Below are 66,254 nucleotides of genomic sequence, written 5' to 3'. Positions count from 1 at the left end.
AAACCGTATGAGTTCCTACCAGATTGCCAGAATCCTATCCACCAAGAGGAGTTTCTTCCTTCATCTCATCATCTATCATTTAGAAAAATATAACAAATATATTAAACTATCATGCCCGCGCACAATCAGAAATGAAATGTGGCTTTTTACAAATGAATAATAAAAATAATTTAATTGTTCAACGCATTTATCTAGGATGTGTTGGGTATCGGCTTGTGGTTTCCTAAATAAGTCGAAGACTATAACTTTACTTTCTCGTTCATGTGATGACACAAGATTGCAACCATATGACAGGTTGAAAATGAAGAGAAAACCCGTGAAGGGGATCTCGTTGGTGGTCCCTTCCTAGAACGGTGTTGAAAACTGGTGGAAAATGGAATGGAATGGGGATTTCACTTTAGAGCTTTTGCAAGGTAGTTTTTTTTATCAGGAGTGGCTCAAGTTAGTTGCGTGGTCATCATCCGTGAAAAGCGCACCGATCGTGGGTCGATGGTGGAGAACGGGGGTGCGGTAATTGGGAGGCGGCATAGGTGGCCGTGGGCAGCTCGGAAGAGCTTCGATGGAAAAACGAAAGGCTAGGGATGTTCGGTTGGTGATATAGGGTGCGGGGGAGCCATATTATGGAGGGGTCCAACATATAACTTAAGGCAACAATAATAAAAAAGAGTCGCGGTACACTTGTATCATTTACTAGGCTATTATAATTTAAGTATAAGACTGATTATTTTACCTTGAGAATACAGATTTTCTTTAGCTTAAAAAATGAATCCTAGCTAGAAGTTACTATGAACGCTTAAATTTCATTCGAATAATACGTCTAGCGGTACTTCCGTTCATCACGGACCAATATTGTAAACCTAGTACCCTGGCCACTGAACATCTACTAGCACCACGAACCTTCTATGGTCACGTATGTCCAAAATTCGTGAGAATCAACGACGCCACTAACATGCGTTAAGGCTGGTCATACGGTACCTATCCTGGCATCTCGCTGATGGCACCTCTTAAACACGCCGTTGTTTTAGGTGTGATGATTATAGCTGTTATTAGCTTAATAACCAGTACTAGCACAAGACGTGCTGGCTTCTTTGCTCTCCGAGTCGTGAAAAATAATGGCCAAGTCTCGTCCAGGTCATCTTGCTGATTAAGTTTTTGGCATTGAACGAAAACTGATTAGTTACTCGTAAGGTACTTAACAACATTATCCAACTGAGCAGTTGAATTGTTATTTTTTATACGACACTTACATATTTACACAAGCAGATGCAGCCCTATGACTATAAATGCAAGCGCACACACCGTCAACTGCATGCTATGGCCATTTCTTCAAAGAATAATTAGTGATAGTTACGAGCAACCTTGCTGAATAAAAGAATCAAACCGATCCAAATAAAGTGATTGGGTTCCACAACACGAACTTGGCCGACCAAACGTATAAGTAGATGGACATCTTTACGTACAAGCAAACAGGTTGGTTACTGGTACCATATACAAGTAGTGGCTTCTTCATGCCTGGTTGACTAATTCTGGCTCGAGTTGTTAAGTCTAAGAAATTAAGAAGAGAATTTAGATCAGTTTGTTTATAGTACGTCTCAAAGCGGGGTTCGGTTGGCTAGCAAGCTTAGCATAGTTTTACATTGTTAATCGAAATATAGATTATACTAAACAACATAATAATTTAAAAATATTTTCTTTGAATTTGAACATGCTAATAATATTTAATATTTTAACAATTTAATTCATGGTGCCAATAAATATTTAATATTTTAAAATTTTAATCCTATCCACCAAGAGGAGTTCTTCCTTCATTCTCATCATCTATCATTTGAAAAATGTGATCAAATATTAAACTATCATGCCCACACAATGAGAAATGTACTTGTGAATGGTGTTTATGTACTTAGATATCGGCACTCATCACTTTGTCACTTGTAAAAGTGTGAATGTACTCACAAAAACAATAATTACATAAATTGTTTCCAGTTTCCAATGTCCAAAACTAAAGAAGAAAAGAAGTTATAAAATATTTATATATGCATAGAAACAAACAAGATGTGCAAACTCTCAATATATATGCAAACACATACCGGAAAGTCTATTCTAATATCAAGTGTTTCTCCAAAGCAATGCTGTTTTTTCCGGAATAAACCTTGATTCAAAAAATAAAATGTGTTTTGTAGAGATGAATAACAAAATTGTCACACCCGGTTTTAAGAAGAAACCAGATGCATCTCATATGTGCGCCAGGATCAAGTTCACACACATACGATAGACGATACAAGTGTATATCCGAAATAATATTATAGCGAAAGAGAGTATTAAAGTACTTTATTACAGGACCGAAAGTCATAATCTTAAGCAAACAAATAAACGTCTTTAACAAGCAGCGGAACTTCAACTTCACAGGCAGATGACTGCGAGACATATGCCTAGAACTCCTCGAAGTCTTCAGGGAACTCTGGACAACTATCTTGTTCTGAGCAGCATTAGTTTTAGTAAAGCAAGCGTGACTAAACTTATGATCGTACTCATCAAGTGGAGTAAATTATATGACATGCAAGGCCAATTTCAAGGAATAGCTGACATGGTTTGACTGCGATAAGCACTTTTAGTTGGTCCAGTTTTATTTAGCAAGCATTACCTATGTGCAAGTATATACCATAAAACCCTTAAGTAAGTAAAAGAGATAAGTACCAACAACATAAACAAAGAACATCAATTTAGATCATTTTTCAAGTTCAATTATCATGTGAGGCTCCAAAGCGCTCTTAACCATGAGCACAGCTGATATATCTGTTTACACGCTACAGAGGTTGTACACTTTACCCACAACTCGTGTTTCCCTTGATGCCTGGATTTGCAGAGCCCTTAAACACTTCCGAGATGAGTGGTAGGGATTCACTACGAGGCTTTACAAAGGCTCCCTAAATCCCTAACTTATGACAATCCGCTAAGGTTTCAAGTCAAAATGGTCATAACTCTCCTAATGAGGAAGACGCCTTAACCAGGACTATATCACAACCTCAAGAGGACCGAGCTATACCCGAATGATGCAACCCCTCTTGCCATTTCGGTAAGATTATCATAAGCTAAAGTTTCTAATTAATTAGCCAAGGCCAAAGCCATGTAGTATTGTGGTTGCACTGTTTTCGTAGGTGCTCCTCCATGTTCCACTTAAGATAATAATCTTATAATTAACACCATAAAGGTATCCCAAAATATGAAGTAAAACAAGTGTAGCATTGTTTCCAAGTTAACAAACCAAAGTACAATAGACACTAGGCATGTCCTTAGTTTGGGATCCATCAAATTATAGACTCATGCATGCATATAAATAAAGGTGTGTATTAAGATTATTCGGGCCGAATTATGATCAAGAACCATTTGCCTTCTTCAAAGCACTGCTGCTACTCAGAGGCGTCTTCAAAGCCTTGGTCTTGCGGATTCTCGAACTACACACCGTCTATCGCACCACACAAGTTCATACAAACAAACAAGTACAACAAATAAGAAACAGTACACCAAACAATGTAAACAGAACAAAACAAGGTTATAAAGCTACTGTACACATCGCAAGGATCATGTGGGCGCAAGAATCGATGACCACGGAGTTGAAATGTAGAAGTTATGGCTAAAACATGGTTCTAGGGGCTTATTTGTAAAAGGTTTAAAACTAAAAGGGCTCTGAACAAAAAATAGAGGGCTAAAACATAAATAAACCTTAAACTCGGGGGTTAATATAGAAAACCGATGGGTTAGGGATGGCAAGTTGGATTTTAGAAAAAGAAAGGGGCTAAAACATAAGAAAAGGACCTAATCGAAAATACTTTTGAACTAGGGTGGAGCGCGGATTGATTTTCATAAAATAGAGGGACTATTGTGCAAAACTAGCTAGGGTCGACCGGTACGGGGTTGGGCTGACTCGGGGTAGATCGAATCTGATCTGTTGGATCTAGATCCAACAGCGCGCGGCGGCCAAGGCGGCGCGGGCGGCGGGTTTCGCGGCGGCGAGCGGCCGGAATCTCGCCGGACTTCACCAAACAGCAGTCCGGGGCTCGGTTTCGACTCGGGTTTGGGTCAGGAGGAAGAGGGCATGATGGAGAACGCGTCTAGGGGCTCGGGATGGGAAACCGCGGGCCAGAGAGGGGCGTTTGATGGCGGCGCGCGGCGTGGCGACTCCGGTGAGAAATCGCACGCTCGAGAAGGCGAGATTGAGAGGGAAATCAGAGGGGCTACCTTGCTCGCCTCAAAGCGGAGCTCCGGCGGCGGTTGGAGGCGAGATTGGGTCGGCGAGGCGGCGGGTTTGAAGGCGCGATCGTACTCGAGCGGCTGCGGCCGCGCGAGCTAGGGTTTGCGAGGCAGAGGGCGGTTGCTGAGGGCTTTGGTGGGTCGGGGGGGGGTCCTGGAGGCTGCTTATAAAGGGGCGGCTGCGGGGCCTCGGCATGCATGCCGAGAGACGAGGGGAGGCAGCCTGGCCGGGTCGGACTCGAGCTCGAGTCCGGCTCGGTCGGTGGAAGGGGATGACCCCAACATGTGGAGCCCGTATGTCAGTGGCAGGGAAGTAGAGAAGAGGGTGGGGTTGGTCGGGAGTGAGGGTTGGGCCGGGATAGGGGAGCGGCTGGGCCGGTTGTGCTGGGCCGCGCGGGAGAAAAGGAAGGGAGAAGAGAGAAGGGAAAGAGAGAGGGAAAAGGAACTGGGCTGGGCCAAAAAAGAGAAGGAAGGGGGAGTGGGAAAGAAAGAGGATTAGATTGAGCCCAAAAGAGAAAAGGGAGAGGAAAGAAAAAAGAAACAATCAAATTATTTGAATTTAAATTCAACTGAAAGACAAGCAATAAAACGATGCGATGCGGCATGAAACACACAAGACCTATATTTTCTTATATTTCTTTTATGGCTAAGTAAATTATTTATAATTTGCGGTAAATATTCTAAAATCAAAAGAGATTGAATAAAAATCTTATTGATGCTACAAAAATTTATTTAGATTCCTGATTTGAAAATTAGATTGTTACAAAAATTAATTTACTTCTTCAACGCGTCTAGCTAGAACGTGTTGGATATCGACGTGTGGTTTCCCCAATGACTCGAAAACTATAACTTTGCCTTCTCTGGTGCTCAGTTCATATGATGACTCATGATAGCAACTATATGACAGGTAGACCATGAAGAGGAAAACCTGCAAGGGCAATCTTGTCGGTGGTCGCTTGCTAGAGCGGTGTTGAAACAGGTGGAAAATGGAACAGAACAGGGATTTCACTTTTGCAAGGAGGTTTGGCTCCAGTTGGTTGCATGGTCATCATCCGTGGCCAGCGCACTGGTCGTAGGTCGATGATGGTGAAGGGCGGGCAGTAATTGGGAGGCGGCATAGGTGGCCGTGGGCAGCTCGGAAGAGCTCCAATGGAAGGGAGATTCGGGATATAAGGAGTGGGGGAGCTGTATTATAGAGGGTTCTACAAATCTCTTAAGCAACAATAGTAACACAAGTTGAGTCATCGGCATGCTTGTAGCACTTACCAGGCTATTATAATGTAAGTATAAGATTGATTATTCCTAGATAATGCATAGTGCAAAAACAGTTCAAATACACTTGAACTGCGTACACATGAAGCGGACATAAAACATGCAGAGTTAAGTAGGGAGCTGAATATATATGCATGCCAAATACCCCCCCCCCCCCTCTCTCTCTCTATTCAAAACTACAGTTGGATCACTTCAGTTTTCTCCTAAGTTCGAATATATTTAGCTGCTGGTGATATAATAATAACACCTGTTGCACAGTGGTACTGCTGCATGGACTTAACGCTCCCTAACGCGCTCTACCAGAGTATCTTTTAGACGTGGAAGTTGCCTGTGTGGATTTAGTTACTGTTTTGGCGGGTGGTTTGCCTGAGTACACGATTGAGATCTTCTGTTGGCTGGGCCCAGGGTGTTTGGATTCCCTACTCTCGAGTTAGTTAACTTCATGGTGGTTCAAAATGCATGCAGGACCTTCTGCAGTATAACTGAAAACTCAATCACCGTACACGCGGTTGTTTTGAGCGTTGTATAAAACCTAGGCCAAATAATAGTCTTTGATCCAATATGATTCACAGGGGTACCACTCTTACCAAAATATGAGGAAATAAATAACAAAGTTCCAAGACCTTTATTCATCACAAAGCCATTCAGGACAGTGCAAACAACACGCAAACAGCAAAGCGGTAACTTAAAGAAGCACACTTAGACGGACAGCTATGGGAATCCATCCATCAGCTACTGCTAAAGTACTGATCGGTAGGGCCCCTAGCTACTTTATTGTATTAAACTGCACACAGCTGAGTAATCAAACAGCAGCACAAGGCATCAAGGTGGCCACCAGCATGCATGCCCAACGGTTCCGGCCGGTAGTACTGTTGGTAGCATACTGTGTTGCATCTATGGCTGGGCACCCACGTATGCCCCGAGAGAGTTGAGCACCCCGCCGGAATGAGCAAAGAAGCCGACGATGGCGCCCTTATGCATTGGTATCTCGAAACCCTTCCCAGCTGCCGGATCACCGTACGGCCCGTATGGCTCCCCGTCGCTAGTGACAAAAGTCAGCGATTTGACATTGTTGTCGAATGTGCCGGAGAGGTTGGCCAAATACGCACCTGCTGGAATGGTAAACTAACGACGATTTTGGCACATTAGAATAGGTTGGTACATTAGCTATAACAACGTACAATGAATCGACAAGAACATACATACCGTAGCTTTTGAGCCTGCAGCTGTGCCCCACGTATCGACCGACGTAGTTGACCCCTGGTCATTTTCATACGAGAAGGAGATGCCGTTGATGTGTCCACCGGCACCGTCCTTGCTGCTATAAACAGTAACGCTCTGAAGTTTCTTGGATGTCCCGGTCATGTCGTGCGATGTACCCTGAGCACCACCGAACGGGCCGACGGCAATCATCGCCTGCATGTACATATGCATCCATATGGGTAAATATAACTAGCGAGCGAGCTAGCAGGTTACTCTAGCTAGCTGTACGTAGAAAACCTAGCTAGCTGCAGTGCACAGGTAGTCTTTCCCTAGCTCGGCCAGCATATGATGGATCAGTTCAGAAAAGCAATAATTAATGCGCTATTTATGGATCTAGAGAACTGATGATGCATGCATAGTACTGTATATGACAGACAATCATCAACTGAGACACAGCTTAAAGTACCTACCATTGATGGGAGTTTGCTAAGTACGCAGTGGATGCCACGAGCTAGCTAAGGGATGTCACGAGCGTGCTTTGCTGCCCGGATCTTGTTGCTCTATGAACTAACGGGGATGCATGCCTATTTATAGTGCTGGTGAGCTGCTGGTGCCCGGTCCGTCTCTCTAGTGACGACAATATAACACGCAAGCATACATATGAGTATTGGATCATCAACGGCCTGGTGTAGCCAATAATTTCAAAAGACAAATTAACTAATGAGCCATTGCTTCGATCAGTCTCTCCCTGGTCAGCCGCGTCCTAGTTTAATCTACCTTGCAGCTAGTGGCGCCGTTCTAGTTTATTTAATCTACCTTGACTAGGGCTGGAGACTACTGTGCATGGGTGCAGGTTGCAGGATGCCTCCTTGCTCGAACCTTGCCCAATGCAAGTGGGAAATACAGACTCTTGGACGATCTAGACGAATCAAGAAATAATGCATGTCAATTCCATCTCTATCCATGGCCAGGCTGGGTTTTAGCTAATGAGTTAGCTTGCGCAAGTTTTAGATGATTGGCGTACAATAATACAAGTATTCGTTGAAACCTTAGGATGGCCTAAACAACAATTTTTTTTGCATCCAATATTCAGATGTTCTAACGAAGCTTAGCTTATCATGTTTGGGGACTTTGTCATGAATTATGCATTTTTATCATTATTTGCTAGATGATTAATTTTTCATGACGCGTGCTATCATGACCAATTGTTAGGCACTTGCCCGCTTAATCCGGCCACCTACTAACTATGGCCATGGGCACGATTAGCTAGGTGTTGCTTCAGCTAGAAAAAAATCAATTTTTTTGATGTCTGAATACCCCCGCGCGGAGTCAACTAACACAAATTCTATTTTCTTTTGTAGCCCACCCATGGAGGGATGAGCGCATGCAATAAAGATAAATCGGTGATGTCAACTAGAGTTTAAAACTAAAAGGCAATAATCTCTACCCATAAATTAACTTTTATTTCAACATTTTTCCGGATGGGCCAGAGTTGGGGTATAGACTAACTTCCTTGCGAAACTCTGCAAGTGACCGCGTATGCATGGATGAACACCAGTTAGTTATAGGTACTAGCTAGGTTGCCTGGCTCATGATCATCAACAAGGCTGCTTCTTCATGTGGAAAGAATAGTCCACAAAGATGACGAGGTTTACCTTTACGTGATCCTTGGATGACCGCAGACGATAATCAAAACCACCACCAGCTCTCTCATCCCTTATAGGTCTAACACTAGTAGTAGAGTAGCTAGAGTCACCTTGCTGCTACTGCTTGCATACTGCGTCGAGTGCTTATGAATTATTGCTAGTCATCTAATGCAGTACTACAGGTGCTCCTCCTGTCCTGTTCCCACAAGCTGCCTCACTGGCTTCCTTTCCCATTTGAAACCACGCGTGTGCACCTATATCACTAACACACAGCGGCAGACTCTTTCTCTCTGACAAAAGCCGCCTTCTTAGTTGCACATTGATCTCGCGCGTTGCACTGGCCAGCTAATTGAGTTGTGGGATATATTATGAAAATGATGAAGAGGCTGGGTATTTGCTTGGAATAGAATGATTAAGAGGATTGGATTTCCAGATATATCAAGAAATGGATTCCTAAGGAATAAAAGGTTGAACTGTTTGAAATGGTTTTTTTAAGATGGAACCAAGATTATTAGGTCTTGAGTATTAACCTTATATGATTCTTTGGTGTGTTTGGGAATTTCGATAGATATAGTGAATTGGAAAGGAATTAAATATGAATTTCTGGATATAAGAAAAGGGTTTTCGACTATTTGAAAGTTTTAGATATTGAAACATGGTTCCATTGAGTTTCAACTAAGAATTTAGAGATGGAAATAGGTTTATACATTGTTGTAGTATTTTACTGTGGTTTTCTAAGGACTTATTGAGTAAGATGAACTAAAGATATATATAAGAAATGCATTTTCTAGACATAAGAAAAGGGAATTTAAATATTTTAATGCTCCAAATATTGTAACATTATTATATTTCATTTGAGCAAAGGATATGATGTAGGAAATAGGCTAGCAAGAATTTTCTTTTCATGGTTCGTTAGAATGTATTTTCCAATATTTTAATGTTAAAATATTGGAATAACGTTCTATATTACTCTTGAATTTGGAAGAATGAGTACAAAAATATGCTTAGATACATTTGTAGCATTTTTAGGAGGTTTCTTGTGGTTTATGGAATTTGAACTGATGAAGAATGATATCTCATATAAATAGAATATGGGTTTTTGGATGAATAAAAGCTAGGAATAGTGGAAAGGTGGTTACCTGGTGTGGAAAATGGAGGACAGGATCGATCTTACAATATTTTAACGCACAATTAATACCGATTTTTAAACTCCCTTTGGTACCGGTTGTACAACCAGTACCGAGCAACCGAGACTAAAAGTCTTGATCATTAGTACCAGTTGCATGGTCCGTACTAAAGGAACTTTAGTATTAGATGGTAACACCAACTGTTACTAATGGGGTTGCCACGCTAATGGCTAAGGCTGTCCCAGTAGTAGCTGTTGTTGTGCCAATCGGTAATAAAAGTAATTTTACTTTTTGTTTCCAGTTTTATTTCTTTTGTTGCTGTTTATTTACGCACAATTGTTACGTCTACCCGTGTACCCGAGCTCGTACTCTGCTATACGTCCATCAGCCGTGATCATGTAGAAATCTTTTGAAACTAGATAACATGTTACGATCCAGCACGTACTTAAGTATACATCCAATATACAAGTATACAAGTATTTACGAATATATTAGTATTTACAAATGCACAACTATATAACTCGTCACAAGTATATAACTCGTCATCACGATCCATCGGTTAATAGTGTTTTGTTTACATCACACGCTGACGACAGTGGCTGATTAAGCTTTCCGTTGAAGCAGAATGTTCCTTTGGCATATAAGACCTTGCAATTATTAAACCGTATGAGTTCCTACGAGATTGCCCGAATCCTATCCACCAAGAGGAGTTCTTCCATTATTCTCATCATCTATCATTTAAAAAATATAACAAATATATTAATCTATCATGCCCGCACAATCAGAAATGTACTTGTAAATGGTGTTTACGTACTTAGATATTGGCATCATCAATTTGTCACTTACAAAAGTGTGAATGTACTCATGAACATAATATCCACATAAATTGTTTCTAGTTTCCTATGTCCAAAACTAAAGAAGAAAAGAAGTTATAAAATATTTATATATGCATAGAAACAAACGAGATGTGCAAAGTCTCAATATATATACAAACACATACCGGAAAGTCATTCTAATATCAAGTGTTTCTTTAAAAGCAACACCGTGTTTTTTCCAGAAAAATCCTTGATTCAAAAAATGAAATGTGGCTTTTTACAAATGAATAATAAAAATAATTTAATTGTTCAACGCATTTATCTAGGATGTGTTGGGTATGGGCTTGTGGTTTCCCAAATAAGTCGAAGACTATAACTTTACTTTCTCGTTCATGTGACGACTCAGGATTGCAACCATATGACAGGTTGACAATGAAGAGGAAAACCCGTGAAGGGGATCTCGTTGGTGGTCTCTTGCTAGAGCGGTGTTGAAACTGGTGGAAAATGGAATGGAATGGGGATTTCACTTTTAGAGCTTTTGCAAGGTGGTTTTTTTTATCAGGAGTGGCTCAAGTTAGTTGCGTGGTCATCATCCATGAAAAGCGCACCGATCGTGGGTCGATGGTGGAGAACGGTGGTGCGGTAATTGGGAGGCGGGCATAGGTGGCCGTGGGCAGCTCGGAAGAGCTTCGATGGAAAAATGAAAGGCTAGGGATGTTCAGTTGGTGATATAGGGTGCGGGGGAGCCATATTATGGAGGGGTCCCACATATAACTTAAGGCAACAATAATAAAAAAGAGTCGCGGTACATTTGTATCATTTACTAGGCTATTATAATTTAAGTATAAGACTGATTATTTTGCCTTGAGAATACAGATTTTCTTTAGCTTAAAAAATGAATCCTAGCTAGAAGTTACTATGAACGCTTAAATTTCATTCGAATAATACGTCTAGCGGTACTTCCCTTCATCACGGACCAATATTGTAAACCTATTGCCACCCTGGCCACTGACCAGCTAGCTAGCACCACGAACCAGTATATATCCAATATATAAGTATACGAGTATTTACGACAGTGGTAGCACAGCACCACTGTTGGGTAACACTGACAGCGGTCACTGTGCCTGCAGGACGGCACACAACCGTATCCGGATTGTGGATACGCACGATATCTTCCCAACCGAGAAGGCTGCGACAAGGGGCTGGAGAGGGAGATCTCCATATCACATAGAGTAGGTCTCTGTTGGCCGGGGCCACCTGTCGGGGTTCCGCACAGTGTAAGCACCTCCCTTGAACTATAAAAGGGAGAGTGTACTCATTAGAGGACAAGTTCCAGGTTGCACACACACAAGCTTATGCTGCTTTACATTCAGGCTCACGCAGCCAATACAACACCAAAGTGGACGTAGGGTATTACGCTCCGACGGCCTGAACCACTCTAAATCTTCGTGTCCTTCCTACGTTCATCTGTCCACCGATCGAGCGCTCCTAAGTCTCCTCCAAACCCATCCTTAACTAGGATTAGGCGGGTGCTTTCCGCCACCCGGCTGGAGAATTCCTCCGACATTTGGCGCGCCAGGTCGGGGCATAGGTTTGGTTTGCGCTCAGTCGACCTTCACGACCTCAATGGCGCAGGAAGATGGTCACAACGACCTCCTGTTGGGCGAGGAAGTGGCGGCCACGACGCCACATGTTTCCCGTCGTCCAACATCCAGGGCGGCGCGAGCAGCTCCGCAACGCGCTGCGGCGCGGGCCTCAGTGGCCCAATCGGTGCCCGCACCGAATGGGCCGCTCATGGCAGCCAGGGAGTTGCTCCGCAACCCCCCTGGTGAGGCGGCCTCGCCCGACGCCCAGAGGCAATGGCGTGACAACGTCGACCGCCTCCTCAACCTGTTACAGGCTTCCCCGTGTTCCACGGGGGGGTCTGCCCCCAGGCAACGCCGTCATCAGGGCGGCGCATCCGGCTCTGTGCACTCACCATCAGTGAGGAGTGCATGGACCGAGGACCTCCGGGCGGAGCTCAACCGCAAACGTGCGGGAGAGGACGCCCGTGTCTCCATTGAGCGGGCGCGTGGTCGCCTGCTCAGTATCGAGGGTCGCGACCTTGATGCCGAATTAGCTGCGGTGGTTGCGGCCCCGCAGGGACCTACCTAGGCACCGGTGTCCGGGGTGGGCTGCGCCGCACTCGCAGACCACCTTCGCGCGGTCGCCTGGCTGTCCAAGTTTCGGCCACACCTGCCGGAGAAGTACGATGGGTCCTCCAACCCGTCAGAATTCCTGCAGGTCTACATCACCGCCATCACGGCGGCTGGAGGTAACGACGCCGTCATGGCAAGTTACTTCCATGTAGCCTTGACCGGGCCAGCCCGGACCTAGCTCATGAACCTTACTCCGGGATCTATCCGATCCTGGGGTGAGCTGTGCGCACAGTTCACGGCAAACTTTGCCAGTGCGTATCAGTAGCACGGTGTGGAGGCCCACCTCCACGCTGTGAGGCAGCAACCCGGAGAAACCCTCCGGGCCTTCATCTCCCGCTTCACCAAGGTACCTGGAACGATTCCGCGTATCTCCAACGCGTCTATTATCACGGCCTTCCGACAAGGGGTCCGTGATGAGAAGATGCTGGAGAAGCTGGCGACACACCAGGTGGAAACCGTCACCACCTTATTCGCTTTGGCGGACAAATGCGCCAGGGCAGCGGAGGGCCGTGCGTGGCACTCCGCAACCCAGGCAGGTCCCGCTCAGACGAGTGGGCCCAGTGTCGCTGCCCCTGGCAGCGGCAAGAAAAAGAACAAGAAGAGCCGTGGCTTCGACAAGTCATGGGTCGGGGCCCGGCTGTTGCAGCAGCAACGACCGGGGGCCAGAACCCCCGCGGCAAGCGCCCACGGCAACAGCGCACCGACCCCGGGTCGTGCCCTGTTCACCCTGGGGCCCACCATAGAGCCACCGAGTGTCGCGAGATCCAGAAGCTCGCGGAGCGCCTCAGCAAGAGGCGCGACCAAGCCTCAAGGGAAGGCACCTCCCCTCCGCGGCGGTCCGGCAAGGAGAAGGTCTCCAACGCCGATGCGGCCGTAGCGGAGTGGGAGTTGGGGTACCAAACCCCCAACAAATACCTCAAGGGTCTCTTCCACCAGTCTGACTTCGAGTCCGGTGGTGACGAGCGCCGCAAGAAGCTGTACGTCATGTACGGCGGTAGCTCGGAGCTCATCTCCCGGCGGAACGTCAAGACCCTCCGCCGAGAGGTCCTCTCGGTGAAGCCGGCGACGCCCAAGGCGGCGCCGCACCAGCGGTGGAAGAACACCACCATTTCCTTCGGGCCGTCGGATTGCCCGGAGAACATGGCGGGCGCAGGTGTGCTGCCGCTTGTCACGGCACCCACCATCGCCAACGTCCGCCTCCACCACGTGCTGATCGACGGGGGTGCAGGCCTCAGCGTCATCAGCTATGCAGCGTTCAAGCACCTGCAGATCCCGGAGTCCAAGCTGACTCCTTCGCACCCATTCTCCGGAGTGGGCCCGGACCCGGTGTACCCGATAGGGACCATCATCCTACCGGTTACATTTGGGACGGAGGACAACTTCCGTACCGAGAACGTGCAGTTCGAGGTTGCGGAGGTTAACCTCCCATTCAACGCCATCATTGGCAGACCGGCCCTGTACCGGTTCATGGCCATTGCCCATTACGGGTATTTGGTCCTGAAGATGCCTTCTCCGGCAGGCGTCCTCACCGTCCAGAGCGACCGGGCTGCTGTCGTCGTAGCGGTCGAGAAGCTCCATGCGCTGGCAATAGGGCTCGCCCCTGCAGCTGGCGCCCAGGGGTCCGACCCCTCCACCTCACGTGCCAAGGCCCTGGCCAAGGCACCCAAGGTCCGTCCGTCTGACACGGATGATGTGCCTGTGAAGACCGTCCAGATCGGAGCGGAGACCTCCCAGACCACCCGCATCGGTGGGAATCTGGGAGAGAAATAGGAAAGCGCGCTCATCGCCTTCCTCCGGGCAAATGTCGACGTGTTCGCCTGGGAACCGTCATAGATGCCCGGGATCCCTAGGGAGGTGGTTGAGCACCATCTGAAGATCCACCCCGCCGCCAGGCCGGTCCGGCAGAAGCCACGCAAGCAGTCTATCGAGCGGCAAAACTTCATCCGTGAAGAGGTCCGCAAGCTGCTGCAGGCTGGCTTCATTGAGGAGGTCTACCACCCAGTGTGGTTGGCCAACCCAATCGTGGTCCCGAAGGCAAACGGGAAGCTTCGGATGTGCATCGACTACACCAATCTTAATAAGGCATGTCCAAAAGACCCTTATCCACTTCCACGAATAGACCAAATTGTAGACTCCACCTCCGGGTGTGATTTGCTGTCCTTCATAGATGCCTATTCAGGTTTTCACCAGATCAAAATGGCTGAGGATGATAGGAAACATACAGCTTTTGTAACAGTGGATGGTCTTTATTGTTATATAGTAATGCCTTTTTTGTAACAGAGGATTGCTTAATGCTCTACCCACCTTTGCACGTGCAATGAACATCACCTTAGGAGATTTGGTTAGAGAAATAGTTGAGGTGTATGTTGATGACATCGTTGTCAAGACTAGAGAATCAAGTTCCCTTCTAGAAAATTTAGCTCAAGTCTTCGACAAGCTACGGGCGACCTCCACCAAGCTTAACCCCGAGAAATGCGTCTTCGGCGTGTCGGCGGGAAAGCTCCTTGGTTTCCTAGTGTCCCACCGGGGGATCGAGGCTAACCCGGATAAGGTCCGGGCGATCGAGGCAATGAGACCCCCTGCGCACCTCAAGGACGTCCAGAGGTTGACGGGGTCCCTTGCAGCCCACAGCCGCTTCATCTCCAGGTTGGCGGAGAGGGCACTTTCCTTCTTCAAACTGATGAGGGGGTCCGGTCCATTTACATGGACTGAAGAGGCAGAGCGTGCCTTCCAGGAGATGAAGCAGTACCTCACCTCCTTGCCGGTCCTGGTCGCACCGGACCCAGGAGAGACACTGTTTCTCTATCTCGCAGCGACGGCCGAGGTGATCAGCATGGTGCTGGTCACGGAAAGGCCCGAGCATCTCCCGCAGGGGGCCCCCGCAGACCCCCCTGCAGGAGAAGGAGGTCCGGCCTCCATCGCTTCAGCATCCGGCCCTACTTCGGAGGGTTCGGCCGGGTCCCGACCCGGAGAAGCACTAGGCAGCATGGGGTCCGCCAGGTCTCCAGCTCAAGCAGAAGGATCCAATCCTCCTGGCAGAGTCAGGACCGTCCAGAAGCCGGTCTACTACGTCAGTGAGGTCCTTCATGAGGCGAAGGCCAGGTATCCTGAAACGCATAAGCTTCTTTATGCTATACTCGTTGCGTCCAGAAAACTCCACCACTACTTCCAGGCCCACAAGATTGTGGTGGTAACCTCCTACCCACTGAGGGCCATCCTCCACAATTCTAACGCCACGGGTAACATCGCCAAGTGGGCAGCTGAGCTCGCTGGATTCCAGCTCGACTTCCAGCCACGCCATGCCATCAAGAGTCAGGTTCTTGCTGACTTCGTCGCGGAATGGACGCCATCTCCAAGCGTCCCTGGGGGTCCAGGTGATGGCTCGGACCCCCCACGTTTGGAAGTCCGGGCTCCGGTGTTCATCGGACCCCACTGGACCCTCTTCTTTGACGGGTCCGCCGGCAGCAAGAGGGCAGGGGCTGGCATGGTCCTCATCGACCCGCATGGCGAGCAGTTGAAGTACATGGTGCACCTCGATTTTGAGGCCACCAACAACATGGCGGAGTATGAGGCCTTAATCTTTAGACTCACGGCGGCTCTGTCCCTGGGAGTCCGGGAACTCCTGGTCAAAGAAGACTCCCAACTCGTCATCAGGCAAGTCCGGGGGGAATGTTGCTGTAACAATCCCCAGCTTGCAGCCTACCTCATTCACGTGAAGAGGCTGAAGAAGGACTTCCATATGCTGGAACTGCAACATGTTCCACGCGACACCAGCTCAGCAGCTGATGCACTCTCCGCAAGCGCATCGACTCAAGCACCCGTGCTTGAGGGCGTCTTTCAGAGACGCCTGCTGAAGCCTTCCGCCCAGCCTGCCGACCTAGGCGAAGGGGGTCGAACTAGCACCTCGAAGCTAGCAGTCCCGGTGGTGCTCCATCCGTGGAGCCCGCCAAGGGTTGTGTGCTCCCTCGAGGGTCCCGAAGACCTCAGGGAGCCACGTCCAAATTCTCAGGAAGGTCCGATGCATGGATCTCTAAGGTCCGGGACTACCTGAAAGATAATTTCCTTCTTGAAGACTAAGCATCTGCTGAGCGCATAGTTCGGATGGCTAAGCGATACACGATGGTAGAAGGGGATCTCTACCGCCGTGGCGCCAACGGAATCCTCATGCGGTGCATTACCCAGGAAGAGAGCCACGACTTGCTCGCGGAGATCCATGGAGGCGAGTGCGGAAGTCATTCTTCATCCCACACGCTGGTCGGTAAGGCCTTCCGGCATGACTTTTACTGGCCGACAGCGCTCCAGGATGCAGTTGAGTTGGTAAGGTCCTGCAAAGCGTGTCAGTTCCATGCAAAGCAGATACACACTCCAGCTCAGGCGCTGCAGATGATTCCTCCCTCTTGGCCCTTTGCCGTGTGGGGGTTGGATATCTTGGGACCTTTCCCTAGGGCCGTCGGCGGGTACCGGTACCTCTATGTCGCCATTGACAAATTCACCAAGTGGCCGGAGGCAACCCCAGTGGTCAACATCACCAAGGCGTCAGCAACCGCTTTTCTCAGGTCAATCGTGTGCCGGTTCGGGGTCCCGAACCGCGTCATCACCGACAATGGGACTCAGTTCACGAGCCAATACTTCCAGGAGTACTGCGAGGACATTGGCATCCAGCTCTGTTTCGCCTCAGTGGCGCACCCCAGGAGCAATGGCCAAGTTGAGCGGGGTAATGCTGAGATCCTCAGAGGGCTCAAGATCCGGACCTACTGTGATCTTGAGAAACATGGCGCAAGCAAGGTGGATTGATGAACTTCCGAGTGTGCTGTGGGGGAACCGGACCACACCCAGCCGGGCAACAGGGGAAACCCCTTTCTTCTTGATCTACGGGGCCGAAGCGTGCCTTCCCCTGGAGATCACCATGGGCTCTCTACGAGTCCAGGCTTTTGATGAGGACTTGCAGGAACAGCAGCATCGCCAAGACGTGAAACTCGTCGACGAACGCAGATGGCGAGCAGCAGTCCGAAACGCACGGTACAACCAAGTGCTCCGGCGCTACCACCAACGGTTCGTGCGTAGTAGGGAGCTCCGGGTCGGGGACCTAGTCTTAAGGCGAATCCTAAACCGAGAGGGCCTGCACAAGCTCTCCCCCAGCTGGGAGGGGCCCTTCAAGGTGACAAAGGTGTGCCGACCCGGATCTGTTCATTTGGCTGCGGAGGATGGTATGCAGCTACCCAATCCATGGAACATTGAGCACCTCCGTAAGTTCTATCCCTAGGACCTAGTTGAGAGAAAATTTTCCTTTGTAATTGGTAGCTCCAACGTGCGGTCCAGGGCGGTGGAGGTCCGCCCTCGTAAACCCGGCCCCTGGCGTACATCGCACAACTCTCCTGTACCAATTCGTTAAGGAAAAATTTGTTTCTCAGTGTGTCCTTGAAATCTATGCAGTTCTGTTTATTACTTGTTTCCCGTTGCGCTAACCCCCACGTGGTTTTTCACGTCTGTGTCGTGCCGAAGGCCCTACCTAAGTTGCTACACTACGTTTCCGCCTGGGACCCCTATCTCGCGGAAGAAAAGGAACCGGACACCCGGGAACTGGCTTCAGGGAGATGTGCTCGTTCTTTGCTGGGATCCAGGACCGTGTAGCCGTTTAGCCTGATTCCGTACCCTAAGCCTACATGCCCTGCCCCCTAGGACGAGTACCGTTGTACCTCGAACAATGGACCCGGGGGCCGGGACCCCTTAGATTCCCGAACAGTGGCCCCGGTGCTCTGACTCGTTACGCAACTCAGTAGGCCTTCGCTGGCCGGACCGGGACCTCGTGGAGACGTCAACTAAGCGTCGATCCTAAGTCATGTGCAGGACCTCGGTTCTATGGCAGCTAGTCCCGACCTAACGCAACTACCTCCTAGGGGGCCACGGGACCTCGGTGTACTCGAGAACACTTTACGGTTCGACAACCAGGAAAACAGCTAAGTTTTCGTAAAAAAGTAGACGCACGAAATATTTAATGCATTACTGATAATATGCACAACATTACAAAGTTATTCTACAATAACAAAAGTTATATTACATAAGAAACAACAAAAAGATTCTAGAACTATTGATCTGGTGTCCCGGAGGCACCCCCGCTCTGTGCAGGTTCCGGGCGACGTCGAACGCGTGCCGCGACCATGTCCGCTGCCTCCTGGACTCCCTCCCGTGCAGCAGCTGCCGTTGCCCGGAGAGGTCCGACCAGGACTGGAGTCAGCTGGATGGCGGGGTCGTGGCTTCGGAAGCTGGTAAGGATGTACTCCGCCATCCCCCGGGCAACTACACGCCCTTCATTCTCCAGGAGGTCCTGGATGCTGGCCTCCACGTCCCGCAGCCACTCGGCGGTGGGTTTCCCTGTGGCGAGCGGCCGGAAGCTCGCCGGACTTCACCAAACGGCAGTCCGGGGCTCGGTTTCGACTCGGGTTTGGGTCAGGAGGAAGAGGGCATGATGGAGAACGCGTCTAGGGGCTCGGGATGGGAAACCGCGGGCAAGAGAGGGGCGTTTGATGGCGGCGCGCGGCGTGGCAACTCCGACGAGAAATCGCATGCTCGAGAAGGCGAGATTGAGAGGGAAATCAGAGGGGCTACCTTGCTCGCCTCAAGGCGGAGCTCTGGCGGCGGTTGGAGGCGAGATTGGGTCGGCGAGGCGGTGGGTTTGAAGGCGCGACCGTACTCGAGCGGCTGCGGCCGCGCGAGCTAGGGTTTGTGAGGTGGAGGGCGGTTGCTGCGGGCTTTGGTGGGTCGGGGGGGTCCTGGAGGCTGCTTATAAAGGGGCGGCCGCGGGGCCTCGGCATGCATGCCGAGAGACGAGGGGAGGCAGCGTGGCCGGGTCGGACTCGAACTCGAGTCCGGCTCGGTCGGTGGAAGGGGATGACCCCAACATGTGGAGCCCGTATGTCAGTGGCAGAGAAGTAGAGAAGAGGGTGGGGTTGGTCGGGAGTGAGGGTTGGGCCGGGATAGGGGAGCGGCTGGGCCGGTTGTGCTGGGCCGCGCGGGAGAAAAGGAAGGGAGAAGAGAGAAGGGAAAGAGAGAGGGAAAAGGAACTGGGCTGGGCCAAAAAAGAGAAGGAAGGGGGAGTGGGAAAGAAAGAGGATTAGATTGAGCCCAAAAGAGAAAAGGGAGAGGAAAGAAAAAAGAAACAATCAAATTATTTGAATTTAAATTCAACTGAAAGACAAGCAATAAAACGATGCGATGCGGCATGAAACACACAAGACCTATATTTTCTTATATTTCTTTTTATGGCTAAGTAAATTATTTATAATTCGCGGTAAATATTCTAAAATCAAAAGAGATTGAATAAAAATCTTATTGATGCTACAAAAATTTATTTAGATTCCTGATTTGAAAATTAGATTGTTACAAAAATTAATTTACTTCTTCAACGCGTCTAGCTAGAACGTGTTGGATATCGACGTGTGGTTTCCCCAATGACTCGAAAACTATAACTTTGCCTTCTCTGGTGCTCGGTTCATATGATGACTCGTGATAGCAACTATATGACAGGTAGACCATGAAGAGGAAAACCTGCAAGGGGAATCTTGTCGGTGGTCGCTTGCTAGAGCGGTGTTGAAACAGGTGCAAAATGGAACAGAACAGGGATTTCACTTTTGCAAGGAGGTTCTTTATCTGGAGTGGCTCCAGTTGGTTGCATGGTCATCATCCGTGGCCAGCGCACGGTCGTAGGTCGATGATGGTGAAGGGCGGTGCAGTAATTGGGAGGCGGGCATAGGTGGCCGTGGGCAGCTCGGAAGAGCTCCGATGGAAGGGAGATTCGGGATATAAGGAGTGGGGGAGCTGTATTATAGAGGGTTCTACAAATCTCTTAAGCAACAATAGTAACACAAGTTGAGTCATCGGCATGCTTGTAGCACTTACCAGGCTATTATAATGTAAGTATAAGATTGATTATTCCTAGATAATGCATAGTGCAAAAACAGTTCAAATACACTTGAACTGCGTACACGTGAAGCGGAGATAAAACATGCAGAGTTAAGTAGGGAGCTGAATATATATGCATGCCAAATACCCCCCCCCCCCCTCTCTCTATTCAAAACTACAGTTGGATCACTTCAGTTTTCTCCTAAGTTCGAATATATTTAGCTGCTGGTGATATAATAATAACACCTGTTGCACAGTGGTACTGCTGCATGGACTTAACGCTCCCTAACGCGCTCTACCAGAGTATCTTTTAGACGTGGAAGTTGCCTGTGTGGATTTAGTTACTGTTTTGGCGGGTGGTTTGCCTGAGTACACGATTGAGATCTTCTGTTGGCTGGGCCCAGGGTGTTTGGATTCCCTACTCTCGAGTTAGTTAACTTCATGGTGGTTCAAAATGCATGCAGGACCTTCTGCAGTATAACTGAAAACTCAATCACCGTACACGCGGTTGTTTTGAGCGTTGTATAAAACCTAGGCCAAATAATAGTCTTTGATCCAATATGATTCACAGGGGTACCACTCTTACCAAAATATGAGGAAATAAATAACAAAGTTCCAAGACCTTTATTCATCACAAAGCCATTCAGGACAGTGCAAACAACACGCAAACAGCAAAGCGGTAACTTAAAGAAGCACACTTAGACGGACAGCTATGGGAATCCATCCATCAGCTACTGCTAAAGTACTGATCGGTAGGGCCCCTAGCTACTTTATTGTATTAAACTGCACACAGCTGAGTAATCAAACAGCAGCACAAGGCATCAAGGTGGCCACCAGCATGCATGCCCAACGGTTCCGGCCGGTAGTACTGTTGGTAGCATACTGTGTTGCATCTATGGCTGGGCACCCACGTATGCCCCGAGAGAGTTGAGCACCCCGCCGGAATGAGCAAAGAAGCCGACGATGGCGCCCTTATGCATTGGTATCTCGAAACCCTTCCCAGCTGCCGGATCACCGTACGGCCCGTATGGCTCCCCGTCGCTAGTGACAAAAGTCAGCGATTTGACATTGTTGTCGAATGTGCCGGAGAGGTTGGCCAAATACGCACCTGCTGGAATGGTAAACTAACGACGATTTTGGCACATTAGAATAGGTTGGTACATTAGCTATAACAACGTACAATGAATCGACAAGAACATACATACCGTAGCTTTTGAGCCTGCAGCTGTGCCCCACGTATCGACCGACGTAGTTGACCCCTGGTCATTTTCATACGAGAAGGAGATGCCGTTGATGTGTCCACCGGCACCGTCCTTGCTGCTATAAACAGTAACGCTCTGAAGTTTCTTGGATGTCCCGGTCATGTCGTGCGATGTACCCTGAGCACCACCGAACGGGCCGACGGCAATCATCGCCTGCATGTACATATGCATCCATATGGGTAAATATAACTAGCGAGCGAGCTAGCAGGTTACTCTAGCTAGCTGTACGTAGAAAACCTAGCTAGCTGCAGTGCACAGGTAGTCTTTCCCTAGCTCGGCCAGCATATGATGGATCAGTTCAGAAAAGCAATAATTAATGCGCTATTTATGGATCTAGAGAACTGATGATGCATGCATAGTACTGTATATGACAGACAATCATCAACTGAGACACAGCTTAAAGTACCAACCATTGATGGGAGTTTGCTAAGTACGCAGTGGATGCCACGAGCTAGCTAAGGGATGTCACGAGCGTGCTTTGCTGCCCGGATCTTGTTGCTCTATGAACTAACGGGGATGCATGCCTATTTATAGTGCTGGTGAGCTGCTGGTGCCCGGTCCGTCTCTCTAGTGACGACAATATAACACGCAAGCATACATATGAGTATTGGATCATCAACGGCCTGGTGTAGCCAATAATTTCAAAAGACAAATTAACTAATGAGCCATTGCTTCGATCAGTCTCTCCCTGGTCAGCCGCGTCCTAGTTTAATCTACCTTGCAGCTAGTGGCGCCGTTCTAGTTTATTTAATCTACCTTGACTAGGGCTGGAGACTACTGTGCATGGGTGCAGGTTGCAGGATGCCTCCTTGCTCGAACCTTGCCCAATGCAAGTAGGAAATACAGATTCTTGGACGATCTAGACGAATCAAGAAATAATGCATGTCAATTCCATCTCTATCCATGGCCAGGCTGGGTTTTAGCTAATGAGTTAGCTTGCGCAAGTTTTAGATGATTGGCGTACAATAATACAAGTATTCGTTGAAACCTTAGGATGGCCTAAACAACAATTTTTTTTGCATCCAATATTCAGATGTTCTAACGAAGCTTAGCTTATCATGTTTGGGGACTTTGTCATGAATTATGCATTTTTATCATTTTTTGCTAGATGATTAATTTTTCATGACGCGTGCTATCATGACCAATTGTTAGGCACTTGCCCGGCTTAATCCGGCCACCTACTAACTATGGCCCATGGGCACGATTAGCTAGGTGTTGCTTCAGTTAGAAAAAAATCAATTTTTTTGATGTCTGAATACCCCCGCGTGGAGTCAACTAACACAAATTCTATTTTCTTTTGTAGCCCACCCATGGAGGGATGAGCGCATGCAATAAAGATAAATCGGTGATGTCAACTAGAGTTTAAAACTAAAAGGTCAATAATCTCTATCCATAAATTAACTTTTATTTCAATCTTTTTCCGGATGGGCCCAAGTTGGGGTATAGACTAACTTCCTTGCGAAACTCTGCAAGTGACCGCGTATGCATGGATGAACACCAGTTAGTTATAGGTACAAGCTAGGTTGCCTGGCTCATGATCATCAACAAGGCTGCTTCTTCATGTGGAAAGAATAGTCCACAGAGATGACGAGGTTTACCTTTACGTGATCCTTGGATGACCGCAGACGATCAAAACCACCACCAGCTCTCTCATCCCTTATAGGTCTAACACTAGTAGTAGAGTAGCTAGAGTCACCTTGCTGCTAATTGACACACAGCGGCAGACTCTTTCTCTCTGACAAAAGCCGCCTTCTTAGTTGCACATTGATCTCGCGCGTTGCACTGGCCAGCTAATTGAGTTGTGGGATATATTATGAAAATGATGAAGAGGCTGGGTATTTGCTTGGAATAGAATGATTAAGAGGATTGGATTTCCAGATATATCAAGAAATGGATTTCCTAAGGAATAAAAGGTTGAACTGTTTGAAATGGTTTTTTTAAGATGGAACCAAGATTATTAGGTCTTGAGTATTAACCTTATATGATTCTTTGGTGTGTTTGGGAATTTCGATAGATATAGTGAATTGGAAAGGAATTAAATATGAATTTCTGGATATAAGAAAAGGGTTTTCGACTATTTGAAAGTTTTAGATATTGGAACATGGTTCCATTGAGTTTCAACTAAGAATTTAGAGATGGAAATAGGTTTATACATTGTTGTAGTATTTTACTGTGGTTTTCTAAGGACTTATTGAGTAAGACGAAATAAAGATATATATAAGAAATGCATTTTCTAGACATAAGAAAAGGGAATTTAAATATTTTAATGCTCCAAATATTGTAACATTATTATATTTCATTTGAGCAAAGGATATGATGTAGGAAATAGGCTAGCAAGAATTTTCTTTTCATGGTTCGTTAAAAGGTGTTTTCCAATATTTTAATGTTAAAATATTGGAATAACGTTCTATATTACGCTTGAATTTGGAAGAATGAGTACAAAAATATGCTTAGATACATTTGTAGCATTTTTAGGAGGTTTCTTGTGGTTTATGGAATTTGAACTGATGAAGAATGATATCTCATATAAATAGAATATGGGTTTTTGGATGAATAAAAGCTAGGAATAGTGGAAAGGTGGTTACCAGGTGTGGAAAATGGAGGACAGGATCTTACAATATTTTAACGCACAACTAATACCGATTTTTAAACTCCCTTTGGTACCGGATATACAACCAGTACCGAGCAACCGAGACTAAAAGTCTTGATCATTAGTACGAGTTGCATGGTCCGTACTAAAGGAACCGTTGGTAACACCAACTGTTACTAATAGGGTTGCCACGCTAATGCGCTAAGGCGGTCCCAGTAGTAGCTGTTGTTGTGCCGACCGGTAATAAAAGTAATTTTACTTTTTGTTTCCTGTTTTATTTCTTTTGTTGCTGTTCATTTACGCACAATTGTTACGTCTACCCGTGTACCCGAGCTCGTACTCTGCTATACATCCATCAGCCGTGATCATGTTGAAATCTTTTGAAACTAAATAACATGTTACGATCTAGCAAATACTTAAGTATATATCAATATACAAGTATACAAGTATTTACGAATATATTAGTATTTACAAATGCACAACTATATAACTCGTCACAAGTATATAACTCGTCATCACGATCCATCGGTTAATAGTGTTTTGTTTACATCACACGCCGACGACAGTGGTTGATTAAGCTTTCCGTTGAAGCAGAATGTTCCTTTGGCATATAAGACCTTGCAATTATGAAACCGTATGAGTTCCTACGAGATTGCCCGAATCCTGTCCACCAAGAGGAGTTCTTCCTTCATTCTCATCATCTATCATTTAGAAAATATAACAAATATATTAAACTATCATGCCCGCACAATCAGAAATGTACTTGTAAATGGTGTTTACGTACTTGGATATTGGCACTCATCAATTTGTCACGTACAAAAGTGTGAATGTACTCACGAACATAATATCCACATAAATTGTTTCTAGTTTCCTATGTCCAAAACTAAAGAAGAAAAGAAGTTATAAAATATTTATATATGCATAGAAACAAACGAGATGTGCAAAGTCTCAATATATATACAAACACATACCGGAAAGTCATTCTAATATCAAGTGTTTCTTTAAAAGCAACACCGTGTTTTTTCCAGAAAAATCCTTGATTCAAAAAATGAAATGTGGCTTTTTACAAATGAATAATAAAAATAATTTAATTGTTCAACGCATTTATCTAGGATGTGTTGGGTATCGGCTTGTGGTTTCCTAAATAAGTCGAAGACTATAACTTTACTTTCTCGTTCATGTGATGACACAAGATTGCAACCATATGACAGGTTGAAAATGAAGAGGAAAACCCGTGAAGGGGATCTCGTTGGTGGTCCCTTGCTAGAACGGTGTTGAAACTGGTGGAAAATGGAATGGAATGGGGATTTCACTTTTAGAGCTTTTGCAAGGTGGTTTTTTTTATCAGGAGTGGCTCAAGTTAGTTGCGTGGTCATCATCCGTGAAAAGCGCACCGATCGTGGGTCGATGGTGGAGAACGGTGGTGCGGTAATTGGGAGGCGGGCATAGGTGGCCGTGGGCAGCTCGGAAGAGCTTCGATGGAAAAATGAAAGGCTAGGGATGTTCGGTTGGTGATATAGGATGCGGGGGAGCCATATTATGGAGGGGTCCAACATAGAACTTAAGGCAACAATAATAACAAGAGTCGCGGTATACTTGTATCATTTACTAGGCTATTATAATTTAAGTATAAGACTGATTATTTTGCCTTGAGAATACAGATTTTCTTTAGCTTAAAAAATGAATCCTAGCTAGAAGTTACTATAAACGCTTAAATTTCATTCGAATAATACGTCTAGCGGTACTTCCCTTCATCACGGACTAATATTGTAAACCTAGTACCCTGGCCACTGAACAGCTACCTAGCACCACGAACCTTCTATGGTCACGTATGTCCAAAATTCGTGAGAATCAACGACGCCACTAACATGCGTTAAGGCTGGTCATACGGTACCCTATCCTGGCATCTCGCTGATGGCACCTCTTAAACACGCCGTTGTTTTAGGTGTGATGATTATAGTTGTTATTAGCTTAATAACCAGTACTAGCACAAGACGTGCTGGCTTCTTTGCTCTCCGAGTCGTGAAAAATAATGGCCAAGTCTCGTCCAGGTCATCTTGCTGATTAAGTTTTTGGCATTTGAACGAAAACTGATTAGTTACTCGTAAGGAACTTAACAACATTATCCAACTGAGCAGTTGAATTGTTATTTTTTATACGACACTTACATATTTACACAAGCAGATGCAGCCCTATGACTATAAATGCAAGCGCACACACCGTCAACTGCATGCTATGGCCATTTCTTCAAAGAATAATTTGTGATAGTTACGAGCAACCTTGCTGAATAAAAGAATCAAACCGATCCAGAGTGATTGGGTTCCACAACACGAACTTGGCCGACCAAACGTATAAGTAGATGGACATCTTTACGTACAAGCAAACAGGTTGGTACTAGTACCAAATACAAGTAGTGGCTTCTTCATGCCTGGTTGACTAATTCTGGCTCGAGTTGTTAAGTCTAAGAAATTAAGAAGAGAATTTAGATCAGTTTGTTTATAGTACGTCTCAAAGCGGGTTCGGTTGGCTAGCAAGCTTAGCATAGTTTTACATTGTTAATCGAAATATAGATTATACTAAACAACATAATAATTTAAAAATATTTTTCTTTGAATTTGAACATGCTAATAATATTTAATATTTTAACAATTTAATTCATGGTGCCAATAAATATTTAATATTTTAAAATTTTAATCCTATCCACCAAGAGGAGTTCTTCCTTCATTCTCATCATCTATCATTTGGAAAATGTGATCAAGTATTAAACTATCATGCCCACACAATGAGAAATGCACTCATCACTTTGTCACTTGTAAAAGTGTGAATGTACTCACAAAAACAATAATCACATAAATTGTTTCCAATTTCCTATGTCCAAAACTAAAGAAAAGAAGTTATAAAATATTTATATATGCATAGAAACAAACAAGATGTGCAAACTCTCATTATATATGCAAACACATACCGGAAAGTCTATTCTAATATCAAGTGTTTCTCCAAAAGCAATGCTGTTTTTTTCCAGAATAAACCTTGATTCAAAAAATAAAATGTGTTTTGTAGAGATGAATAACAAAATTGTCACACACGGTTTTAAGAAGAAACCAGATGCATCTCATATGTGCGCCAGGACCGAAAGTTATAATCTTAAGCAAACAAATAAATGTTTTTAACTAGCAGCGGAACTTCAACTTCACAGGCAGATGACTCGGAGACATATGCCTAGAACTCCTCGAAGTCTTCAGGGAACTCCGGACAATTATCTTGTTCTGAGCAGCATTGATTTTAGTAAAGCAAGCGTGACTAAACTTATGATCGGTACTCATCAAGTGGAGTAAATTATATGACATGCAAGGCCAATTTCAAGGAATAGCTGACATGGTTTGACTGCGATAAGCACTTTTAGTTGGTCAAATTTTATTTAGCAAGCATTAGCTAAGTATAAGTATATACCATAAACCCTTAAGTAAGTAAAAGAGATAAGTACCAACAACATAAATAAAGAACATCAATTTAGATCATTTTTCAAGTTCAGTTATCATGTGAGGCTCCAAGGCGCTCTTAACCGTGAGCACAGCTGATATATCTGTTTTCACGCTGCAGAGGTTGTACACTTTACACACAACTCGTGTTTTCCTTGATGCCTGGATTTGCAAGGCCCTTAAACACTTCCGAGGTGAGTGGCAGGGATTCAGTACGAGGCCTTACAAAGGCTCCCTAAATCCCTAACTTATAACAATCCGCTAGGGTTTCAAGTCAAAACGGTCATAACTCTCCTAATGAGGAAGACGCCTTAACCAGGACCATATCACAACCTCAAGAGGACCGAGCTATACCCGAACGATGCAACCTCTCTTGCCATTTCGGTAAGATTATCATAAGCTAAAGTTTCTAATTAATTAGCCAAGGCCAGAGCCATGTAGTATTGTGGTTGCACTGTTTTCGTAGGTGGTCCTCCATGTTCCACTTAAGATAATGATCTTATAATTAACACCATAAAGGTATCGCAAAATATGAAGTAAAACAAGTGTAGCATTGTTTCCAAATTAACCAACCAAAGTCTAAGTAGATGAGCAACTAGCATTGCTACAACATAAAGTAAACAACCTAGGTTTAATCAAGAAAGTACAATAAACACTAGGCATGTCCTTAGTTTGGGATCCATCAAATTATAGACTCATGCATGCATATAAATAAAGGTGTGTATTAAGATTATTCGGACCGAATTATGATCAAGGACCACTTGCCTTCTTCAAAGCACTGCTGCTGCTCAGGGGCGTCTTCAAAGCCTTGGTCTTGCGGATCCTCGAACTGCGCACCGTCTATCGCACCACACAAGTTCATACAAACAAACAAGTACAACAAATAAGAAACAGTACACCAAACAATGTAAACAGAACAAAACAAGGTTATAAAGCTACTGTACACATCGCAAGGATCGTGTGGGCGCAAGAATCGATGAACACGGAGTTGAAACGTAGAAGTTATGGCTAAAACATGGTTCTAGGGGCTTATTTGTAAAAGATTCAAAACTAAAAGGGCTCTGAACAAAAAAATAGAGGGCTAAAACATAAATAAACCTTAAACTCGGGGGTTAGTATAGAAAACCGATGGGTTAGGGACGGCAAGTTGGATTTTAGAAAAAGAAAGGGGCTAAAACATAAGAAAAGGACCTAATTGCAAATACTTTTGAACTAGGGTGGAGCGTGGGTTGATTTTCATAGAACCGAGGGGCTATTTTGCAAAACCAGCTATGGTTGACCGGTACAGGGTTAGGCTGACTCAGGATAGATCGAATCTGATCCGTTGGACGTAGAACCAAAGGAGTCTCGTAGATAGTCCTAAAAAGGTTGGTTTGCTCGGTTTGGAATTGAAGCCATCAATCCGGAGTTGAAGAATAAATTACCACTAGTGAGCACTTGGTCCTCTAATGGATCAAGAGGGAGCGATACCTTGTGGAGGTGCTCCAACAAGAATTTAGGTACCGCGCTCACTCTTTGATGCCTCAGGAAAAACTCGATATCCTAACTCTTTTTTTACTTTCTGCAATTTATTTCCTGCAATATAAATTCCTAGTATATGTCGGGACTAGGTTGCAAAATTTTGGAACCACAAAAATAACATCATTTTCTAAATTTTAGGCACATGAGGTAATTAGGCGTGTTGATAGGTTTTATTTTCCGCAAGTAAAACTTATAGAAACCTCTAATTCACCTTTCTATAAGCCTCTTGCATCTTGATCCTCTCAACCTACAAATAAGACCCATTTTGATTATATATATCGGTTTACATAAAAAAGTGCATGATGATCAAACAAGTATATCGTGTGAAAAGATATGTCAATTCAAGAACAAATTCATACTCGACACAAGATATAAAAAGACGGAACATTTAAAAAAATGTCGGTTAGTTCATTTGATCAAGTTTGTCCAAGCATAGATAATATAGCTGAACAATAGTCGAATTCGGATGGGGGCCAAGTTAATATCAAAGTGTCAGATTTTGAGAAAACCAGAACATCCGATTTTGAAATTTCAGCATTCAGTTTTACCCAAGAATCTGATAAAACTCAAATTTTCTTGTCAAAGAACAAGTTGTTGAGGCAGAAGTCGAGCTTTAAAGAACTTTTTTCATAAATATCAGAAGATGGCCTTGCAAAACCTAAGCAATCGTCCGGAAGGGAATCGATGGAGGAATTCTTCACCAACAAGAATGAGGAGAGATCAACACTACTGACGGTCATATATTTGCTTTTCATCATTTATAGCTAGCTGTATAGGACAGGTGCCGCTTGGGATCGTGCGCGGCGCCCTCCGGCCCTGGTAGATTGAGGCTACGGGGCATGGAGCCATGGACGACTGCGCTGCTGGCCCGCTGGGCATCTGCGGACTGCGGTTCTACGCCTGCGCGCCACTCTGTTCCGCTGGCTGCCCGGATCAACCAGGCACTGACTGCCCCTGCCCCTGACTCGATGCTTCCTTGTCTCGTCTGGAGATCCCGGCCTCCGAGGGTCAGGTAACGACCGGCGTGCATGCCACAGCGTGAATAGAAACTGCGTGTACGCATACCAGGTTATGTATGTGGCCATGCGCCTATGCCCTTGAACTTGCAGCTTCGCCGTAACGCAAGGCTTTTTATAGTCGATGCATTGTGTCTTTGTAACGATAATCAATGATAGTTTCCCAGTTCTTCATAGAAAGTGACATCTGCCCTTTTCTAGATGATCATTTGTTTGAATATGTTGATCTTCGTGATGGTGCGCAACCAGTACTTGATACGGCAAACAAGTTGTTCATGAGACTCAGAGCATGCAGGGCAACTAAAATTTTCAGAGATCCAAGGTTCAGCCATTCAAGACATCAGGCAGGACTGCAGGAGAGACGCCGGCAACTGATGAATTACTGGAAGCAGATGAAGCAACCAGACCCATTCGTCCTATCAACCAGAAGACCGGGAGGGGTTATCATCATGGATTTAAGGATTTTGCACCCAAAACGTGCTATAATGATTCAGCTCATGATTGAGCAACATTCCATTGATCAAACCAAGAAGTACGGACGTCGGAAAACGTATAGGCAGAGAAACCTGCACAAAATCAAGCAAATCATGCACATCAGCACTTAAATGATCGCTTTGCAGTAAGACAGCAATATAAAGGTGCCGATGGCTCAAACAGCTTTTTCTTTTTTTTCAATCATCAATATATTCCAATATGGGACTAAAGAAGCTTACATGAGGACTGCCATCAATTATCCACTTGTCTTTATCGAGACGCACTTCTTCCCTCTGAAATTGAGCATCTGGTCATCTTATCTTATCTTTGACAGGAAGTTCCTGCGTAGAGCACACTCACAGCTGATGCACACCTTTTGAAATGATGCCTCATGGGTTTGTCATCCCTGTTAAACAAGTACGTCTCCCGGATGATTTCGCCAGCCTCATCATGGTATCCCAGAGTGATCAAACATTCACTTCACGTGACGGATCAGGCAGACTTTCCTGAACAAAACATGAACAACACGTCAACCAACAACACAAGCAAAAAAAAATAAGCAACTGGTGGGTAATTGCACTAATGCCAGAAGAAGTATACTACCAGATATTCAATACTTTGGAGTTCACACCATTTCTTCAATTTCGGACAGAGGAAAACAGCAACAGATTCAGGAATGACTAGCAACAATTCCCGGAGCTCCAGAAGAGGGCAATGAAGTAGTGCCAGACTTTCTAGATTGCCCAAACACCCCAGGCCTCCAACGTACATGAGTCCTTGGCAATCAGATACCTCAAGTTCGGTGAACATTGAAGGATTAGAAATAGAGTTCAAGTACAAAGATGGAAGCTTGTGGCACCCTTCAATTATTAAGGATGCTAACAGTGGTGGAAACTTCGTTTCAGCAAGTATTTGAAGTAAAGGGCAGTCCGCTATAACCAAGCTGTGGAGGACATTCAGTTCTTGCAAATCCATCAGCGCTACAAGCTTTGGGCATCCCCTGATCTCCAGCTTGCCAAGTGTAGAAAGAGCTCGATGGAACGATGGAACATCATCGGAGCTTTCAAATAAACCGATCTTTAAGAGCCGCAGTTCAGACGGCAACAAATTATCTGGTGACAGAATCAATTCTGGTTTGTGCTCAGGTAAAATGTCGAGACAGATATGTTCACAGGATTGGAAATAAGCAACGCCATATTCCTTTGCCCATTTTATATCTGAAATCTTCACCATTTTGGGGACCTGTTGAACAACAAGAAACAAATCAACAATGGTGGTCCATCGTTATTATCTAATGTAAGTCATTTCCTCATGAATTAGTAAAGAAAGCAATAGCCAACAGGGTAGCTATCACATAGATATAAAAGGGAAACAATCCTTTACAGATCTATCTGGAAGACCAGTAATAAATGTTTATATTCCGATCAGTATTTATACTAAGTCACAGTAACTTATGGGATATTACATGCTCACTGCACAACCTAGATTGACATGAGCAATGAACTGCAGTACAAATCTTTTCCCATAACCTGGTTTTCCCTGTAATTTAGTTTCCTTTTGTTCTATACAAACAAAAAGGAATGGCTTTATGACAGCAGGACCCACCTGCAGATGACACCACTCTACCATGTATCATGTACTATGTCGTGGCATTGTGGTGCGTCTGCAGGGCCCTAAATTTTCATCGTAGCGAAACAAAAGTTTGCTACAGATATCACAGTATTTGTTTATTTTGTATCATTTTGCTTGATTTTCTTCGGGAGAGCATCTCAAACCAACCCTAAAATTGGATCCCTATTTTCTGGGGAGCTCCAAAATAGACGAGAATTTTTACGGTGCACAATACGACTATATACTACTTCTGAAAAGGACTCGTATGTAAACATCAGACGGTCGAGATTTTTCTATACCAATGAAATATTGATTAGTGGTATGAGGTAGTATATCCGGTAGTATAGGTAGTATAAGGGTAATATGGGAAAAATCATTTCACTACATGGTTTCACGCCTGATGCAACGGCCTAAAAGTGTTGCAACATACCAAAAATAGTTGCAATAGACAAAATTCAAAAATTATAAAAATTATCCTTAATTTATATTAACTTACTAATGACAATCTTACTCCTAATGGATGGTTGGATTTTTTTTTTATACTACATACTACCACTTGGTAGTATTGTGCGCCGTAAAAGAGGCCAAACATACTCCCTAGATTTAGCTCCCTCAATCTCTTGTCCCTGAACTATGACAGAGTATAGCAGCAGCAGCAAAATCTGACACATAGCCATGTACCCACGCATTCCTCTTTCTCCCCACCTCGAACAACCAAACTTGGGCACCTCTCTGCACACCCCTTCCAATCTCTGCTCTTTTCTTCTTCCGGAACAGCAGATTGGCACCACAACCATGCCACCAATCAACAACACCCGGTCCTCCATTCACATATCCATGCACTTGACGAGCAAGGGAGGCAAAGTAGGGAGCCACAAAACGTAGCAATATAGATAAAGGGCCGATTGGAGAGGTTTTATTGGGGATGTTTTTTCTTAAAAAAAGTAAGTAGCAGTATTTTGGGTCATTGGATCTACCAAATAAGTTGATAAAATAAATTATTCTATATAATTAATTTGGAGGGAGAAATAAATTAAAGTGGCATGTCATTGTAATTAATCAACAGATAAAAAAAATACCATTAGATACCTCTACTTGCATCCCTATTACATCCAAGTGTCGCGCATCCTAGCCTTTTCCCTCTGCTCGCGCTGTAGGCTTGCAGCGCGGCCTTATGGTTGCTAGGTAAATCTTTCCTTTCTTTCCATCTTGCAACTCCTGTCTGTGTCTCTCTTCCCCTTTGCCTGGTCCTCCGACTTAGTTGTCGCATGTCGGCCTCCAAGACAGAGGTGTTGACCAACTCGGATGGCAGTCGCAGGGCTGGCAGTTCTTTAGCCTTTTCGTCCACGAGTTCCACCACCACAAGAAGTGAGGCAGCACTTCATTTATCAATTTGCTATGGAGACCAAATCATTTTTTTCTATTTTTTCCTATTTACTTTGATTAGTGCTACCGGATGTAGAAGGTCTCGAGGTTATGCTTAAAAAAAATCAAGAACGTAAGATCTCACCTGATAGTAGAGCTCTTGTTCATCACACCACTCCTTCAGTCCAGGGCAATCATCAACGAATACATGCTGAGGCCTAAACGGAAGCTTGTCTTTACACAAGACAATGAGTTGAGGACAATGGGCTATATATAGGCTCCCAAGAGAACAAAGATTTTTCAACCCCATCAAAGATTTCAGGTTCTTACAATATCTGATATCAAGAGTCTGCAGCTGAGATAGTTCATTGTAGGCTGAAAGCTGGAGATCAGCGAGGGCTAACTTCCTTATTATTAGATTTCTGACAGAACCAAAGTAAGGGATTCTTCTAAGTTTGTAGCAGTTTCTTAAAGTGATGTTCTGTATCTTTGGGCAATCTGAATCTTGCAATCCACACCAATCCTGTAGATCACACAAACTATCAAATTCTAACTCCTCCAGGGCAGGAAATATTGCCTTTGTTAGATCACTTTTGTAGCTATTACTCTGACATCGGAAAGAATAATGATCCAACTTCTTGATATTTGAAATTTGAATAAGCTGAAGACGTTTCAGGCTCATGAGGTTTCCTATGCATATAGGGAGATCGGCAATGCTGTCGCATTTCTTCAAACATAGTGTGTCCAAGTTATAAAACTGGCAAAATGGATGCAGGGACCAGTCACTGAATCGGACGGAGAGTTGGAGATATCTTAAACTAAAAAGATGGCACGATGTCATGGAGAACTCTTTCCAACAAGTCGTTACGATCAACTTCTCAAGGCTGTAAAGATGACAAATTGACTCTGTCAAGTGCTTCAGATTTTTGCCAAACATTGAATCACAATTACTTACGTGGAGGTACCGCAAGAGCTTCAGATATTGTGTAGCAGATATGCAGCCACTATTACATGAATCTAGTACAAGAATCCTCAGGTATCTGTACTCATGTATGCCAATATGGAAAAATGTGCACTGTTTTAACATTAAGGTACGTAAATAATTCATATCGTGCAGCTGGGATACTCGATTTTCAATGGTAAGAATGTTGACATGTTTGTTTCCTGTCGAACATGCCACACTCATTAAATTCACATGATCATCCATAGAATCAATCAACCAATTCTTTTGACCTGACGGATTCATTCCGATCCCAGGAGAACCATTAATCTGATTGTAAGTGTTGTACCGATGAGTGTTTTGTCTGCCACCGCCTACTAAAAAAGGTAACCGCTCCATATTTTGTCCCAGGTAAAGGCTACCTCCATCAACAACTACTGCAGAAAGCAGGCTGGTAGACAGAGATTTTGCAAGTTCCCAAGTCATGTCATGCAACCTAAAATTTCGAAATGCTAAGGAAGCCTTGGTCGTTCCTAGAGAAGTCTCAAGCAACGATATTATGTCTGAATAAGAGGCATCAGTCTCAAGCAACGATATCCCATTATTGGCATTGCGAATTGATTGAGACCCACGTATTCCTGGAGAATTTTTCCAGAAACTAGGACGCTCACGAATGTCCAAATGGACTAAATATGGTTCAATCAGTGATCTTTCATTCAACTCATCAAAGTACTCACCAGCTATTCTCTCTGGTGTTTTGCAACCTGTTGTCTGGATATAACCATGAGCAATCCACAAGTGTATCATGTCGTCCTTGGTAAAAGGCTCACCTTTGGGATATAGAACGCACAGCAAGAAACAGGGTTTGAGCCTTGCGGGCAGTCGATAAAAGCTCAATCTTAGAGCACAGAAGATCTCATCATTATCATCTGAATATTCCCAAAACTCACTTTCTGATATTTCCAGCCAAGTCTGCATATTTCTCTTGGAACGTAACAAGCAACCTATTGATTTAACTGCCAACGGTAAGCCACCACACTTCTGCATAATTTTCCTACCAACCTGAACTAAACTGGATTCTTCATCAATGATTCTGTCACCAAAAGCGTAGTGTTGAAACAACAACCAGCAATGCTCTTCAGATAATGACCCAAGCACAAGGGGTTCGACTGTTTGCACAAGGCGTGCTACCTCTTTACTCCTGGTAGTCACCAGGATCATCACACTTTCTGCATCCTTGAGTGGACACAGCAAATCTTGCCAGAAACTTTGCCGTTCATTCCATAGATCATCCAGCACCATGAAGACGCTCTTCCCACATAACTTTTGCTTCAAAACATCATGGACAGAGCTTAGTTCACTGTATTCACATGGTCCCCTGGTCAAGGACTCATAGATGGCAATTGTCAGCCTGCGTAAATCAAATGTTTCAGATACATGAACCCAACCCCTAAGATCAAATCGTTCTTGAACTCGACCATCGTTATAAACCATCTGCGCCATAGTGGTCTTGCCAATGCCCCCCATTCCAACAACAGGCAAAACATGAGTTTTGCTTCCCTGACTGCAGGACAACACTAACTCTATGACACGCTCTTTCTCGTCAGCCCTACCGAAAACAAGGGATTCATCAAAAAGATGGCTACTTGATCTTGATTCCCACTGAGAGTCCCTCCATGCGATCCTTCTACCAACATCTGGTCCAAGCTGCAGAGCAGCACGATCTCGGGAGATCTCCTCGAAGCGGCGTATGATATCCCCAATTCTCTGAAGGTTAAATGATGGTTATTTGCAACAAGCAGATAAGTCACAAGCGATTGGGAGAAAACGACTAAACCAGGCAAGAATCTGTTTCACCTCACTAGTGCCACCATCGTCGTCCTCCTCTGGCCTGAGCGGCAAAGCGGCTCGATCTGTAGATATCTGGAACCGGCGCGTAATCTTCCTTATTCTCTGCATATAAACTGATGGTTATTTGCAGGCAGGCAAGCATTTGGGCCGCGAGACCACGCAGCGAAACTATGTCACCTCACTGATGCTGCCGTCCTCGTCGTGATTCCGCTTGCGTGAGGCAGAGGAGGCGGCGGCGGCGGCGGAGCCTTGGAGTTCCTGGACGCGGCGCCGCAGCATCTCATAGCGGTAGTCATCGAGGACGTCCTCCGCGTCGCGCGCCAGGACCGTGAGCTCCGCAATCCACAGCTTGACGTAGCTCTCCTGGACCTCTCGCTCCCCGACGTCGTCGAGCGTGGCCTGGATCCTCCGCAGCAGCCGCTCCAGCCGCTGCAAATCTGCAGGAAAGGTAGAGTGCTCGCCTTGAGGATCGCCGGAAGCTGCCGCCGAGCTCCAGAGAAGGTCGAGCAGCTTCCTCGCCGAAGACAGGAGAGGCGACAGTAGCCCGCTCGCCATCTATTTGGGGAAGGAATCTCTCGTCCAGTCGTCCTACAGGCACATCCGCTCTTTGTATCCAAAAAAGTCAATGTACAAGACGATGAGTAAGTCATCGCAAGTCAATGAACATCCTCCCAAACACACATTAAAAGAAGTAAAGTACATGACGAAGAACTCACAATTGTTTGTACAAGTAGGTGGAACCACCGGCCAAGTTTTATCTAAATAGCATGGGAAATTTGTTTGGGGATTTGCATATTGCTCCCTCAGTTTTAAAATATAGATATTTTAATTTTTCTAAATTTATAGATTAGCTATACATATAGATAAATATTATATTTAAATACATAGTAAATACTTATAAATTAAAAAACTTAAAACAACCAACATTTTGGAACGGAAGTAATTCCCAACCCTCCCCTAATTATCAATAAACCCTTACGAATGGAATGTTTGTATTTAGCACCTTGCAAAAATCCTATTACAAACTCGCATACAAATTTTTGAGGTACCAAGACCTACATCTACCAATTCGGGCATCTAGGCATGGTCACCATAATAAGTGTCTATGTTCTTGGATTTCTAGGTTCATCTTATTATATATTTACTGTAGTCTTAGAAGTTGATACGTAGGCCTACTTCATCGCAGCTACTATGATCATAGTTGTGCCCACTTGAATAAAAACCTTTAGTTGGTTCACTACCATATGGGGAGGTTTAATACAATAAAAACATCCATATTAACGGTCAATACTCAAATGTTAATTTTAGAAATGCCACATGAAAACTAATTTCTTATACCAATTCGGGTATCTAGGCATGGTCACCATGATAAGTGTCTATGTTCTTGGATTTCTAGTTTTAGCTTATTATATATTTACTGTAGGCTTAGAAGTTGATACGCAGGCCTACTTCATCACAGCTACTATGATCATAGTTGTGCCCACTTGAATGAAAACCTTTAGTTGGATCACTACCATATGGGGAGGTTCAATACAATAAAAACACTCATGTTAACAGTCAATACTCAAATGTTAATTTTAGAAACGCCACATGAAAACTAATTTCTTACATTTTTGCCTAATTGGCCTATGTGGAACATATCATGTATCCAACGTGGCGACGCGACACGAAATGACCTCTTTTGCCCTGGTCGACTCCCTAATCCCTACCACATCCCTCTCCTTACGATAGTCGGACCCCACTCGTCATCACTAATCTCCGTGCACCATCACATTCCTCACTCTCTCTATGATACTGAAATTTAAATTTTATGAATGCAAAAGGGTTATCCTATTTGGCAGTGATTTTAATAATAAAATTCTGACTATAGAAATTAATGATATTATATTTTTAATAATATTATATTAATCTCAAGATCTGTTAGCTCAATCACTCTGATATACTTAATAGGTTGCGTGTGCATTCATTTTTGTAAAAGAAAAAACCCTTGGCTATAAAAGGTCCATGAGGGAGAGCTGACTCGATGGGTCGATGGGAATTTGCCGTGCTATATTATTTTTTCGAAATAACGCAGATAGTTATATACACACATGCATAATCATCCCCAATCCTATGCATATACTCACGTAATCTTATCTCTATAAAAACACTGAGCTAGGTGTATTTAGATTGATGAAGTACCATGCCTATCTCACCATCGACAAGAAATATCATCTACCACTGAAAAAACTACGCCATCTAAATTATGAAATAAATTCACAAAGATTCAACATTGAAACACCTGTGTCGAATGGTCAACTCAAATCCTAATAGATAGGTTCCACTACAAGCAACTTTATCAGGTGAGCTAAAAGCTCAGTTCGTGCCGTGCTGTGATTTCTTGATGTCTGCACTTTTTTCTCGCTGCCAAATTTAACATACCATGAGCCCATCCAAACCATCAATTGAGAGATGCCGATAAGATTATGCCTTCTTGGTTGAGCTTTGTTTGGTCATTGTGAGGATAAGATAGATATACACACAGGGGCGGAGCCAAGGCCCGTGCTGGGTGTGATGCAGCACGGGCCTAGCCTATTTATCCTATATAAATTTATATATTAGTTAGGTCCAAAGTAATACTCTCTCCATCCCAAAATATTTGTTGCCGTTGATTTTTTTTACAACTTTAACCATTCGTCTTATTCAAAAAATTATGTAAATACCATCTACTTTGTTTGTGATATGTTTTACTATTATAAGTATTTTAAACATAACTTAACTTTTTATATGTTTGCAATAAATTTTTGAATAAGACGAAAAGAAAAAGTCAACGGCGATAAATATTTTGGGACGGAGGGAGTATTATTTAGTATAATTTTGATCAGTTCAGTACCTATCCATTAGTTAAACTCAGTCTGGGCAGCCTTTCTAGCTCCCATGTATATACACATGTTGGGTGAAGTCACGCCTGTGCGTAGAAGGTATGATGAAACCGTAGCATAGTATATTCCAATCCGTCAGTGCTGTCGCGTCTGAGATCTTGTTTATTTCCTCTCTTTTTTTGTCCCCTTCTGTCCCACTCTGGTCACCTCCGTATGTGTTTGGAACACTCAAGCGGTCAAGCCTGTCTCTGTCTGCACCGGAGAGCGGAAGACCAACACCACCGCGCGCTAATGACGAGTGCACAGCAACGCCGGCGTGATTAGGCCCCGTTTGGAACGGAGTTTTTTCACTGTAATTTCAAAGAAAGTTTATCCATGTCTTTTGTTTACGTCACCCTTGGGTGCACATCCTGGTCATTGAAAATATATGAGGGCGTTTCCTGCCAGCCAAACTTGGCGAGAAGTGTAAGAATAATTTCTGGCCGGACCGTGCAAGAGGGAGGTGAGCCGGGGGAAACCCTCCCAAGGCAAGTGGATAGTAGCGCTGTGATGGCGAAAATGATTGATTGGTAATTCCTTCGTAAAACACAGGAAATCAAACATCCAGTCCGAGCTAAAGGTTTCACGTAAGCCCGAAGTGCTGTGATTCCTTGATGGCTGCACTGTTTTCTCACTGCCAAATTTGGCCATACCACGAGCCCAACCATATATTGGTAGATGCCTGCCTACTTGGTTGAGTTTTCTTTGGTCATATGTTTCTGTCCATTCATTTGATCACCATGCCTCATCTCTCCGGACACATTTACCAATCCTGCTCACCTCTCTCTCCTCAAGTCTAACCTCTTTTTAAGCGCTGAGCATGCAGCTAGGACCCCCATCCATGGCCACGAGTCCCTGAGCTGCGTGCTGCTCTAGCATAACTTGAAAAATCATGTCACACAAGCTTAGTAGAAAAGGAGGCTTACAACCCAGTTCCAGTTCTAGCAATTATACGTGGCGATTCTAAAAAGGTAAACACTCAACCACATTGCAAGGAAAAAAATTGGCTGGAACACGGTTCTAAACTTACAGCGATGGAGCCCCTCACGTCCCTATCAGCGGGCCCACAAAAACAGATCCTCAACGCTGGGACTCCGATCGGCTTCGGCTTGCGATTGGGGCTCCGTCGTTCTTTCGGCTCGCTCACAGGTTAACATGATTTACTCGATGCCGGCCCTAGCACGTGATGCCGGCCCTAGCACGTGATTTACTTGATGCGCAGGAAGTGGCATCGGCCGGCGGCGCAGGGAGGCGTAGCTATGGAGGATTGGTCAGTATTCGTTTTTTTAACAGAGTGTACCCCTTTGGTTAACTTTAATTTCTGTAATTGTTAGGCATGGGACATTGGTCCTGCCGCTGCTGCCTCACTCATCTTTGTCGGCCGTTAGACTGCACTCCATCGTTGACAAGGAGCGACAATCGCTGATGGATTGTCTTCGGCAATCAGACTGGTTTGTAGTGTTGGAAAGGCCATCGGCCATCAGACCGATGGATTGTCTTCGGTTCTTGTCGTTGCTGGTAGAGCAAATTAGGTGCGTATTTTGCTTGATGGACTGATGGCCAATGACAATTGATGACGATTGTGTTGATGCAGGGCAAGGGGAGCCGAACAAGTGTGTCTTGGACTGTTCTCATTGCAGGATTGTTGCAGTATGGGTGTTTTCTATGAATTTGATGAGCTGTTGAACCAGATGAGAGATGACACTTGATCTGTTTGCTCTAGTTGCTTCAGCAGGATGGTTTTTAGCCATGGGAGGTGACTGCATTAAGTTTGTGTGATTCGTGGACAGATTCAAGCTGTTGTCGTCTCCAATTCTCTCTATGTATGCAAAGTGTTGCAATATGTATGGTGGAATCAGAGGTGTATGCATTTTTTAGGGAAGAGTAGCTGAGCAAATAAATCGTGTTGCGTCCGTGTGTTTGTAATAAATTGTAACACAAATATGTCAATATGGAAGAACAAATGTATTAATATTTTCCGAGTAATAAGGAAATTTAAGTGACATGTCTATTGTCTACCATCAGAACCAGAAACAAGCACAGGTAAAGGAGTTCACTTTTCTGATATAGCTCTTCTGTAAGCAAGACGAAACAGAATGAAAGCAACTTAAGCAAGTACGCTGGTGTAACTAACTGGAATATGAGGCATGCAGCCACTAGAGGACAAAAACTAAGATGGCCTATTCCTCAAATGTTGTATCATTTGCTCCTGTATTAAAGTGTAATTTCCGTGCAGCTGAAGCATTTTGATCAAGATCAAGCAATAGACTTGTATATCCTCCTTGCATCAAATTAGGCGCGGTGGTCGGAAAGTTGATCAAGATATTGCTAGAAGTGTTTGGTACCACAACATTGTCACCAATATTGTCTCCAGTGTTCCTCACTTCTTCTCCTACGATATCTGAAATATATTTGTAACAATTAAAAAACATGAGTTGGTAATAAACAATTCAGTACATGCAGCAATAAATTAGTACCTTTCTCTTCACAACTTTTCTTTTTCTTTCTTATCTTCTTTTCCACGACATTCTTTGCTCGTTTACTTTTGGGGCCTTTTATGATATGAGGAACTCTAAATAAAATTGGTATCTGTAACGTGATCATTTGAGATCATTATAGGAGCTTCATTTTCTCGCATTTTGTTTAGTGAGCGATCAGTCTCCACTTCCCACTTTTCTAATGACCTCTCCAAATCATCAAGAAGTGGCTCTGATGCTGAACATTTCAATGCAATAGATGTTGCCATTCGAGAGATACGTGCAGCACGTGCTTTCAAGTTTAAATTCTCCCTTCCTTTCTTCTCAACATAATACCCTCTTTTTGCATATTTTGTCCATCTATTTAGTATATACTGAGATGGTAAAATGAAAATATCATTGAATACTTTGAAGGTATGCTTGCACAGTATACCTATAATACTATAATATATAGAAGATAGTGGTTAGCGATATATATGACAACAAAAACTCTATTTTAAAATTAGTGTACATACCTATGGATTTAAACATTCCGCAAGAGCATGTAATGGTCATATCTGCAATGTTGAATACAACTGTTGCTCCATAATCTGAATACATATGTGTAACAATGAATGTCGATATTGACCCCTCAGTCTGTAACAACTTACATGAATACTCATGTTGTTTTCTAAATTCTGCCTCGAACTCTGCATACATCCTCCTAGTGTATGATTCAGTAGCAGTCTTCAACAAAGGTAAATTGGAGATATAATTAACTGGGATCTTTATAAGTGATTGAAAATCTTCATCCAACTCATTTTCACGTAGAGAAGCGGAAACCTTGTCACATTCGACAAGGAGTTCAGAAATACCAAGTTTCCTACAAAATCTTTTCTTAAAGACATTATTCATACCTTCACTCCTTTGAGTTGTGGGCATATCAGCTGTAAAAGAGGTACAATAAACAGCAGCCCACTTTCTTCTCAAGTCATATAGATTTAGCAACCATGAGTTCTCTTTCAGGTCATATTTAGTCAACAATTCATTCCACTTCTTTACGAAATACTCCTCCGATCTATCTTCATAGACACATCTTTTAAAAACATATAGAAAATCAGGATCCTTATGAATTACATGACCAAGATGTTTAGCAGCATTAAGATAAATGTGCCACAAGCAAAGTCTCCTGCTATGGCTGCATCTTGGTCAGTGAAAATTGTACTCGGATGCTTACCTGACATTGCTATCAAAAAGGTTTGAAACAACCAAACAAATGATTCAATAGTTTCATTAAACAATAATGTAGCTCCAAAAATTATTGTTTGCTTGTGATGGTTGGTTCCAAAGAGAGGAGCAAAAGGCATCTCAAACTTATTTGTCTGAAATGTGGTGTCAAACGACACTGCATCACCAAAGCATGCGTAATCCATGATAGACTGACCGTCGGCCCAAAAGAAATTAGCTATCCTTCCATCTTGCTTATCAATTTCCATGGCATAAAAAAATGCTGGATTCTCTATCTGCTTGTTCTTCAGGTATTCCAACGATGTTTGTGCATCATTGGATTCTAGGTACTTGTTCCGCTCGCGACCAATCTCATTGTTGCAATCCATCCATAAGAAGGGAACTTTGTCAGCCCCACCATAAAACTGCTTCATGAACTCATAGACTTGCATTGGCCTCATTCCGGCTTCCCGTATTTGAGCAATGAGTTGTCTGTCTGCATCTATAACATGTCGTTGCGACCTCAACATGTGTTTCTTTTTTGGTGTGGCTAAAACATGATTGTGATCAAGTTCAATCTTTTGTACTGTCCAAACTCCCTCCCTGCTGACACTGAACTTAATAATACTTTGCAACCTGTCCTTGTAGTGGCATGTGATGACCCTATTTCTGCATGTCCTTGGCTGCTACAGACTATAACTCTGCTATATATAGTTTTATCTGCTCGACACTTTATGATGCTCTTTCTAATGCTGAATCCAATCATACCGGCATATGTATTGTACATCTCATACGCATCATTCTCCGACGCAAAAGACATTCCGACTTTGGGAACAATCACAGGTGGTCCATCTTTATCAACAACCTATTGTGAAATTTTGTTTAGAATAAAAAACAAACATTATGATAATACAATTTAATTTATTACCATGTCGTCATCAACTTGGGTGTTTGCACCGACGGACAACGATGATGTGTGCGGATCAGCCACTGGTTCCATAATCATGGACTCGTTGTTCTGCGTCATCTAGTATATATATGATGAATCATATCGATAATAATTAGAATACAGATCGATGGTAATTATATTACGTGTAAAAGAAAGTTTTATCTACCTGTGTAATCTGTTGCTCGTCGGTTGCTACGGAGTTTTTAGGCCCTCCTCCATCCATTATTGCCGGCCCTAGCACCTCTCCAAATCATCAAGGAGGATCGCCGAGATCCGATCGGCGGCGCAGGCACGGACGGGTGGTGAGACGGCGGCGGAAGAAAACTGCGAGGCGATGGAAAGTTCGGCTTGCAGACACGTGCTAGGCCTTGAGCGAGCCGAAAGAACGACGGAGCCCCAACCGCAAGCCGAAGCCGATCGGAGTCCCAGCGCTGAGGATCTGTTTTTGTGGGCCCGCTGATACGGACGTGAGGGGCTCCATCGCTGTAAGTTTAGAACCGTGTTCTAGCCAATTTTTTTCCCATTGCAAGCAAGCAAATGTGAAAGCATGTGTTAAGGAGATGAGAAAAAAACCCAACATAAGAATTTATCTCAAGGTACGTATTTGGTCACAGAGACTACGCACAACTGTTCAGAGCACCCACAAAGTGTACTCCTGGTCGGCGCATCCACCGAGGGATGGTACCTCCTTCACTCTGCGTATACAAGCTTTCAGCTGTCACTACGTACAAGCCGAAGAGTCGATAAGCCTAAGACACTAGTATCACCGTAATAAATGGTGGGATCACTCCTTGATCCTCTTCTAGGCAGCAACGTCAATCAACCACTCTCTTGGCCTAACCTTGCACTGATTGCTCCATAGTCTTGTGCTAATTGCCGTCAAGGATAACTTTTAGCACTGTGGCAGCTCAGTATCTTGTCAAGTATGTGTAAGTTTCTCTAAATTCCAGCACATTATAATGGCTGAGAGTGGGGTCACTAGTACAGTACAGAAATGCTCATTAGTCCCGTTGGGAAACCCTCTGCAGCATCGGTTTCATAACCCGGACCGTCAATCCGGAACTGGAGGTCTCAGTTGGTAACCCAACCGGGACTAATGAAGCGTCCCCCCATCAGGGAAGACTTAAAAGTGTTACTTTATCAGTCCCAGGAGGCTGATAACACTTTTATTATATCAGATGGTACATCACCGTACAACTCTTCGCGGTAATGGGCAGTGAAGCGCCACTATCGCGAGGATTACAACAAAAAACCCATACTACTACACTAACTACGAACAGGGGATCATCAGAGTCTTGCGCCATGCGGAGCTCCAACGGTGACCTCATCCACAGGCAAGACTGGGTGCAGGACGGGACCCTACTCGTCGTTCTCGGGGACGTAGTCTGGGTCTTCCACTGTAAAGTAAGAAAGGGGTGAGTACAAATGTACTCAGCAAGTCCAATCACACCACGGAGGGGGTATATCAGTAATCAAATACACTGGACAATCCAAGGATGAGGTTATGGTTTAATTGCGGAAGACTCAATTGTATGCAAGGGTTTGTTTAAAAACAACTTTCCAAAACGAGTTTTCTAGCACCAAGAGCACACGATGTTGATCCACACAGGATCCATGTTTTAAACTGCTACCGGACTCCCCGTCCGCCGTAGCACACGGCACAACTGCCGGACACTTTCCAAACAACTCACACCAGCCATCCGTTCCTAGAGAGAAAACACTAGTTATGTGACCACACCGTAACTTGCCCAATACCGTGGGCACGGCTATTCGAATAGATTTTCAACTCTGCAGAGGTGTGCAACTTTACCCACAGGCGGGGTACCACAACACGAACACCTTAGTGCCGGTGCAGATCCCATCGAAGCCCTTACCCACCTTAGCTAGACCTGACTAGCCACCACGGGTTCTATCAAGGGGTCATTCGACCTGTCACCGAGGTTTAACCGGGGCATAAGTCACACAGAGCTTATCCCGTCTCCTTGATCACCCGTTGCTCCCAGCCCTCCTGATGGCTATCAGATTAACTAGTGGGGTTAGGCCAAGCCGTTGCCCATACAACGGTCAAGTGGCTTGCACGACAGAAAGCTAGGTGAGACGACACATCAACTCGGTCCTTAGGAGTGACAAGATGGATATCTCCCTTCCACGCTCAACCACACAGGTACGAGCACACCAACGGCAATTCACACAGGAATGCCATCCATCCCGTCGGACTCACCTTTCAAAACCACATTTTATCCCTTCCCACACACACGCATTTTCTTTATAAAATCAGGTGTTCAAGGTATGGTTATCACAACAAGGGTGGCTATCCTACCACGTTTACGGCACGCAAAACCATGCAATTTTATAAAACAGGCCACTGGGTCGTGTTTATAAAAACTAGGACAAAAATATGCATCAAAGGGCGGAATTGAACTTGCCATCGTCAAATCCTTGCGGGAAGTCCTGATCGAAGCACTGTCCTTCGGGTTCGGGGTCGCAGAACTGGTCCTCGTTCACTTGATCACAGTCGGGACCTTCCTCGTTCACTCCGTCTCCTAAGACGTAAACAAACAGGCACACGATCAAGCGAACGAACTAAAAGCTTTTACCGATAGGCTTGAATCGGAAATAATTTAGTTACGGAGGTAGGGGCAATATTTTTGGGTAATTTCTGTATAGCGTGCTTAGAACTGTACTAGAAAGGGCGTGGTAAAGTTTCGGGTCAATCGGAGGTCGTTTCACACATAAAATGACGCGCTAAAGCGGGTTTTAGGGTTTAAACAGGGGTCCAGGGGCCTATTCACAATTATCTAAGGAGGGTAGGGGCTTATTTGCAAATACTAGAAATATTCAGGGCATACTAACAGGTGTCGAGTGTAATTAGGTTTACGTGGTGGGGGGGGCTTGGTTTGAAATATTAAAAAGAGCGGGTTCCTTTTGTAAAAAGGGTGGATATGTGTGTTAGAGTGAGGGGGGGGCTTCTTTGGAAAAACAGGAAAGGGGGAGGGGCTTTTGGGCAACAGCCCTCTTTCTTCCTCCTCTTGCCAGAGGAAAACAGAGGGGGGAGGGAGCTCGGCGCCGGCCCCAATCCGGCGGCCTAGGGCTCAATAGCGGCCAGGGAATGGGGGAAGAGGGAGAGGGGAAGGAGGGGGGCCCATTCCCGGCCTCACCTCGGGCGGGGGCGGTGCGAGGGGGCGCGGCGACAGTGGGCTGCGGGCGGCGGCCGAGCTGCAGGCGGCGGCGGCGCTGGGGGCGAGGGAGGCGGCGGGCAGTGGCAGTGGGGGGGTGAGAGGCCGCGGCCGGCCTACTTATAGGCGGCCGAGCGGCACGGGGAGGCGGTGGCCGGCGGGGCGGCTCCACGGGCGGCCATTAATGGCGCCCGTGGCTTGCGGCGGGGCGCGGCCGTGCACAGCCGTGCACGTGGGGGGGCCGGGCGGCGGTGTGCGGGCACAGGGGCGGCACGGCGGGCGAGGCGGCACAACGGCGGGGGCGCGGCGAGTGCGGGCGGGGCAGGGCGGCGGCGTGTGCGCCACGGCGGCCGTGCGGCCGCGTGCGTGCGCCAGCGACGGGCGGCACGGCGGGCGGCGCGGCACGTGGTGCACGCGCGGGTATGGGCGGTCGGGCACAGGCGCGCGCGAGGGGAGGGGGGGCCGGTGGCCGGCGCGGCGGGTGCAGCCAGGCACACGCGCGGGAGCAGGGGCTCGGGAGCAGAGACAGGGGAAAGAGAGGGGAGAAGAAGAGAAGAGGGAAAAAGAAAGAAGGAAGGGAAAAAGAAAAAGGAAGAAGGGAGAGGGGAAAGAAAGGAAGAGAGAGAGAGGTTGGGAAAAAGAAAAAGAAAAGAAAAGAAGGAATGGGAGGGAGAAAAGAAAAGGAGAGAGAGGGGAAAAAAAGGACGCGTCGGCGCCGGTCGCGGCGGCGACCGCGGCCGGTCGGCCACGCGCGCGCGGGGGTTCGCGCGCGGCACGAGGAACGCCGGCGCTACTTGCGGCAACGGTCGCGGCCGGTCGGCCATGCGCGCGGTATTCGCGCGAGGAGGGAAGGAAAAAAAAGAAGGGGGTCGCGTCTGCGTTAATCACGGCGGACGGTCGCGCGTGGGCGAGCGATGCGGAACGGAACAGCGCTCCGGTTGGAGTTAGGGTTTTGACGTCGACCTGTTTTTACGAATCACTCTAGCGCATGATTTTATTAAGTGAATTTTCAGGGCGTCACAAACCTACCCCACTTAAATGAATCTCGTCCTCGAGATTCAGCTGGCTCCTAAACAGATGGGGGAATTCTTTCTTTAGAGCCTCCTCGCGTTCCCAGGTGGCTTCCTCTTCTCCGTGTCTGCTCCATTGAACTCTGCATATCCGTACTTCGGAGTTCCTTGTCCTCCTGGTGACAGTGTCCAGAATTTTGACCGGTACTTCCTGGTACCGTAGATCCGGTTGCAGGTCTATTGTTTCTACCGGCACGTGTTCACCCTCGGGTACTCTCAAACACTTCCTTAATTGCAAAACATGAAATACTGGATGTATGTCCGACATTTCTTCTGGTAACTCCAGTCGGTATGCTACCGCTCCGACTTTCTTTAGAACTCGATACGGTCCAATGTATCGAGGGGCCAATTTTCCTTGCACTTGAAATCTTCGTGTCCCCCGAATGGGTGAGACTTTGAGATAAACAAATTCTCCCGGGTTGAAACTTATTTCCCGCCTCTTCTTGTCCGCATAGCTCTTTTGTCAGGACTGTGCTGCTTTCAATTTCTCGCGGATCTCCGCTACTCTTTCTTCAGCTTCTTTTATAAGTGCGGGTCCTACTAGGGCACGTTCCCCAACTTCCGACCACATTAGAGGAGTTTTGCACTTTCTTCCGTAGAGAGCTTCGAATGGCGACATGCCCAGGCTGGCTTGGTAGCTATTGTTGTACGAGAATTCTGCATAGGGCAGACTCTGCTCCCAATCATTCCCATAGGTCAGGACACATGCTCTCAGCATATCTTCCATGATCTGATTCACCCTTTCGGTTTGACCATCCGTCTGTGGGTGGTATGCGGAGCTAAAATCTAACTTAGTGCCCATGGCTTTATGCAGGCTTTTCCAAAACCTAGATGTAAATTGGGTCCCTCTATCCGAGATGATTCTGCTGGGCACTCCATGTAACTTCACTATATTTTCCACGTAAAGTTTTGCCAGCTTTTTTCCGCCATAAGTGGTCCTTACGGGTATGAAATGTGCCGATTTAGTGAGTCGATCCACAATTACCCATATGGAATCGTGTCCCTTCTGTGTTCGGGGTAGTCCCACTACAAAGTCCATCCTATCTCATCCCATTTCCACACCGGAATAGGCAAGGGTTGCAATAATCCTGCCGGCTTCTGATGTTCGGCCTTGATCCTTTGGCAAGTATCACAATGAGCCACGAATCTTGCAATATCCGCCTTCATTCCATTCCACCATATTTCTGCCTTATGTCCATATACATTTTGGTGGATCCTGGGTGGATGGAGTAGGCTGAGTTATGGGCTTCGTCCATGATTATTTGCCGGAAGTCTCCTTCCCGGGGTACACAAATCCTATCCTCGTACCACAACGCCCCTTTATCGTCCACTCTAAAACCTGGTGCTTTGTTTTCTCCGGTTTGCTTGCGGATCTTTACTAGCTCTTGATCCGAGTTTTGAGCCTTTCTAATTTTATCCTCTAATGTTGGTTGGACGTTCAGTGCATGCTGGAACCTTGCGGAACAATGTGCACGTTTATCGTGCCATTTCCTCGCGTAGGTGGTCATCCTTGGGTCCATAGGTTTTTCGGCTTAACGCATCGGCTACCACGTTCGCCTTTCCGGGGTGATACTGAATTTCCAAATTATAGTCCTTGACCAACTCCAACCATCTTCTTTGCCTTAAATTTAAATCCGGCTGGGTAAAGATATACTTCAGACTCTTGTGGTCGGTGTAAACCTCACACTTATTCCCGATCAGGTAATGTCTCCAAATCTTAAGGGCATGCACTACGGCTGCTAGTTCCAAATCATGGGTCGGATAGTTCTGCTCACGAGTCTTGAGTTGGCGGGAGGCATATGCAACAACTTTCCCGTCTTGCATCAGTACGCACCCTAACCTTGTCGGGATGCGTCACAATAAATGACAAAGTCCGATGGATGTCCGGTAGGGTTAGCACTGGGGCGGTTGTCAACCTTTGCTTCAATTCTTGAAAACTTCTTTCACAACCTGTCCAGGCAAACTTTTTCTCCTTCTTAAGAAGTTCCGTCATGGGTCGGGCCATCTTGGAAATCCCTCGATAAATCTCCGATAGTATCCGGCTAATCCAAGGAAACTTCTGATTTCACTACATTAGTCGGTCGCTGCCAATTGGATACGGCTTCAACTTTCTCTGGGTCCACTGCTACGCCTTCCGCAGTCAGGATGTGACCAGGAAAGCTACCTTTCCAGCCAGAATTCACACTTGCTAAATTTGGCATATAGTTATGTTCCTTAGTTTTCCCAGCACTACCCGCAAATGTTGCTCATGTTCCTGAACACTCTTGGAGTAGATAAGTATTCGTCGATAAAGACTACGACGAACTTATCCAGCTCGTCCATAAATATCTTGTTCATGAGGTTCATAAAATAGGCAGGGGCATTAGTTAGTCCGAAGGACATTACGGTGAACTCAAATTGCCCGTAGCGGGTGACAAAAGCTGTCTTAGGGATTCACTCTCCCTAATCTTGAGCTGGAAATATCCTGACCTTAGATCGATCTTGGAAAATACTTGGCTCCTTTTAGCTGATCGAAAAGGTCATCAATCCTGGGGAGGGGGTATTTGTTCTTAATGGTAACCTCGTTCAGTGCCCGGTAATCTACGCACAACCTCATACTCCCATCTTTCTTCTTGACAAATAGGACTGGGGCTCCCCATGGCGACGAGCTTGGTCTGATGAAGCCAATTCGTTGCAGTTCTTCAGTTGCTTCTTTAATTCTGTAACTCGGAAGCCACCATCCTATAGGGTCTCTTGGCTATAGGGGATGTTCCGGGGATAAGGTCTATGACGAACTCTATATCCCTATCTGGCGGCATACCGGGAAGCTCTTCGGGGAAAACGTCTGGGTATTCGTTTACTACCGGGACCCTTCTAAGGGCTTGGCTTCCATGCTAAACATCATTGGGTCAAACTTACTATCCCGGGTATGGCAGATCACTTGTATTCCTTCGGGGTTTGTTAGGTGTACCACTTTGTCAGTGCAGCCTATGAGACCATTGTGTCGGCTTAACCAGTCCATCCCAAGGATCACGTCTATTCCCCCAGGCTTAAGTACTACCAAATCTGCTAGAAAGTCTACCCCACTTAAATTGATCCTTACCCGGGACACCCTAACTGACAATTGATGTCGCCTCCAGGCGTCCGGGTTAATAGGGGTGTTTTTAGTAGTACTGTAGGTATTTTGTGTTTCTCCACATAGCTCGAGGATATAAACGAGTGTGATGCTCCAGAATCAAATAATACTGTCGCCAGAGCTGAGTTGACTAAGTACTCACCGAGCACTACGCCCTGAGCTTCTTGAGCCTCCTGCGCGTCGATGTGGTTGACGCGGGCTCGTCCAAATGATTGCTGCTTCACCTGCTGGCTGCCGTCGTTGTTGCGGACGGGCACTCGGTTGGCACCGGTCAGGGCCGGTCTGGGCCCATTCACCGTGTTGGAGAAGGCCGATGTTGCCGGCTTATTCTTGGCGTAGGGGCAATTGGCGATGAAGTGCCCCGTCTCACGGCAATTGAAACAGGCCCTAACGTTGTTGTTGTCGGAGGCGGCCAGACTTGTGTTGCTCTGCGGGGCCCTCATGGTATTCTGACTCTTGGGCTGTGCTTCCGAAGCTCGTGATCCAGTCACTTGGGACTGAGTCCTATACTGCATTGGGGCTGGGACCTTGGTGCAGTGTAGTTGGAGTTCCTCGACTTTTGGAAGCGGTCCTGCTGGCGAGCCTTACTTTCCAAGAATTTGCGTTTATTGTCCTTTCTTTCTTCGGCCTTGGCCCTTTCTGTGAGGATGGCCTTGTTCATCAGGGTGTTGAAGTCTGGATAGATCTGGGGAGTAAGCAAGGTTCGGAGCTCTGGGCTTAATCCCTTCTTGAACATGTCTTGCTTTTTGTCGTCGTCGTTTACTTCTTCCGGCGCATATCGGGCCAATTCTATAAACCGGTGGGTGTATTCTTCCACCGTCATGCTCCCTTGTTGTAGTGCACGGAATTCATCCGCCTTGCGCTTCATGGTGGCCGAAGGGATGTGGTAGCGGCGGAACTCCCTTACAAATTCCCCCCAGGTGATGGTAGAGGCATCTTCAGCTGCGGCACAATAGTTTTCCCACCAGGATAATGCTGTTCCGGTGAGCTGGTGAGCTGCCAGAAGGACTTTATCCCGGTCTTGGCATTCGAATGGTTCGAGCTTCCTCTGAATTACCCGCAACCAGTCGTCAGCATCCAACGGGTTGCAGGATCCGGCGAAGGTAGGCGGCTTGGTCCTTAGAAAGGCCGTCAGCTTGTCGTTCATATTCTGCCCTCGTGGCTGCCGGTTAATGAGGGCATTCGCCAGAGTCTCCAGTATGAGGGTCTGGTTATGGATGATCTGCGCCAGGTCTCCGAGGGGTGGGGGCGGCGGTAGTTGTTCTCCTTCTTGACTTCCCCCTCGGTTCTGGCTTACTTCTTGTTCTCCTTGGGGAAGATCTTGTTCAACGGGATGTGCTCCGATACTAGCGGCTAAGGGGTTCCGGCCACGGGAGGCCCTCGCGACGTTCCGGGGGGTCACCTGTTGATTGGGTAAATCAGAGTTACGATTTTGTGATGTTTAAGTTGTTTAATTCGTATATATATAAGGCAGAATCTACCTCCTGCCGGTACTCATATAAATAATCAGCACACAACAAACCAGCACACAACATCACAAACAACAAGCACAAGCCATTTTATTACTGCAAGGGGGTACAACTTAGGGTAAGGCTAGGTCTCGTACTACTCGTCTGGGATCAGGCACCACAACCAAAAGTGGCTGGGGACACATTACTAGGGTGGCGCCGGTCATTTTACTCGCGGGGCAGGCCTTCTTCTGGGGCGAAGAGCGCGAGTGATCCTTGCTCGCCGTCCCCTGGGTTTCCACCGGTCAGGGGTTGCGCTTGAGCATTCCTTTCGACGGCGGCAGCAGAGCTTTCAGGGTTTCCGGGTGGGGCTTGTGTGTTTCCAAAAAGGGGTCCCCATCCTATGATGGGCGTCCCGAGTAAAACATGATCTTCCCCTATTGCCGGGACTGGTGTCCCACTTTGGGTCCAATCTTGCATACGCCGGTCTCGGGCCTGCCTGAGGCTTTCTTGGGCGACTGCTTCGCTACTGACCGCGGCTGCGGCTCTCGCCTCGGCGTGGGCGGCTCGGATCTGCTGTATCCTCACCGCGAGCTCTGCTTGCTCGGCTCGATGGGTCTGCTCCCTCAGAAGGTTGGCTTGTTCATCAAAGAGCTGGTCCAGGGCGGCTAGGTAAGTAGCCACTTGGTACAGGGGGCCTTCTTCGTGGTGACGTCGTTCTAGGTTTCTCATGCGCGCCTCCCAGACTGGGGTTCTGATGGCCGGCGGGAAGAACTTCGCTGGCGTGGGGGCGAGGTGTTCTTCAAAAATCTGGCACAAATAACGGAGTGCTTTTCTGATGGCCAAGGGGTAGGTGTCTTGGTGTCTATACCCTGTGGCGGTCGCCCGCCAGGGCTGGATGTCGGGGTAGCGATTGCTCCTGGTGATGACCAGGATCACCCTGCAGCGGAGGGTACCATGGTGCTCGTACTCTCGGCTGTAGTACCTTGGGCGCTCCGTAACGCCAAGGTCTTCCAGGGTGTTGATCAAGAGGCTGGGGAATCCAGGTGCAGCTTGGCAATCGCCCTAGGTCCATCCTTCCTCAGCCATCTGAAACAGAAACAGGGTAAACAACCTGGTACTGGTGCAAAAGGGAGTAGGTGATATTTATCATTACAACAAGGGTGGTACAGTTTTCATGGATACGTGGTCATTAGGGTAGGGTTTTTGCTAGGGGTGCTAATCCCATCATGGGGATTCTTCCTCGGTCCTGATAGAGCGCTTCTTTATTGGAAGGAACCGATCCATCTCGTTTTCGGTCTGAGTCCCCTTATCCCAGTGGGTCTCCATGGGTTCTTCTTCTTCTTCTTCGATCCATCCACCTATTCCATTGCGGTTCTCGTATTCTTGCACCTGGGCTTGGAGGGCGGCTAAGGAATACTCGGCGCTTGCGGCTCTTGTCCGTTGTTCCTCCAGCTCCTGGGTTAACTTTTCAACCCCATGGATTAGCTGCTTCAGTTGTGCCGCCTGTTCGCGGTAGAGTGCATCCAAGCCAGTGAGGTAGATGGACAGGTGGGAGACCGTGTCTTCCAGATCTTCTTCTTCTCGTCCAAGTCCCCTTATTCGGGCAATCCAAGTGCGCCCTCTTCCCTCAGCGGGTGGGAAAAATCCCATAGGAGTCCGCTGAAGGTGGTGCCTGTAGAGCACACGCAGCCGTCGCAGGGCTTTACGGGCGGCCTTTCGATAGGTGTCGGGGAAGCGGAAACCAGTGGTGGAGATGAACCAAGGGTCCACATCCGGGTAGCGGGTGCTTTTCTCCACAAAAACCATTGTGTCGCACCGAAGGGTGCCTCCGGCGATGTACTCACGGTAGGCATACTCCGGTGGTTCCATAACCCCGACGCGTTCCAGGCTGAGCAATAGTAACTTGGGGAGGCCGGGCTCTGCGTGGCAGATTCCGCTAACCCATCCATTGCCAGCCATCTGGAACAAGGCAAAGACCAGTGGTGAGTGTTTGTGCAGAAAGTTTCTAAACCAGGACAAGTTCTAGGGTCTGAAAAGGGGTCTCGCTCCTAGGGTCACGTCCTACGGCCAGCCTACGGCTCTGATACCACCTGAAGCGTCCCCCCATCAGGGAAGACTTAAAAGTGTTACTTTATCAGTCCCAGGAGGCTGATAACACTTTTATTACATCAGATGGTACATCACCGTACAACTCTTCGCGGTAATGGGCAGTGAAGCGCCACTATCGCGAGGATTACAACAAAAACCCATACTACTACACTAACTACGAACAGGGGATCATCAGAGTCTTGCGCCATGCGGAGCTCCAACGGTGACCTCACCCACAGGCAAGACTGGGTGCAGGACGGGACCCTACTCGTCGTTCTCGGGGATGTAGTCGGGATCCTCCACTGTAAAGTAAGAACGGGGTGAGTACAAACGTACCCAGCAAGTCCAATCACACCGCGAGGGGGGGGGTTATAACAGAATTAAATGCACAGGATAATCCAAGGATAAGGTTACGGTTCTTTTGCGGAAACACAATTATATGCAAGGGTTCGTTTTAAAAGCACTTTTCAAAACAAGTTTTCAAGTATCAAAGAACACACGATGTTGATCCACACGGATCCAAGTTTCGAACCGCTACCGGACTCCCCGTCCGCCGTAGCGCACGGCACAACCGCCGGGTACTTTCCAAACAACTCACACCGGCTCAACCATTCCCACAGAGAAACACTAGTTATGTGACCACACCGTAACTTGCCCAATACCGTGGGCACGGCTATTCGAATAGATTTTATTAACTCTGCAGAGGTGTGCAACTTTACCCACAGGCGGGGTACCACAACACGAACACCTTAGTGCCGGTGCAGATCCCATCGAAGCCCTTACCCACCTTAGCTAGACCTGACTAGCCACCACGGGTTCTATCAAGGGGTCATTCGTCCTGTCACCGAGGTATAACCGGGGCATAAGTCACACAGAGCTTATCCCGTCTCCTTGATCACCCATTGCTCCCAGCCCTCCTGATGGCTATCAGACTAACTAGTGGGGTTAGGCCAAGCCGTTGCCCATACAACGGTCAAGTGGCTTGCACGACAGGAAGCTAGGTGAGATGACACATCAACTCGGTCCTTAGGGGTGACAAGATGGATATCTCCCTTCCACGCTCAACCACACAGGTACGAGCACACCAACGGCAATTCACACAGAAATGCCATCCATCCCGTCCGACTCGTTTCTCAAATCCACATTTTACCCTTTCCCCCACACACGCATTTTCTTTATAAAATCAGGTGGTCAAGGTATGGTTGTCACAACAAGGGTGGCTATCCTACCATGGTTACGGCACGCAAAACCATGCACTTTTATAAAAACAGGCCATCGGGTTGTGTTTATAAAAACTAGGACAGAACATGCATCAAAGGATGGAATTGAACTTGCCATCGTCAAATCCTTGCGGGAAGTCCTGATCGAAGCACTGTCCTTCGGGTTCGGGGTCGCAGAACTGGTCCTCATTCACTTGATCGCAGTCGGGACCTTCCTCGTTCACTCCGTCTCCTAAGACGTAAACAAACAGGCACACGATCAAGCGAACGAACTAAAAGCTTTTACCGATAGGCTTGAATCGGAAATAATTTAGTTACGGAGGTAGGGGCAATATTTTTGGGTAATTTCTGTATAGCGTGCTTAGAACTGTACTAGAAAGGGCGTGGTAAAGTTTCGGGTCAATCGGAGGTCGTTTCACACATAAAATGAGGCGCTAAAGCGGGTTTTAGGGTTTAAACAGGGGTCCAGGGGCCTATTCACAATTATCTAAGGAGGGTAGGGGCTTATTTGCGAATACTAGAAATATTCAGGGCATACTAACGGGTGTCGAGTGTAATTAGGTTTACGTGGTGGGGGGGGCTTGGTTTGAAATATTAAAAAGAGCGGGTTCCTTTTGTAAAAAGGGTGGATATGTGTGTTAGAGTGAGGGGGGGGGGGCTTCTTTGGAAAAACAGGAAAGGGGGAGGGGCTTTTGGGCAACAGCCCTCTTTCTTCCTCCTCTTGCCAGAGGAAAACAGAGGGGGGGGAGGGAGCTCGGCACCGGCCCCAATCCGGCGGCCTACGGCTCAATAGCGCCCAGGGAATGGGGGAAGAGGGAGAGGGGAAGGAGGGGGCCCATTCCCGGCCTCACCTCGGGCGGGGGCGGTGCGAGGGGGCGCGGCGACGGTGGGCTGCGGGCGGCGGCCGAGCTGCAGGCGGCGGCGGCGCTGGGGGCGAGGGAGGCGGCGGGCAGTGGCAGTGGGGGGGGGTGAGAGGCCGCGGCCGGCCTACTTATAGGCGGCCGAGCGGCACGGGGAGGCGGTGGCCGGCGGGGCGGCTCCACGGGCGGCCATTAATGGCGCCCGTGGCTTGCGGCGGGGCGCGGCCGTGCACAACCGTGCACGTGGGGGGGTCGGGCGGCGGTGTGCGGGCACAGGGGCGGCACGGCGGGCGAGGCGGCACAACGGCGGGGGCGCGGCGAGTGCGGGCGGGGCAGGGCGGCGGCGTGTGCGCCACGGCGGCCGTGCGGCCGCGTGCGTGCGCCAGCGACGGGCGGCACGGCGGGCGGCGCGGCACGTGGTGCACGCGCGGGTACGGGCGGCCGGGCACAGACGCGCGCGAGGGGAGGGGGGGGCCGGTGGCCGGCGCGGCGGGTGCGGCCAGGCACGCGCGCGGGAGCAGGGGCTCGGGAGCAGAGACAGGGGAAAGAGAGGGGAGAAGAAGAGAAGAGGGAAAAAGAAAGAAGGAAGGGAAAAAGAAAAAGGAAGAAGGGAGAGGGGAAAGAAAGGAAGAGAGAGAGGTTGGGAAAGAAAAAGAAAAGAAAAGAAGGAATGGGAGGGAGAAAAGAAAAGGAGAGAGAGGGGAAAAAGACGCGTCGGCGCCGGTCGCGGCGGCGACCGCGGCCGGTCGGCCACGCGCGCGCGGGGGTTCGCGCGCGGCACGAGGAACGCCGGCGCTACTTGCGGCAACGGTCGCGGCCAGTCGGCCATGCGCGCGGTATTCGCGCGAGGAGGGAAGGAAAAAAGGAAGGGGGTCGCGTCTGCGTTAATCACGGCGGACGGTCGCGCGTGGGCGAGCGATGCGGAACGGAACAGCGCTCCGGTTGGAGTTAGGGTTTTGACGTCGACCCGTTTTTACGAATCACTCTAGCGCATGATTTTATTAAGTGAATTTTCAGGGCGCCACAATGTAGCAGGCGGGTGTGAATACGCGACTCCGCTGGCAAACATTGCAGAAGCAGCGCTCCTTCTGCGCAGCCTACCGCGGAGCCAACAGAAGGAGGAAATCCTCAAATTCACACATCGAGCTTACGTATTGCTCGATCAACAAAATCTAATCCTATCCATCCCCCTCACCAACTCTAGAGCCAGTCAACAAGGCAGCAGTGGGTGCCATCTGTATCAACCACAAGGTAGTTGCACTAGAGGTGCCATTGCTGGAGCCGGTGGAGGCGTCGTTGGACCCGGGGGGAGGGGGGTCGTGCTTGTGGAGCTGGAGGTGGCACTGGCGGTGATACTAGACCACCTTGAGGCGAACCCACAGGGGGCCGAGGCCACCACGGAGCAACCTCCAATCAACTCCGGGAGACCTCCAGCAACAAATCAACTCCGACCACGATGATCGTGACATCATCATAAGCTGACAACTCAAGTGCGCGGGATGAACTTGTTGCACGCCAGACGACTCCAATGGTTTTCCCACATTTACAGCATGCAGGGTCAGACTAACCATCTACCACGACAACTTACAACCGATCGTAATCAACAAGTACGATGGCAAGCGCGCATCGCAGTAGTGGCCATGCTGTTACTCCACCACCATAGAAGTTGCTGGCGGCTCTAACGACATAAAGCTAATCTACTTCCTGACATCGTTGGAACGTGCTTCGCTAACGTGGCTCAAAGGACTCGCGCCCAACTCCATCGACACATAGGAGAACCTGTAGAAGGTATTTGTCGACAACATTCAAGGTTCCCTTCAACGCCCCAACAACTGCTATGACTTGGCTTAGTGCAAACAACTTAGGAACGAGAGTCTTCGCACCTACACTCGCCACTTCTTCGAGGCATAAGCCAAGATCATCGACATCACCAAGAGCGATGTCATCGACTGCTTCCAGAATGGTTTGTTTAACAAGATCCTGTACAGGGACTTCGGAAGAAATCAACCTAACACCGTTATGGAGCTCCGTGAGATGATGCAAGACTAGGCCAACCAGGAAGACCAGGAGCAAGAACGCTATGCCTCGAGGCGTGGTGACGACCACCAGAATTAGCAGGACAATGACCACCGGGGTGGTGAGCACTAGAGCTAGCAGGACTACTCGGAACCATCCCGAAAGTGCAAACTAGACAACACTGTTGCAGCATTACAGTGCCAACCGCATGGCAAGAAGACTACCAATACAAAGGAGTGCTTCGATGAGATCCTTCACAAGTAGTGCCTATGGTACCTAAATTCCAAGCACTCTGCATAGGAGTGCTACAGTCTCTGCAAAGCCTTCGGTGTTGATCCCCATGATAAGGCCAATGATAATAAGAAGGGCAAGGAGAAGGATGACCATGACAACTTGGGCATAGACAAGTTTTAAGACCCTTCCAAGGTTGTCAAAATCTTCGGCGAGGACTCAGAAGCTTAAACTACAAGAGATCATGGTGATCGAACTACCCACACCATGGTTCCTGAGATGGTCTGAAGTCCCTATCACCTTCTCCAGAAGTGATTAGTGGACCATATTCTTGGTGGCGACTTGAGGAAATCCTACGACGACTCGAGCATCCCGCCTTGCCAAAGTTCATGGCAATTCCCCACTATGTTTACTTGGTGTTTGTCGGTGTTTTACCACCAAGCCTACCTAGGGATACTCTAGAGTAGTAGATTTGTAGGTAGGGTGTTGCCGAGATAAGAAAATCAAAGGTGCAAGCAATATAAGGTTTAGATAGGTTCGGCCCGCGATGTGCGTAATACCCTACGTCCTGTGTGGTGGTTTGTATTCCCTTGGATTGGTTGTTGATTTGTGTCTTTGGAGAGGGTCCCCGCCCGCCCTTATATACTCTGGAGGGAAAGGATTACAGGTATCCTTGTCCGGTACAAACTTAGGAGTCCTACTCTGGTCGTACCAAGTACCTTCCTTCTATACCGACTAGTTCTACTCGAGTCCGAGTATATCACAAAAGGTATAAGGTATGGGACATGCCCCATCCCTTATCCTAGAAATATCTATGCCACAAAGCAGTCCCGTGTCCAGGGTTTGACAAGCCCCCGAGCTCTTCGTAGCCAAGTATTGCAGGCTTCCGAGTACTTTTGGAGTCATCTTCAAATTCTTCAGAACTTCATCTTGAATATGTCTTGCTGAGTACCTTTTAGAAATAATCTTCTTTATGGGGTGCAATGAAAAACACAGTCCATATGAAGTAGTCCCCAAGCCTTAGGTTGAATCAAAGTGTCGGGGGAAAATATTACGGATCCTCCAAAGAATGTTCCTTAGGAAGTTGATCACAGATTAGCTCCCCCAAAGTACGTGGCTTGGGCCAGCTGGGCTGTAAAATGGCGCAAGTGGCCCACCAGGGGATTGGGAACCGACAGCCCAACGCGAGGCATGGGTGAAGGACATGGACGTCTCTCCCGACCCCAAAGGTAAGGGATCGAGTGCATCCACCACGCCTAACCCCAATGGTGAAGGGTCGGGCGCGTCTGCCTTGCCCGATCCCAAGGATGTGGGGTCTACCACGTCCGCACTAGAGGCGTGGGGCCCCTAGGGACCTCACAAAGTGACAGGCCACATCAGGGGATGAACCTCTGGCATAAAGATAGGTAAGGATGTGCAACGACATGATCTCTAGAAAAGATAGGCAATTACGGCAAGCCCCAATCGTCCTCCGCGCCGAGGGTCAAGCCATAAAACGTGCCGGGGGCTCACAATGCCCGTCTTGGCAGGACGCACGTCGCCTGTCCTGCGGCTCGGCAAACCCGCATCGCCCGTTCCGTTGGGACGCACGCCGCACGTCGTACTAGGGCACGGCATGGGAGCGCCTCCGTCGTCATCTATAGGGCCAGTGGGACCCATGCGAAGGGGAGGAGAGGCGGCACGATCCTGGGGATCTCTGTCTCTGTATCCACTCGCTTCCCTTTGACTTAACAAAGGGGAAGGGAGACCCACCATAGAGGAGAGGAAGAGGTGGAGACACACATTCACACACGCACACTCCACAAGAGACTTGGGAGCCCTATCCCTCTCCCGCCCGTTTGTAACCCCTACTGTAAACTTAGTGCAAGAGCACAAGCGGCTCGAACTGAACGTAGGAACATTTCACCCGAACCAGTATAAACCCTTGTGTCTTTCTTGCACTCCATCCGGGCCAGATGTGTAATCATGAAATTCACTAGTCGGCAGTTCGAGACACCAAAAGTTGGCGCACTAGGTAGTGGCCTTTGTGCGTCTCGTCGACCTCTTCAGGCTGCGGACGGCCAACCATGCCATAGGATGGGCCCCGGGTGCACTCATGTGCTTCGGGAGCCTAGACTTCATCATCACCATAGGAGGGGCATTGGAGAATATTCATGTTCCGGTCCGACCCGCCCACACCACCAACCTCGACCCTGTTATCAAGGCTTTCAAGGGGATGCGGCTGCATGCCTTGAAGGATCGTGCCTCCGAGGATAGTGGGCCCCTCGACTTCGACTAAGAGAGTTTGGAGCGTCAGCTCCACGTCTTCTTGGGTCGCCAACTGTCAAACCCGGTTTTAAGGACAAAACCGAATGCATAACTATATGTATGCCAGGATCAAGTTCCATATATATAGTGACTTCACAGTGAATAAGCAGCAACAGTATCATGAAAAGAGAATTAAAAGACTATAAATATTATCAGAGTTATACAGCTTATCCTGAAAACGAAGATTCCAAACTTCACATGCAATCGACCGGGGGTTGCGTAGGCCTAGAACTCAGCACCATCTTCAACAGACTTCACATCAACCTTTTGTTCTGAGCAGCAATTATAACAAGTGTCGGTACACTTATGGTTCGAATTATATGACATGAAGGCCAAAAACAAGGAAAGGCTGACTGGTTTACTGTGATAAACAATTTTAGTTGGTCAAGTTTTATTAGCACCTGATTACTAAGGTATAAGTTCATACCAAAATCTACATTAAAAGAGAGAGAAGAGTACAGCATAAGCATAACCAAAACTATATACATGGTTCATGATTTAATTCATCTTCAAGTTCATTAATCATGTGAAGGTCCAAGCCGCTCTTAACCATAAGCATGGCTGATATATCAGTTTTCACTCTACAGAGGTTGTACACTTTATCTACAATTCATGTCTCCCGATTTGCCCAAGGTAGCTAGCCTCTTAAACACTTCCGAGGCGAGTGGCAAGAGATTCACTACAAGGTCTTTACAAAGATTCCCTAACTTATGACAATCCGCTATGGTTTCAGGCCGCAGTGGTCATAACCCTCGCTAATGAGGAAGACGCCTTAACCAGGATCATATCTAAGCCTCAAGAGGACCGGGCTATACCCCATCAACGCACTCCCCTCTTGCCCTTTCATTAAGATCATCACAAGCTAGAGTTTCTAATTAATTAGCCAAGACCAGAGCAATATAGTATTGTGGTTACATTATTTTCCTGGGTGGTTCTCAATGTTCCGATTAAGACATATTATCTTGTGATTAACAACATAAAGAGCATGAACATGGATAAAACAAGTGTAACATCATCATTGTTGTCATTATGGTTGTATATTATTCCTAAAACGAGAACCAGTTATAGCAACTAAGCAATAGCTACCCCACATAAAGGTAAAACCTAGGTTGACAAGGAATGATCGTAAAGACTAGGCAAATCCTTAATTAGGATCCATCAAAATTAGGACACATGCATGCATATAGAAAAAGTTAAGCTCTTGGATCGCGCTCCTTCTAACATCACACAAGCATTGGGCCCAAGCATACAAGCAAGCAAACAAACAAGAATAACTAAGGACAGATACACCAACAAAAGGAAAGCTTTGAAAGAGCGTACAAAAGGATAGGGCTTGCTGCTATGGTCACAAGAGCGCAAGAAACACGGAAAATGGAGCTACGATAGAAAAGAAACAGCTATCGGAAGATTTATGTTATAAAGAAACAAAAGAACTATAAGCTTCATTATTTTAATTTAGAAAACTGGTGTAAAGGATATTTTGAAAGAAATATCTAGATTATTATTAGCTTATATTATATTTGCATTTATAGAAACAAAGTAGAACTTAGTCCAGTTTTATTTATAATTGTCTAGGTATAAATTACACTAGTTAAACAATTAATTAGCAAGGAAGTTGTGAGAACATCTAAATGCATAACTTCATATGATTTGTGTTGAACTAACAAATTAAATTACAAACACATTTAAGTTGATATTAATCAAATTAACATTAATTAGGAAAACCGGAGTATAGATCTAATTGGATTTTAATTGGAAAAACTAGATGAGAGGATATTTATCAAATTAAATCTATATTTAATTTTAAAAATAGGAACTACGATACAACAACGCTACAAATAAAAACGCGGAAACTACGCATGAAACAAGGTTGTAGGGACCTATACGTAATTAACTATAGATTTCAGGGGCTAGCAGGGAAGATCTGCAAGACACAGAAAATAGTGCTCGCAAATAAAGAAAAGTTTAGGGTTATCTGCAAAAGACCACGGGTGGGGCTAGGTTGAAATGATGCAATAGATCTAGGGGGTTTTCTGTAAAATTTGCAAGAAATAGAAAAGTACACGGTAATTACACAATCTTTCATGGGCTAAATTGCAAGAGCTTCACAGCACAGCCATGGTGGCCGGCGGCCACAGTTTTGCAAATTCTCATCGTTCTAGGGCATGGGAGATCATGAGAAGCGGGGCAAATGAAAGAGGACGAGGAGGGGATTCGATTCCATACCTTACTTACCATGGGGATGCATCATGGTGGCCGAATTTTGCCGGAGAAGAGAGCGTCGGCGGTTCTGTTAGTGGCTATTCCTGGGCGGCGGCACTTCTATTCCTGGTGGCAGCGCTGGGCATCAGGGGCGGTGCAGGAGGAGGCGGCCAGGGGGAGGGCGCGGCGCAGGGGGAAGAGCTGGCGGCGGCAAGGCAGGGTAAGTGGTGGCGGTGGCAGGGGGGCGCTTGGCCGTTTTTCACGCGCTGCAGGGGGTTGCGGATGCACATTGCAGGGTGTGAAGGCGCTAGCCTAGCAATGCGAGAGAAAGGGGCACAGCCATGCTGGATGCAGGGGCGCGAGACGAGGGCTCAGGGCGACGCGGGGGTGTGAGAAGGCAGCGCTAGCCGCAGGAGGCGCGAGGGCTCACGGGGGTGTGCAGGGGCGGCGCGGGGATGATGCGCGGCAGCTGGGAGAAGTGCGCGGCTGCAGGGACTTGAGGGGAGGCTAGGACCGGCGTTGCAGGGGAGGTCACAGGGGCCTGCGGGGGAGAAAATAGGGAGGAGGCAATGGCGGCGGCTGTGCAGGAGGGAGTATGAGCAGGAGGAGATGCGGGCCTAGGGTTGCGTGCAGGATTTATAGAGGCATGGAGGCCTGAGGTTTGGCAAGCAGGGATGAGGTGGCGCATTGGGCTGGGACTCGTCCTTGAGTCCAGATTGCTCACGGGAGAAATGAGATTGGGTTGACAAGCGGGCCCCACAAGTTAGCGAGCAAAGAGAGGAAGGAAGAGGTAAAGGAAGGAGGAAACGACCTCGCGTCGAGACTTGAGTGACGAGCGAGTTCGGTTATGGGCTAAAACATGTTCGGTTAAGGGCCAAACATGAAAACGAGCTGACAGTGTTGGTTGAACGTGAACGGTTGTTCAGGAACGCGAAAATGAGAAGGAAGAGATCAGGCGGAGTCATTGGTAGTTACAATAGCGGAGCACCATCGAAAAAGAACGCTGAAATCGAGCTTCAGTTCCGTTTCGAGCAAGGTTTGATCGAGAAGAAAGGTTAGAGGATGGGTACCACGATGGGGCTTGTTATGGTCTCGGATAGGATAGAGGAAATATGATGGATACTGAAGAAATGAATTAGTCCAACTATGATGAGTTATTAGGAACTATACAGAGAAGAAAAGAAAGGGCAAACGGAAAAGCTTCTAGATAACTCCAGCTTGATGAAGAAAGATGATTGATGGCGAGTGGCAGTCAGCTAACTTCAACGAACTACTAAGCCTTAGACAGGAAAGGCAAAAGGCGAAAACAAGGAGGTTTTCTTCTGTACATCAAAGAGAAACTTTTGATTTACTTTTGTCGATTGAAAAGTAACGAATGACGAGATCAAGGGTGGTGGTTGAACTCAAGCACTTGCATGGCATGGTCCTAGGATCTAAGGCAGACTAGACCCAAAACAAGTTGAATCCAGCTCGAGATGAAAAGAAAACGAATTCCTTTTCCAGAAAATATTTTCAAGCTTAAAATCAATCTAGAAAAGTCTAGATAAATCTTTTAAACCACGAATAATATATCCTGAAGAATCCCAAAACTTTCAGGGAAAACCTAGGACACGATGAGTCCAAATAAAATATTCGGAGCCCAAGAAAAAGATTTTAGAGCTTTCCAATAAATGGATTTAGCTCTATGGAAAAAGAGAATAATTTCTATAAAAATCTGGAAAATTGTCGAAAAACCTAAAGATGGATGAACACATTGTAAAAGATATTCACATCCTAAAATTAAATATTTTAGGGTGTGACAGAACTACCCCCCTTAAACAGAATCTCGTCCCGAGATTCGCAAGGGCTGGTGACAAAGAAGAGAGATAGGGCAAAAAGATTTCATCAAGAAGACAATAAGATTTCAAGGCGGGTACTGAGAAAGGAGAGAATTTGGATTTGGATCTTCTTCACATGCTTTCAATTGGATTGACCAGAAGGCGTTGACGAGAGACTCGCAAAGTCTGGTGATAGAAAGGAGAGATAAGGCAAAGAGCTTCTGACAAGGAGTAAAGCGATATGACAAGATGGGTATCGAGATAAAAAGATGGAATTTGGATTTGGGTCTTCTCTGCTGGCTTATGCTTTGGAACAAGAGGATATCGTGGTTGAGAAAACTAAGGGATAAATGATGTCATTGCAGGCACAAGTCCTGCATTCACACCAACAAATAAGACAAGGATTCTAACAAACAAGGACAAAACAATAAGCATTACAAGCACACCAAAACAAACTATCAAACAACCGAAACTAGCGTTTTACAACTTAAAAGGGATACCGCTTAAGTATAGGTCATATCCTAAAGTTTCAGCATTCTTGATGTAGGTGTTCTCATCTTGTCTTTGAGTCTGGCACAACATCCACTTCTTGGTTGTAACACCTGTGAGTCCAATATAGTCTTCAATTGCTCTGGCTTGACTTCCTGTAGTA

The 66,254-nt window shown here is 46.6% G+C and overlaps 3 protein-coding genes across 5 annotated transcripts; all 3 read right to left on the bottom strand.

Annotated features, from left to right (window-relative positions):
- Positions 1-6,116: 6,116 nt before the first annotated feature.
- LOC112895404 (protein GOS9-like) lies at positions 6,117-7,334 on the bottom strand. The gene is made up of 3 exons (XM_025963352.1): positions 7,194-7,334; positions 6,727-6,936; positions 6,117-6,645 (listed from the first exon to the last, which is right to left on the bottom strand). The coding sequence occupies exons 1-3, from the start codon at positions 7,194-7,196 to the stop codon at positions 6,415-6,417; spliced, it is 444 nt and encodes a 147-aa protein (XP_025819137.1). The 5' UTR covers positions 7,197-7,334; the 3' UTR covers positions 6,117-6,414.
- A 13,669-nt stretch (positions 7,335-21,003) lies between these two features.
- LOC112895413 (protein GOS9-like) lies at positions 21,004-22,221 on the bottom strand. The gene is made up of 3 exons (XM_025963362.1): positions 22,081-22,221; positions 21,614-21,823; positions 21,004-21,532 (listed from the first exon to the last, which is right to left on the bottom strand). The coding sequence occupies exons 1-3, from the start codon at positions 22,081-22,083 to the stop codon at positions 21,302-21,304; spliced, it is 444 nt and encodes a 147-aa protein (XP_025819147.1). The 5' UTR covers positions 22,084-22,221; the 3' UTR covers positions 21,004-21,301.
- An 8,339-nt stretch (positions 22,222-30,560) lies between these two features.
- Positions 30,561-37,136, bottom strand: LOC112894021 (putative disease resistance protein RGA3). 3 transcript variants are annotated; one of them, XR_003228934.1, is made up of 6 exons: positions 36,695-37,136; positions 36,524-36,619; positions 33,872-36,433; positions 31,354-31,992; positions 30,990-31,256; positions 30,561-30,842 (listed from the first exon to the last, which is right to left on the bottom strand). XR_003228934.1 is itself a non-coding variant. In XM_025961578.1 (5 exons), the coding sequence occupies exons 1-5, from the start codon at positions 37,070-37,072 to the stop codon at positions 31,218-31,220; spliced, it is 3,714 nt and encodes a 1,237-aa protein (XP_025817363.1). In that variant the 5' UTR covers positions 37,073-37,136; the 3' UTR covers positions 30,855-31,217. The 3 variants fall into 3 exon arrangements, 2 of the variants coding, with proteins under 2 accessions (XP_025817363.1, XP_025817365.1); XM_025961578.1 differs by lacking the exon at positions 30,561-30,842 and having other exon boundaries at positions 30,855-31,256; XM_025961580.1 differs by lacking the exons at positions 30,561-30,842; positions 30,990-31,256 and adding an exon at positions 33,451-33,697 and having other exon boundaries at positions 31,768-31,992.
- Between the last annotated feature and the right edge of the window lie 29,118 nt (positions 37,137-66,254).

Source organism: Panicum hallii, chromosome 5, assembly GCF_002211085.1.
Source record: "Panicum hallii strain FIL2 chromosome 5, PHallii_v3.1, whole genome shotgun sequence".
In the NCBI taxonomy this organism is placed as follows: domain Eukaryota; kingdom Viridiplantae; phylum Streptophyta; class Magnoliopsida; order Poales; family Poaceae; genus Panicum; species Panicum hallii.
The sequence above is the reverse complement of the archived record's forward strand: the minus strand, read 5'-3'. Positions and strand labels throughout refer to the sequence as shown.

Excerpts from the sequence above, each read along its gene's own strand:
- LOC112895404 (XM_025963352.1), bottom strand. Across the intron at positions 6,646-6,726 it reads CTGCAGGCTCAAAAGCTACG|TTTACCATTCCAGCAGGTGC; the intron begins GTATGTATGTTC and ends AATCGTCGTTAG.
- LOC112895413 (XM_025963362.1), bottom strand. Across the intron at positions 21,533-21,613 it reads CTGCAGGCTCAAAAGCTACG|TTTACCATTCCAGCAGGTGC; the intron begins GTATGTATGTTC and ends AATCGTCGTTAG.
- LOC112894021 (XM_025961578.1), bottom strand. The coding sequence starts at position 37,072 with ATGGCGAGCGGGCTACTGTCGCCTCTCCTGTCTTCGGCGAGGAAGCTG. Across the intron at positions 36,434-36,523 it reads ACGATGGTGGCACTAGTGAG|AGAATTGGGGATATCATACG; the intron begins GTGAAACAGATT and ends TTTAACCTTCAG. Across the intron at positions 31,257-31,353 it reads TCCAAAGTATTGAATATCTG|GAAAGTCTGCCTGATCCGTC; the intron begins GTAGTATACTTC and ends TGTTTTGTTCAG.